Source organism: Pseudophryne corroboree, chromosome 1, assembly GCF_028390025.1.
Source record: "Pseudophryne corroboree isolate aPseCor3 chromosome 1, aPseCor3.hap2, whole genome shotgun sequence".
NCBI classification, from domain to species: Eukaryota; Metazoa; Chordata; class Amphibia; order Anura; family Myobatrachidae; genus Pseudophryne; species Pseudophryne corroboree.
The window spans coordinates 784,396,532-784,468,620 of NC_086444.1; positions in this window are offsets into that span (position 1 = coordinate 784,396,532).

The following is a 72,089-nucleotide window of genomic DNA, read 5'->3' on the forward strand; positions in this document are numbered from 1 at the left end:
ATACTATCCATCCATACCTGTGGTGCATTTAAGTTTTTGTGCACAGTATATATATAGTAGTAGGACAGTGCATAATTTTGCTGACCACCAGTATATAATATATAGCAGTACGGTACAGTAGGCCACTGCTCTACCTACCTCTGTGTCATCAAGTATACTATCCATCTATACCTGTGGTGCATTTAAGTTTTTGTGCGCAGTATATATATAGTAGTAGGACAGTGCATAATTTTGCTGACCACCAGTATATAATTTTGCTGACCACCAGTATATAATATATAGCAGTACGGTACAGTAGGCCACTGCTCTAGCTACCTCTGTGTCGTCAAGTATACTAACCATCCATACCTGTGGTGCATTTAAGTTTTTGTGCGCAGTATATGTATAGTAGTAGGACAGTGCATAATTTTGCTGACCACCAGTATATAATATATAGCAGTATGGTACAGTAGGCCACTGCTCTACCTACCTCTGTGTCATCAAGTATACAATCCATCCATACCTGTGGTGCATTTAAGTTTTTGTGCGCAGTATATATATAGTAGTAAGACAGTGCATAATTTTGCTGACCACCAGTATATAATATATAGCAGTACGGTACAGTAGGCCACTGCTCTACCTACCTCTGTGTCGTCAAGTATACTATCCATCCATACCTGTGGCGCATTTAAGTTTTTGTGCGCAGTATATATATATATATATAGTAGTAGGACAGTGCATAATTTTGCTGACCACCAGTATATAATATATAGCAGTATGGTACAGTAGGCTACTGCTCTACCTACCTGTGTCGTCAAGTATACTATCCATCCATACCTGTGGTGCATTTAAGTTTTTGTGCGCAGTATATATATAGTAGTAGGACAGTGCATAATTTTGCTGACCACCAGTATATAATATATAGCAGTACGGTACAGTAGGCCACTGCTCTACATACCTCTATGTCGTCAAGCATACTATAAATCCATACTAGTGGTGCATTTAAGTTTTTGTGCACAGTATATATATAGTAGTAGGACAGTGCATAATTTTGCTGACCACCAGTATATAATATATAGCAGTATGGTACAGTAGGCCACTGCTCTACCTACCTCTGTGTCATCAAGTATACAATCCATCCATACCTGTGGTGCATTTAAGTTTTTGTGCGCAGTATATATATAGTAGTAGGACAGTGCATAATTTTGCAGACCACCAGTATATAATATATAGCAGTACGGTACAGTAGGCTACTGCTCTACCTACCTCTGTGTCGTGAAGTATACTATCCATCCATACCTGTGGTGCATTTAAGTTTTTGTGCGCAGTATATATATAGTAGTAGGACAGTGCATAATTTTGCTGACCACCAGTATATAATATATAGCAGTACGGTACAGTAGGCCACTGCTCTACCTACCTCTGTGTCGTCAAGTATACTATCCATCCATACCTGTGGTGCATTTAAGTTTTTGTGTGCAGTATATATATAGTAGTAGGACAGTGCATAATTTTGCTGACCACCAATATATAATATATAGCAGTACGGTACAGTAGGCCACTGCTCTACCTACCTCTGTGTCGTCAAGTATACTATCCATACATACCTGTAGTGCATTTAAGTTGTTGTGTGCAGTATACATATAGTAGTAGGACAGTGCATAATTTTGCTGACCACCAGTATATAATATATAGCAGTACGGTACAGTAGGCCACTGCTCTACCTACCTCTGTGTCGTCAAGTATACTATCCATCCATACCTGTCGTGCATTTAAGTTTTTGTGCGCAGTATATATAAAGTAGTAGGACAGTGCATAATTTTGCTGACCACCAGTATATAATATATAGCAGTATGGTACAGTAGGCCACTGCTCTACCTACCTCTGTGTCGTCAAGTATACTATCCATCCATACCTGTGGTGCATTTAAGTTTTTGTGCGCAGTATATATAGTAGTAGGCCATTGCTATTGATATATTACTGGCATATAATTCCACACATTAAAAAATGGAGAACAAAAATGTGGAGGGTAAAATAGATAAAGATCAAGATCCACTTCCACCTCGTGCTGAAGCTGCTGCCACTAGTCATGGCCAAGACGATGAAATGCCATCAACGTCGTCTGCCAAGGCCGATGCCCAATGTCATAGTAGAGAGCATGTAAAATACAAAAAACAAAAGTTCAGTCAAGTTGCCCCCCTCCAGAGTGTACTCCGAAAGAGTGTTTAGTGCAGCCGCTCACCTTGTCAGCAATCGGCGTATGAGGTTACTTCCAGAAAATGTGGAGAAGATGATGTTCATCAAAATGAATTATAATCAATTCCTCCGTGGAGACATTCACAAGCAATTGCCTCCAGAAAGTACACAGGGACCTGAGATGGTGGATTCCAGTGGGGACGAATTAATAATCTGTGAGGAGGGGGATGTACACAGTGAAAGGGGTGAGGAATCGGAGGATGAGGAGGATGTGGACATCTTGCCTCTGTAGAGCCAGTTTGTGCAAGGAGAGATTAATTGCTTCTTTTTTGGTGGGGGCCCAAACCAACCAGTCATTTCAGTCACAGTCGTGTGGCAGACCCTGTCGCTGAAATGATGGGTTTGCTAAAGTGTGCATGTCCTGATTATACAACATAAGGGTGGGTGGGAGGGCCCAAGGACAATTCCATCTTGCACCTCTTTTTTCTTTCATTTTTCTTTGCATCATGTGCTGTTTGGGGACTATTTTTTTAATCTGCCATCCTGTCTGACACTGCAGTGCCACTCCTAGATGGGCCAGGTGTTTGTGTCGGCCACTTGGGTTGCTTAGCTTAGTCACACAGCTACCTCATTGCGCCTCTTTTTTTCTTTGCATCATGTGCTGTTTGGGGACTATTTTTTTAATCTGCCATCCTGTCTGACACTGCAGTGCCACTCCTAGATAGGCCAGGTGTTTGTGTCTGCCACTTGGGTCGCTTAGCTTAGCCATCCAGCGACCTTGGTGCACCTCTTTTTTTCTTTGCATCATGTGCTGTTTGGGGACTATTTTTTGAAGTGCCATCCTGTCTGACACTGCAGTGCCACTCCTAGATGGGCCAGGTGTTTGTGTCGGCCACTTGGGTCGCTTAGCTTAGTCACACAGCTACCTCATTGCACCTCTTTTTTTCTTTGCATCATGTGCTGTTTGGGGACTCTTTTTTTGAAGTGCCATCCTGTCTGAAATTGCAGTGCCACTCCTAGATGGGCCAGGTGTTTGTGTCGGCCACTTGGGTCGCTTAGCTTAGCCATCCAGCGACCTCGGTGCAAATTTTATGACTAAAAATAATATTGTGAGGTGTGAGGTGTTCAGAATAGACTGGAAATGAGTGGAAATTATGGTTATTGAGGTTAATAATACTATGGGATCAAAATGACCCCCAAATTATATGATTTAAGCTGTTTTTGAGGGGTTTTTGTAAAAAAACATCCGAATCCAAAACACATCCGAATCCGACAAAAAATTTTCAGGGAGGTTTTGCCAAAATGCGTCCGAATCCAAAACACGGCCGCGGAACCGAATCCAAAACCAAAACACAAAACCCGAAATATGTCCGGTGCACATCACTAATATATATCTTATCCCCACGATATATCTCCTCCCTAAGGTGTAAAATGATCCAATAAGAACCCCCAGTAGACTCATTGTATATGGTATTATTTCTCCCACAGCTAACCTTTCCCACAATTAAGTAGGAAAAAGGGTCACAGCCAACGTCAGTTCATAGTATAACATCATAGAACATGAACACAGCATAAATGTAAATCAAAAATAGACTCGGTTTTACAATAATTTTTTTTTGTGTAATCTGTTTTTATTTAGAACAGTATAACAATACAAGGATTGCATCACATTTCGACAAAAGAAGAATGAAATCGTCAGGACACAAATGAGGGTCTAATACATCATAGCCGTAAAGAGTAGAGTAGCGTATCGTCCCCATCGCTGGGGGTCAATGTAGGCACTAGCGTTAGTAGGTGTTTCAGTAACATCCATCTGATGTCCTTTCGGCAGCAATCTATACTATAATGCAATCGTAACAACTTTAATAGCATTGTGGAGAGGTTATAGAAGAGAGAGAGGAATGAAATGAGAGGAATAGAAGAGGGAGAGCAATGTGTGACCAGACTGGGGGTAACTATCAAATTGGGGGGGTGGGGGTGGTACAATCTGTCTATTTGATCAATTGCGTGGTTAAATCATTAACAGCATAGACATAGTCCTTATAATCTTTAGAAGACATATACTCTATCCAGGGCATCCATATAGTCATAAACTCCGAGAGTTTATCTCTGGATACCAGGAGGATGTTTTCCATATTCATGTAGTAACTAATTCTATTAAACCATAGTTTCCTAGTGGGTGGGAGTTGAGATCTCCATAGTGTGGGGATGACTGCCCTTGCTGCATTAGACAGGTGTCGAAGTAGCGATGTTTTATGCTGAGTCAGTGAGATTGAGGAGTGGGAAAGTAACCAGAAGGCTGGGTCTGTGGGGACTGGAGTGTGAAGTATGTCTTGAGAGATGGATACAACGTCCCTCCAGAATGGCTTTAGTAGGGGACAGTTCCACCAGATATGCACCAAGGAGCCTGTGGCGCTGAGACACCTCCAACACCTGTCCGTCACTCCAGGATACATGAAGTGGAGGAGGGAGGGGTGTCTGTACCATCTCATCAAGAGTTTATATTGAGTTTCCCTGACTTGTATGCAGACTGAGCTTGTGTGGGATTTGAGGAATATCAACTGCCAGTCTTTGTCTGTTAGAGGAATCCCAAGGTCTCTTTCCCAAGCCAGCTGGAAGGGCATGGGCTTCTGGGCATTTGGGGTCTGCAGTAATCTATAAAGTGAGGAGATAGTGTGCTGGGGGGGGCACGTGGCGACGCACATCCTCTCGAACTGGGTTAACTCTCGTGAGGCCCGGAGATATCTACGCTCAGAGTGCAAAAAATGTCTAAGTTGTAGATACTTCCAAAAGTCATGTTGCGGGATTTCCCATTTGGATCGTATTTCTGAAAATTGTTTAACTCCTGAGTAAACTGCCATCTGACCCACTCTAAAGAGGCCTTCAAGGGCCCAGTCACGAAAGTGTGAGGGTGTTAGGCCGGGCTGGAAGTCGGGGTTAGCTAGAAAAGAGGTCAGTGGGCCAAAATCAGAGGAGAGGAAGGGCCAGCGGCGTGCCTTTTTCCAGAAGGAGAGAGTCGCCGTAATAGTTGGGTGGGGGGAGGGGGGTTTGGGCAGGGAGGGGAGCCAGGGAAAAATCTCCGGGAATTGTTGCATGTATAGTCCCTCTATAGCCACCCATTGCTTTGTGTCTCGACTCCTCGTCCAGTCCAGAACCCTGTTGAGCAATATTGGCCAATAGTATCCTCTGATGTCAGGTAATTGGAAACCACCACTTCGGGTAGAGCGGGTCATAATGGATCGGCTTATTCTTGGCCGTCTCCGAGACCAGATGAATTGTTGTATTAACAGTTGGATGGATCTGAACCAGGAGTCTGGGATCTGTATGGGGAGGGTCTGTAGTTTGTAGAGTAGTTTGGGGAGAGTATTCATCTTTACCACATTTACCCTCCCCATTTACAAGAATTTTTAATCAAAAGGATTCCTTTTATACATTTTAATAATTATTTCATGTTTTAAGAGGATTTTTATTTACAAAAAGTGTGCTTGACCATGCGCACCAGAATTGCCCCTAGTTACACAAGTACATCGGAATCATGATTCGCACCTTTTGCAAGAGAATGGTGAATCATAGGAGTTGGATCAGACAGACACTCACGACTGGCACATCTGATAAGCCCATGGCTATGCATTTTGTAAAGTGTGGACATCAGACGTCCTCTTTTAATGTCAAATAATTGATTGGCTGCCCAAATCACCCAGAGGGGGTGATTGAGAGTTGACGTTGAGACATCTTGAGGCAAGATGGATCTATACACTTTTAACCACGGTCCATAGGGGTTTAAATGAACACAAATCTTTACATTAATTTTGAGATAACTTCCTATCCCAAGCTTTGTATACCATCGGTGTGATTGACCACTTGCTTTGTGGTATTTACACAATTTCTTTCAATGCTCAGTTTGAACAATTGATATAATGATAAATACCACCAGAGGGCACAGGTGTTTGCCTAATTTACTGTATTTTGTGACTAGGTTGTTCTACTCTTACTGGTGTTATGGGTAATATTGTGAAATATAAATAATGTATATGTTGTTTATTGTGTACTTTGTTACCATGCCTCCCCTTCCCCTCACTGAGAAAAGCCTACTTGAGACTCTGTCCGTACATTGTTGATCATTTCTTTATTGGTTTGTTAGCAAACCAATAAAGCACACTAATGGGCAAAACCATGTTGCATTGCAGGTGGGGCAGATGCAACATGTGCAGAGATATTTAGATTTGAGTGGGTCATGTTGTTTCTGTGCATGGTAAATACTGTCTGCTTTATTTTTACACTGCAACTTAGATTTCAGTTTGAACACACCACACCCAAATCTAAATATCTCTGCACATGTTACATCTGCCCCACATGCAGTGCCACATGTTTTTGCCCATTAGTGTGCTTTTTTTGTTTACTAAAAAAACCTGAATAAGGCACATATTTCACTGCTGCTGTATGCTGGTCTTGAAAAAGCTCCATAATTGGACCTAAATGTCACCATGGCAATACTGATGATTTTATATGTGAGCATTAAATTATCTTTTTTGATTACCACTGTGGTGAGTGTCCCCTCTCTTTTGGATTATTATTTCCTGATTTCTATTAGTTTTCCAATCAAAAAATGTAAATCCAGTATGTGCACAGAAAGTATCAACCAGCACAAGACCATCTCAGGGTTTTGCTAAACCCTCAAACAACATACAGTATACAACTATGAGCAGATGAGGAGCTAAGATAGGTACTCTATAAAAATAGTAATTGCCAATATTCTAACTCAGAGAGAGAGTTCAACAAGGTTCTTTATAACAATATATAAAAAGTACTTGAAAACTGAATTCTATAATCCTCCTGAAGATGAAAAGTTGCTGTCTGTATTCCTTTTATGACAGATACCTTCTTTAGCAATATTTACATGAACTGTTTCATTTCTAAATCAACCTCTTTGCCTTTAAATCATGATCCTCCCCAAATACATTCAGGACAAAAGAGAAAAAGAAAAATACAGTGTAATAATGCTTTAATGAATTAAACAGTGCAGGAGGGAAAACATTTGTGACATTCATAAACAGGTGAAATAGACTCCTACCAATTAGGTGTGAGCAATTAAGCCTCAATATGTGCATTGGTGTTAAGATGGTAACCCGGGCAAAGCACCAATGGTCAGTAACCTCAGCTTTTACCACAGATGTTGTAGCGTCTATTAACACTCCTCCAACAACATGTTTTGGGCCCCTTGAAGCCTTTGTCAAGATTATGAAGAGTAGTGTCAGGCTGGGAATTTATATTCTCTTTAATTTCTGCTATTTGTGTCTCTAAGAAATTAGGATATAGGTAAGCTGTTTTTTTATCCCAGAGGGGCGATCACTCATTGCATTTAAAGTAGTGTTTTTATCAGTCTCTTTCCAAAAATAGAGTGATGCCTAACCTGAATTTCTCAGGAAACACTGTAATGTCTAAAAAAATTAATGGATGTCCTATTCTATTTGTAAGTAAAACACACTGTAGACTCTAAAGAGTTAAAAATATTACAATCTCTTCCAAAGTCTCCTCCAAATCTCCCCATATCAAGAATATATTAGCAATAAATCATTTGTAATACCAAATGAATTTCCCCAAAAATGGCAAATCTCTCTTTTCGTAAATTTGAATATGCGGGCACAAGGTTTGATCCCATAACCATCCCAAATACTTGAAGGTAGTATTCATCTTTGTACATAAAATTATTATTTGTTAATACAGGTCTAGAGGTTCAAGTATAAATTCCACTGATTTAGCTTTATATTTATTTTACAAGTTATATAACAGCTACACATTTGCAGTTTCATGTTCATAATAAATGGAGACCTCTTTTATTGCATGACCCAAAAAACTCTATTTGTAAAGCTTTTCACAGTCCTTTATCATCTGTCACCTTTAATTAAAGGGCTTTCATAGCATTGTGCTATTCAATAATTTGATGGTCACAGAGAAATATCAGATATATTCTTTGGTTCACAAGTTTGGGATGATTTTGCTTCCACATACACAAATATCGGGGAAAATGACCCACATGCAATTTAGATAACTATGGTAAGTACAGCTTATCACTGTGTTAGATGAAAATGCCATAATGCGATTTCAAAATGGTGCTAGATTTATTTACCTGGCCATGATCTGTGATCAAGACAAAAACAGTACTAAAATGTTTATTATTTCAACTAGGAATCTTTTAAATCAGGTAAACAAATATAAGAACTGAGAAGGTTCTTTGCAAATTGAACTACTGTAACAGCATATATTTGTAGGATGAAAAAAACAGATGTTTTCTTAATTGCAGGAGTGTTGAATGGACCATGTAAATTCCTCAGTAGCTGTTATGCATATTATATTTTAATTAGTACACCTGCATATGCTTGTTTGGAGGCAATTCTACAATAGTACAGAGAAAAATCTGTTTGTTTGTTTTTCATTTATTGATAATTTCATTATACTACAAGGCATAATACCAAATACTTTTGTGACAAGGAATTATGAAACAATGTTAAAGGCCATATGTTTGACATGCTTACAAGATGTATTCATAAACTTTCATTGCAAGCTTCTACGATCAAATTAATTACCTTGATGCATTTAAGAATAAATCGTCAGACACAGTCACATCACTCAGAAACAAATCACATTAGCACGAAAAAAGAATTAAAAAAGAAAACAGAACTTACACATATTTATATTTTAATTATTTTGTGACATATAGAATCATACATTATTTGTTAACATTTTGCACCAAATCCTATGTAGAGTATTTTAAATTTGAGTACTGTACAACCATTCTTAAATGCCTTATCGGCAGATATCAGATTGCTGAACCAATTTGCAGTACACAATCTTAACCAATGACAGTTATTAAGATAAGGCTGAGGAGAAGCACAAAACTAAAATAAGGAAGCCATAGTAAATGGACAACATAGTCTGGGGCCGGGCTGAAAGTTAATTAGCCAGTACAGTAGAAGCTGGTTGGCACCAGAAACTGGAGAGAAAGCTGATCCATTACTGCTGAAGTCCTCCACTGCACCCAATGGAAGCTGTTTCCCGATGGCTTTTTGTTGACTCCCAGCCAGCAGTGTTGGCAGCATTTGAGTTATCCATTTAGTATGGCTTCTCTCTGCAGCCCCACCTTCACATCCGCCACTGATCTTAATCTTACCTAAACCTGAAATTGCATAAAATAATGTATCAGACAACAATATGGCATTTAAAAAGGATCAGCCTTTTTATTTAAAAGATTAAAATAAAATAAATTTATGGTGCCATAAACAAAGAACAGACAGTTAAATAGTAGCTAAAATGTCTTAACCCAAACAGCTATCCCTCACTACACTTGCAGGGCCAATTGTCCTTCTCAGTGGCAAGTAAAGAGGGTCCCCAAATTCCCTTCCAATACACACTAAATTCCTGGAAAATAAGCCAGTGCTGCTAAGACCAGTGGAGAAAAATCAGCCTACTCAGTGTACTGTAGGGAGACACCCCAATACAGTATGTAATTGCAGCAAAATAGTTACTGCCCTGCATTCTTTCCTGCCATGTATGGCTACTTAACCAAGGAGATGAGCCATCCACCAGACCTAAACTGAACTCCCTAAAACCATCAAAACATCTTCATCCATAAGGTGAGCACTGTCTGGGTGGAACAAATGAACATCCCAAAACCTAATAAATGGGTGTTCCACCTCCAAACTGCTTAATTCCACAACCCATTCAGCATCCATCGAAGTAAAGTTACACCTTGCCTTATCCATTATGACACCCAGAACCTCATCATCCTACGGCCATCAATCAGCAATAGTCTCAATGTTGCAATTTCATAATTAAGGTCTCCTACTGAAGTGCACAATTAAAACACCAGGAATACTCCACCAAAGGGCAGTGTCAAATAGACATAAAATGAGTGATACCCAATGCATGCACCTTCGACCTAGCCATTGCAGGCAATACACTGGCGCAAACTGAAGTGAGTCACATGAAAAATATGACTTAGGAGACCGGCAGCATTAAATATTTTTTCTGGTTAATGACATGTATTAACCCCCCGATCAAATCAGTAGGCCAAGGGGGATTGGACCAAGAACCCTCAAGGTAAATGCCCAGGCCGATGTCATCAGTAAAGAGGTGCAGCTGCACACCCTAGTTGAAGGGGAGTGCAAGTCAAAAACTTTCACCATTAAACTCAGCCAAAAAGGCAGACTTATAAATCATGAAAAAAAAAACTATCAAGGTAGCGGAAAAGGCGCTTAGAGTGAGTTACCTGACAAACAGCTGCTGATTAACAGTGATAGCTGGTCTCTTTAAACAAGATGAATGTGCAGAAATTTAAAAACAGCGCTTTATGCTGGGTAAGGTATAAAACAATTGAAACATTTATTTATACAATAAAGAAGAAATTAATAAATCACACTTCATAAAAATGATATTGTTGCAACAGAAAACTTTAAATCACGGGCACAAATAGCACTGCTGTGTTATTAGCTCAATGCTTATGCGGGGATTGTATATAAAGTCCTGGGAGGTAAGCACTTGTAATTTAATTACCAGTTCACTGTTGTGAGTGATCCTCCAAAAGAGGTTACAATCCTTATGTATAGGAGGATCTTCAGTGTTGCATGGTAGCTTGAGCTGCTGGCAGTAATTTCCTTGTTTAACGCAGACCACAGCAAGGTCACGGTTGTAAGGCTCCAGTCAGCATCACAGTTCGATGAATGAGCTCCCAATTTTAGACTTCTAGGCTGACTTTACAGACTTTACACCTATGCATTTCGCTGCATGTGCAGCTTTGTCAAGGTGATTCAGTAGTGCCTGTTTAGCCCTTATATAGCAGTCTAATTAGTAATGCCTGACAGGTTATGTAAAAACAATTAGTTACACACACTTTCAAATTAAAAGCTTACCAAGCTCATAATAAAAATGAACACTCTAGGATAGACAGTCTAATTCCATAAATGAATGTTTTTATTCTTATAACCATAATTAAGTGTATTCTAAAATGACTTATGATGCAGTCACGTGATCACAGAAACATTAGTTAGTGTCTAACTTCCGGGACGCTCAAGCCCTGGGCTGCCACGTGCCAAGCCTAATTTTCGGCCCGGCAAAGTCATGTGACCCGCCAGTCTAGCAATCACGTGACCGCTGACGTACTGCACGTGTACTGGGCTTATTCACCTTACTTTCATATGTGTTTCAAAACTTCTTTTCATTCATAGACTACATCACAAAACATACCCAGAAAGACTAAAAAAATCTCAATATGTATAGTTTGGAGCAGAGAAGGGAAAGGGGGGACATGATAGAAAATTTCAAATATATCTAGGGTTTTAACAAAGTCCAAGAGGAAAACATTCTTCAAATGAAGAGAAGTAATAGGACACAAGGACATGCACTGAGACTGGAAGAAGGTAGGTTCAGGGGAAATTTGAGGAAAAATTACTTCACAGAAAGTAGTGGACAAGTGGAATAGCTTCCCATCAGAGGTGGTAGAGGCTAATACAGAAGAGCAGTTTAAACATGCATGGGATAGACAGTTTTATCTCAAACCTTGGATATCCTTATGTCATAAGGATATCCAAGGTTTGAGATAAAACTATAGTAAAAAAAAGGGGGCAGACTAGATGGGCCAAGTGGTTCTTATCTGCCATCAAATTCTATAGACGTGTGACATCATATACTATATTACCATATTGTTCTATTTATATATAATATTGTTATATGAAAACTGTATTAGCATCAATTATAATATAATCCCCAGAGTATATACAACCCGTGTAGTTTTCTTAGATGAACTATCCTCAGCACTACATAACACATCCTATTGAACATATAGGAGATTGGATTTTCAGTATTCTTCCATATAGAGCAGTGGTTCCCAACTGCGGTCCTCAAGTACCCCCAACAGTTCATATTTTCCAGTTCTCCTCACAAGATTGCAAGCAAAATAATTAGCTCTACCTGTGGGTCTTTTAAAATGTGTCAGTGACTAATTAATACACCTGAGCACCTGCTAGGTGACCTGGAAAACATGAACTGTGGGGGGTACTTGAGGTTCGAGGTTGGGAACCAATGATATAGAGGATACATATGTGTTTATTATTAAGGACTCTTGTACATATTTTACCAGACATCATTGATACTAAAACGACCTAAAATGTATTATTCCACTGATAGTCTGAGAATTTCCAATTATTTTAAATAAACATTTCAAATGCCAGCGTTAATATATACTGCGGACACAAGGCACATCTTATGACCATATATGATAAAAGTGCGCTCAACGTCACAACACTATGTCCCTTAAGAGAAAGCAAGCAGTCGCACACATTTGTATACTGAGGTCCAACGCTCAGAGGTATATATATATTTGATATTAAAAAGGGGTATGCATACAAAATAACATATGTACAGTATATCATTAGGTATAACATGTATATATATGGTTACAGAGTTACAATTAAACAAGAAGCAGATACAGTTACAAAAGATACTGATAGAGGGCTGCTGCGCCTCAGAGAGCTGCAGTGGAGAAGTCTACAGGAGGTCACTCAACCCCCTAGGGCATGAAATACAAACAAAATGAGAAATCACTTCTGCGCTCCTCAAACGACAAAACAATAATGCAATATGACAGGATTAGTTCGTAATCAACAGTCTTTGGGAGGAAAGTATATTCCCTTTCTGGGTTCTTTTTTCATGGGAGTGGTGTAAGGTGCAAGATAACTTGATGCGTACCGTACTCATGTTAGCACATGGTATGTCCCTCGTATAAAGGTATCTTTAATATTCTGTTCCTTTCTTTTTTCCTGTTTCTCCAAATGGGCACTTGATTAGTTCTTATCCTCGAGGTTGGGAAAAAAGGAAAAGACTGATAGTGTAGTAAGTTTGTGATACTGAGAAACCCCTTCTAGAGGGCGTAGCTTCTGTCCTTTTTCTTTTAATGAGGGGATGCGTACCGTACTCACATCCATACAGAAGGGGTGTAAACACATAAAGGTATCTTTACTTCTATTGATGGTTCATAAATCTGCTATTCGGAATCACGAATATCAAAGATACCTTTATACGAGGGACACATCACGTCTTAACGTGAGTACGGTGTTCATTAAGTAATCCTGCACTCTTATCACTCGTGGAGGAGAGTAGAATTCCAGATCACCTACTCTTGAGATCACTCCAAAGATACCTTTATGTATAGGTCTACGCACCACTAAGTGTGAGTTGGGTATGCCCACTACCTTTATCATCTGTCTCACTTGTGGGTGATTCCGAATAACAGATTTATGAACCATCAATAGAAGTAAAGATACCTTTATGTGTTTACACCCCTTCTGTATGGATGTGAGTACGGTACGCATCCCCTCATTAAAAGAAAAAGGACAGAGAAGCTATGCCCTCTAGAAGGGGTATCTCAGTATCACGAACTTACTACACTATCAGTCTTTTCCTTTTTCCCCAACCACGAGGATAAGAACTAATCAAGTGCCCATTTGGAGATACAGGAAGAGAGAAAGGAACAGAATATTAAAGATACCTTTATACAAGGGACATACCACGTGCTAACATGAGTACGATACACATCAAGTCATCTTGCACCTTACACCAATCCCATGAAAAGAGAACCCAGAAAGGGAATAGTCTTTCCTCCCAAAGACTGTTGATTACGAACTCAGCCTGTCATATCGCATTATTGTTTTGTCGTTTGATGAGTGCAGAAGTGATTTCTCATTTTGTTTGTATTTACAGTTACAAAAGAATAAGTTACAGCCAGCATACTTCACCCTGTTGCTCAGTGCACAGTCGTCTCCATGTCTCTCCTCCTCAGCAAGCAACTAACTATGGTGGTCATTCCGAGTTGATCGCTAGCTGAATTCGTTCGCTGTGCATAAATGATGCAAAAAAAAACAGCACTTCTGCGCATGCGTATGTGGCGCAATGCGCACACGCGACATACTATTACAACGAATTATGTAGTTTCACACAGGGTCTAGGGAAGCTTTTCTGTCGCACTGCTGGCCGCAGAGTGATTGACATGAAGTGGGCGTTTCTGGGTGTCAACTAACCATTTTCATGGAGTGTTTGGAAAAATGAAGGTGTGCCAGGAAAAACGCAGGCTTGGCTGGGCGCATGCAGGGCGTGTTTGTGACGTAAAAACAGGAACTGAACAGTCTGAAGTGATCGCAAGCGCTGAGTAGGTTTGAAGCTACTCTGACACTGCACAAAATTATTTTGTAGCCGCTCTGCGAGCCTTTCGTTCGCACTTCTGCTAAGCTAAAATACACTCCCAGTGGGTGGCGGCATAGCGTTTGCACGACTGCTAAAAACTGCTAGCGAGCAAACAAGTCAGAATGACCACCTATATCTTAGAAAAACTGCCTATATCAAAACAGTGGGAGTTAACAGTCTGTTGGTTTCAGTCTCCATCCATTGGTCCAGAGGCGAGACCTCTCAAGAACTCAACGGCTCATAGGTCAGTGTGAGGGCTTTTGTTCTATGTTGCTGGCACATGTGTCTGTCCCCAGGGCCATGCTGTGAAGCTAGATTCAAGTCTTCAGGAAGTCCTTTGTATTCATACATTTGTTCATAACTAATTGTTGCAATGTGCTACAATCTACCCATAGCTATCAAATTATTCCACACATTCTCCTGATCATTTTGACACTAAGCATGATATATTTAACTTGTTCCTTTCCAATAATACACATATATCTGATGTTACACTCTATAATATAAATATATTATAATGTCTGGTGCTTGACATGTTTTGTCTATGTGTCATTTATGTGTTGTATGAAATATGTGTTGAATATATATTTGTGGCTTGTCTGTGTGGATGTGTATGCTACCGTATATCCTGTGCATGCTGCGTGTATGTGCACAAACAGAGACCTCTCTGTTTGGAGCCTGTATTTATGTGTATGTAATATTTTTGACATCGACAGTCCACCCTTTGACAGTAAACAATAACTGTCATAACTGTCACACTAAACATAATTACAAAAAAAATTCAAACAATAATTGGTGACCTAGACACACGTATGTATTCATTTTGCAAATCAAACATTGACCATAGTTGGGGAAAACAGGGAGGAGGATGGGACATCCTCTATGTGCTCTCAGCGGTCACGGGACCACTGGTTGGATGTGGGATGACATTCAACCTATAGAGTATGCTGGGACAGTGCTATAGCCTATGATGTCTGACTTTAACGAATGTTACATACATACATGTACCTATGTCTTTGCATACTGATGTTCAGATTCGATAGAGGTTTTGCTGGGTAGAGGGAGAAAACACAAACAAATCGTGAAAGAGATGTATAAAATTTTCATGGTATATAGTCCTATCACTCCCTGAATATTGTTTCCATTTCTGGATCATATGCTAGATCTGTTTCATCATTGAACAAGGGTTATTATTTCCAGTAGTGTCCTTCCTAGATAACATAAACCTTCAGAGTTCAGGGAGAGCAACTCATAAACTTTTCTTCCACATATATTAATGAGCTCTTTATCTGCTATGTGTGAATAAGCCATTGTCTGATTGTTCCTGATTACCTCCCAATTTCCTGATTTCCTGAAATTGGTGAGATTTAATCATACCAGGGATTTATGGTACTGGTGGATCTTAAGACAAGGGGGTCTAATTATTCTTGTCCACTGATCCCCCCCCCCCCCCACCATGTAATTCAAGTACCTCAGCTAACTCTAAAGAAGGTGGTACTAATCCTGCATTATTTTGTCTTAGAGGTTCCTATGAGCACATCCAGCATGGTTTAAGACCTTACCCACTAGTGAGTGGTAATCACTCAAGGGATGTCTGTCAAATGCTGCCTTATTGCTAGACTGACATCTCTGGATGCACTCATCTTCAATTATAGGATCACAATAACTACAAAATACAGTATTCCTCAGACAATAGCCTATCACGTTACCTCCGAACTCCGTAGTTACTAGACCTTTGATTTTCTCTGGCTTTAACAAAGTGATAGGCTGATCCTGGGATACTATAAAGACATCACACCTTTCTCCAGAATCACTTCCAGTCCCACACTCGACTCCTCATGATACCTCACAAAAATAGAATGTCCTGGAAAAAATGTTTGTCAATGGGAAAAAGAAAGATAGAACAAAAAAAATCTTGCTTATAGCAAATACATTACAATGACAGGTCTTTTTGTAATCCTTTAGTACGTTCAGGTAGTGTTCAACAGTGATGCCTCTCAGTTTTCATGGAACAGATTCTCAAGTGATATTTCTGCGATTTCACTCCCTTTACGAGTTCCTTCCAGACTACTGACTTTCTTGTGATGGGAATCGTGGACCCAAGTCTCTCTCTCTGTATCTCTCTATCAAAACTTGGTATGGTCCTTCCCACCTGTCTATTAGGCAACCTGAGCGTAAGAATAATCACACAGTCTCTTTGTTCACAATCAAGACAGTTAGTAGTTGGCATACCAGGAATTAACAGTTTCAAGTTCTTTTGTCAAGTTCCCAAATGCTGGCTTATCTCGATAAGGTACTGTACTGTCACCTCATTGGTGTATTTCTGATCATGGTGCGGATCAATCATGACATGAGGTTGTCTTCCCCCAAAAAAATTCAAAGAGGGTGATTCATTAAGTGGGGATCTAGGAGTGGTTCCAATGCTACATAACACTAGTGGCAGCGTCTATGACCACAATAGTCCAGTTTCAGCCATCACTTTGCTCCTACTCCTAAGGATACCATATCTACACACAAATTTCTGCACAGTTTTCTTTACGGTAAACACAGCAGTAATTTTGGTGGCAGGAAATGCCTCTACCCGGTTTGAGAAAACATCAGTGTACACCAATACATATTTCAAATTCCATATTTCAAATTCCTACAGGGTGTTAACTGTATAAAGTCGATTTGTATTATCTGGAAAGGTCCGTCTGCAGGAGGAGTATGGGATGGCTCTGTTGGTACTACCTTACCAATGTTCTTCCTCATGCAAGTAAGACAGGTCATTGCTTTCTTGCTTGCCTGGGAAGAGAACCCTGGTGCATGCCAGTATGCTCTTACCAATTTTCACATACCTTCCTTACCCTAGGTGAGTCAGACCATGTGCCACCTCATCTAGGCCTGGGAGATACATCCTGGGGGCCACTGGCTTACCTTGTCCATCTCTCCAGAGTCCTGAGGACTCCTGACCATACCCCTTCGCCTTCCAGACCTCCTTTTCCTGTAGGGAACACAACTTTGCATCTCAAGTTAATTGTGTGTATGCAATGTAGAGTAAAAACATCTCTAGAGGAGAGGGGGGAAAAATAACAGGTCTGCGTTCACCAACGGGCTGTCACTTATGTCTGGTCTCGTAGTAAACGTCTGATTCAGATATTCCATACCATCATGCATATCAGTGTCTATACAAAATTTTCCTTCACCAGTATTCTAATCCTCCACCCTTTGTGCATTACAAGGCACATGCAGTAATATACTGGTGCCATCGTGCTGGTGAGACATACCGGGTTTGGGCAGAACTTTTGAAGGACCAATACGGCATGTGGTGTATGAACTGTCAAATCATGTACCAGTACTACGTCCTAGGTATATGACCCTTGTCCTACACAATTGCAGTTTATTCCTTGAGACCTTGTGTTCTGTTTGGAAGAGATGAAACAGAAACTGTTTCGTATCTGCCAGGGACGACTCAAATGAATCAGCGCACAACAAGTCATCAACATATTGTATCAGCATCAACCCATTCTCAGGCTGAAAGGACTGTAAACAGTCATGTAGGGCTTGGGAGAAAATACTCAGGCTGTCACTTGAAACCTTGGGAGAATCAGGTCCATGTATTGTACCCCTTTGTGAATGCAGAGATGAAGAGGAAACTGTGAAGAAAAACAGAATAGAGGTTGGTGACAGTAAAGTTTGTGGCGGTGGAGAGGATTTTATTAAAATGACAACTGGATTGAGCACTATGGGGAATTGATTAACTACATGGTCTACCCCCTTAAATCTTGTGCTTGCTGTATCACTACTGGGACTACCACAGCCATCAATCCAGTGTCCTGTCCATCCTTTGTTCATAGTGAACCCGGTATCTGTGAGATAATTTCCTCTACCTGTGATGGACATAAATCTAGAACAGTGGAATGCAACTTTAGTCTTTGTACTTCCTGAGCGGGAGTACAATATATGTATTTCACATTTCAATTTACATAACAAAATCTCTGTCGATTAAGTTAGTCTCTCCAGAGTCCTGAGGACCCCTAAACATACCCATTCGACTTCCAGACCTCCTTTTCCTGTAGGGAACACAAATTTGTATCTTAATTTAACTGTTGTATGTTTGCAATGTAGAGTACCATGAGCATAACTCAAAAAAAAAAAGAATAAAAAAACATCTCTAGAGGAGAGAAAGAAGAAAATATCAGGTCTGCGTTCACCAATGGGCTGTCACTTATGTCTGGTCTCTTAGCAAAGGTCTGATTCAGATATTCCATACCATAATGTATATCAGTGTCTATACAAAATTTCCCTTCACCAGTATTCTCATCCTCCACCCTTTGTGCTTGACAAGGCACACTGCAGTAATATACTGGTGCCATCATGCTGATGAGACATACCGGGTTTGGGCAGAACTTTGAAAGACCAATACGGCATGTGGTGTATGAACTGTCAAATCATGTACCAGTACTATGTCCCAGGTATTTGACCCTTGTCCTACACAACTGTAGATTATCCCTTGATATCTGGTGTCCTGTTTGGAAGAGACTAAACAGAAACAGCTTGGTATCTGCCAGGGATGACTCAAATGAATCAGCGCACAACAACAAGTCATCAACATATTGTATCAGCACTGACCCACTCTCAGGCTGAAAGGACTGTAAAAAGTCATGCAGAGCTTGGGAGACAATACTCAGGCTGTCATTCAAAATCTTGGGAGAATTGGGTATATGTATTGTACCACCCTGTGTGAACGCAAAAGATGAAGAGGAAACTGTGGAGAAACAGAATAGAGGTTGGTGACAGATAAGTTTGTAGAGGTGGAGGGTATTTTATTAAAATGACAACTGGATTGGGCACTACGGGGAATTGATTATTTACTTGGTCTACCCCCCCTTAAAGCTTGTGCTTACTGTGTCATTACTGGGACTACCTCAGCCATCAATCCAGTGTCTTGTCAATCCTAAATTCAAAGGGAACCCGGTATCTGTGAGATAATTCCCTCTACCTGTGAAGGACATGAATCTAGAACAGTGGAATGCAACATTAGTCTTTGAGGGTATCTAACATACCTTGTACTTCCTGAGCAGGAGTACAATATATGTATTTCACATTTAACAAAATCTCTGTCGATTAAGTTAGTCAGGGGCCACTGCTGCTAGGAAAAAAAGAAAATGGTTTAGCATCATAGAGGCCCAATCGTAACTTCAGCAGGTTTTGTCAAAGGGTAATGTTGCACTTCTCTCAATACTCCCATTTGCCGAATTAGTGTTTACCTGTGATCTTTCTTACTGTATATGTATATGAATGGCTCCATACTTACTAGTTCCACTGGTCTCGGCCACTTCCCCTGCAGGCTACAGCTCCTCTTTTACCTGTTGGATATTACTCCTCTGAGAGCATGAGAAATGGCTGAAACCAGTTGGGTCACCATCTCCTCCTAAATAAAACTTTGACATTCATTAGTACATATATAAGTACCATTCATATTTTTCATATTTTTATTTTTATTGTTTTCTATAGTTTGTATACTAGCTGTAACTGCATCCACATCCACATATGGCGGTGGTGATGTACTTGCTTTCTCTATTTTCTTACTCATTGTTGCTATGAGCTCAAACAGTTATTATGTTTTCATTCTTGTCTTATATGACTTTGGTTAAACATACTACCTGCAATACCTTAGGATCCAAACCACCAATCACTGGAAATGATATTTCACCATTCATACATACTCAATCATTACAAAAAGCCTCTGCGTGTAAGGACCATACTTCTTACACCTAATATAACGAGCGGACCCTTTCGGCCTCTGCTCCTCAGCCTGAACCCTGGCTCCTGAACACCTCTTATGTGTCCACTTGGCTCCCATTGTGGACTTTTTAAACACAAACACCAAATGACCCATGCGAGACGACGGTGAATAGTCCTCCGAGTGCTTTTCACCCATTCCTGCTCCTCTGGACACTACCACAGCCCACTCCTGTAGTGATTTCCTGCGTACCCAGCGAGGACCTTACCAGACCCCTCAGCACTGGAAGTACGAAGTATTTACAGCAATAAATCAATTCCCCACCTTTTTCAGTGGAGGTTAAAAGCCTGATCTTTTTGGTTTCTATCCACTCGACTTTTCTTGGGTGAGAAACACCTTATCGATCACCCTATCGAATTAATGTCCACCAGGAAATTTTCCTGAGAGAGAGTTAGTGAAAAATTCCTTTACTTTACACAAATCACGTCTGTGTATGCTAACACAGCGCGTATGATGATGCAATTGCATGAAATTACGCAAATGGTATCACGTTGTGCCACGTATCACATACACACACGTGCGGTCCAATCGCACGGCTTATAGATACTTGTTATCTATACGCCCTACGATCACGGTTGTCGAATTCACAAGCTGCGTTCCACAGCCGGAGTGTAACACCAAAATCACGCACCTCCGCACGTTTTACCTTTAAAAACACACACACTACGTGCCTCATTACCAATAAATACGTGAGGTCGCTAGCCTCCACGCCACTGAGCCTCTGCCAACTCAGTGCCTCACCGACGAGATCCCACTTTCCAGGGGTTCAATGCACTCACACTTACTTTTCAACAACCCACACTTTTAGATTTTCAGTAAAGAAAAAAAAGAATAATTTTGCCAGTGATTGATAACATCCCCCTCAGAGGTATTACACTTCAATTAATTATGGCTATTGACTATAATTTTAATGATATGATTCAGACAGGGCCGGTTCTACACCTTGCAGTGCCCAGTGCAAAAGTTTCCACTGGCGCCCCCCCGGCAAAACAGTTCACAAAAAATAGGGGTGTGGCTTCATAGGGGAGGGTCGTGGCCACAGTTTTGCCCCCAATAGCTGTGCCCCCAGATTTGCCTCAAGTAGTTGTGCCCCCCAGTTGATTTGCCCCCTGTAGCTGTGCCACCTGTAGATTTGCCTCCAGTGGTTGTGCCCCCAGTTAATTTGCCCCCAGTAGCTGGTCCCCTTGTAGCAGTGCCCCTTGTAGCTGTGCCCCCAGTTGATTTGCCCCCAGTAGCTGTTCCCCCTGTAGCAGTGCCCCCAGCATGTGCCCCCTGTAGATCTGCCCCCAGTAGCTGTGCCCCTTGTAGCAGTGCCCACTGTAGCAGTGCCCCCTGCAGTAGTGCCCCCAGTATCTGTGCCCCTTGTAGCTGTGCCCCCAGTTAAGTTGCCCCAAGCAGCTGTTCCCCCTGTAGCAGTGCCCCCAGTATGTGCCCCCTGTAGATCTGCCCCCAGTAGCTGTGCCCCCAGTATGTGCCCTCTGTAGTAGTGCCCCCAATAGCTGTTCCCCCTGTAGCAGTGCCCCCAGTATGTGCCCTCTGTAGCTGTGCCCGCTGTAGTAGTGCCCCCAGTAGCTGTTCCGCCTGTAGCAGTGCCCCCAGTATGTGCCCTCTGTAGCTGTGCCCCCTGTAGTAGTGCCCCCAGTAGCTGTTCCCCCTGTAGCAGTGCCCAAGTATGTGCACTCTGTAGCTGTGCCCCCTGTAGTAGTGCCCCCAGTAGCTGTTCCCCCTGTAGCAGTGCCCCCAGTATGTGCCCTCTCCCCCTGTAGTTGTGCCCCCAGTCGTAGTGCCCCTTGTAGCTGTGCCCCCTATATGTGCCCCCAGTAGCAGCGACGCTTTCAAAGCCTAAAGGAAAAAAACAATACTTACCAGCCTCGCTCCTGCTTCCGGACCCGCTGCTGCTGTCTCCGGGCGCCGGCTCCTCTCTATGGGAGAGACGTCATGACGTCTCTCCCATAGCAGCGCCGCACTGACACTAGGGGCCAATTTTGACCTCTAGCTTCAGCCAGTGACGCCGGCTGCAGCATGCACACACGGTGCTCGCTGCAGCTGGGAGCCAGGGAGGGAGGATTAGTAGCGGCTCTTGCCATGGCGGCGCCCTCAGGGTAGCGGCGCCCCGGGCAAAAACCCTGCTTGCCTGTGGCAAAAGCCACTACTGGATTCAGATTGGATAGCTATCTTGCAGAACATATAATGATATAATTATACATACTTTATATAATAATATAACATATATATATATATATATATATATATATATATACATTATTTAATACACTTCTATGAAACCCTTGCACAGCATATCTATTTATACACATATACTGATTGTTGCTTCCACAGCAGCATTAATTTGCATATCATCAATTGTTCACATGCTTGCTATTCCAGAGTGATTGAACAAGTTCATTAACATTTCAATTGCCTATCTTGTAGCAAGCAGAAGGTTATTTTACACCCTTAGTATCTGCCAAGTCTAAAATAAAACTAATTTCTGAGTAAGTATTTATCTCACTATTACTCTCACTGGGCCCAATTGAAACACTATTTGTAATTGACTATGGCATGGGTTAGTTAAATTCATTGGTAGCTTTTAAATGGTGGTGGAGTTGTACATATATATTGTTTATTTGTGACAAAGGAAACAGATTGCTTAACAAACTGAAAGTCAGCTGTTAGCTAAGTGGATAGGGAGTGACTTTATGTTATGTGGCTTTTAAGACCAGTGCAGACTGTACCTTTCACTAGACCCAAAATGGCCACTGCTCCTCCCCCTCCCAAACCATGTGCTTGGACAAAATGGCATCCACGCCATGTTGCCAGAATACAAACACTCTATCCTTTGTCGCAAATAAATCCCAATTCATACAAGCACCGGAAGTCTGTTACTTCAGGCCTGTGTTAGCAGTATGCGAATAGGACGCAGCATGCTAACACAGCTATATCCATACTATGCACCAACTTTTAAACGCTCTTTAAATTTACTTAATAGATAAACAATCCAATCTGAATCAATTACAATATGACTTATTGAACCTAGTTTAGCAACAATAAAAAAGTACACTGTAGCATTTCTAATATTGTGCGTTTTTGTCACACTCACACAACAAAGAAATCTTTTGTTCCTTGATTCATATCAGCGCCTTACTGATAATGCAAAAAAAAGTATGCGGTTTAGCAGCATCTATATGCGTCCATCCTTAGCTTGTAGACCACAGCGTATCTGTACTGTGCACCATTAAGTACATGATATCGCAGACATAGCCCACAACTGTGAATTTCCAACTATTTTAAATAAACATTTCAAATGCCAGCGTTAATATATACTGCAGACGCAAGGCACATCTTATTACCATATATGATAAAAGTGCGCTGAACGTCGCAACACTATGTCCCTTAAGAGAAAGCAAGCAGTCGCACACATTTGTATACTGAGGTCCAACACTCAGAGGTATATATATATATTTGATATTAAAAGGGATATGCATACAAAATACAATATGTACTGTATATCATTAGGTATAACATGTATATATATAATTACAGAGTTACAATTACACAAGTTGCAGTTACAGATACAAAAGAATCAGTTGCAGACAGCATACTTCACCCTATTGCTCAGTGCACAGTCGTCTCCATCTCTCTCCCCCTCAGCAAGCAACTAACTAACTATATCTTAGAAAAACTGCATATATAAAAACAGTGAGAGTTAACAGTCTGTTGGTTTCGGTCTCCTTCCATTGTTCCAGAGGCCAGACCTCTCAAGAACTCAATGGCTCATAGGTCAGTGTGAGGGCTTTTGTCCTATGTTGCTGGCACGTGTGTCTGCCCCCAGGGCCATGCTGTGAAGCTAGTTTCAAGTCTTCAGGAAGTCCTTTGTATTAATACATTTGTTCATAACTAATCGTTGCAATGTGCTGCAATCTACCCATAGCTATCAAATTACTCCACACATTCTCCTGATCATTTTGACACTAAGCATGATATATTTAACTTGTTCCATTCCAATAATACATATATATCTGATGTTACACTCTATTATATAAATACATTATAATGTCTGGTGCTTGACATGTTTTGTCTACGTGTAATTTATGTGTTGCATGAAATATGTGTTGAATATATCTTTGTGGCTTCTCTGTGTGGATTTGTATGCTACCGTATATCCTGTGCACGCTGCGTGTATGCGCACGAACAGAGACCTCTCTGCTTGGAGTTTGTATTTGTGTGTATGTAATATTTTTGACTTCAACAAGTCAGCCAAAAAAATACATATGAAATGATTCTTCTGATGGCACCCATTAAACTGTTAATGAGCACAGTGTATCTAGTTGGGTAAATTAAGTGTCGATTTAATGAGCCAGTATATATATTATATAGATGTAAAAATACTGTGCTTTATAATGCGAATTGACATGCCTCTAACACTAAGCAATATTTTGGAAAAATTACCTTAATCATTGGTCCGATGTGTAATTCTAAGACTCACTAACAAACATATACTGCACCTTATTCCAGGGGTCTAACAACAGAAGGGGATATAGATCCTGGTGGTTCTACCTACATACCTGACATGATTTTGAATGCAAAGGCAGAAGCCAAGTTCGACCACCCTTCTTGACCAAGTGAAGGGCTTCATCAAATGACCTACCTACATAATTAATTTGGCATCCCAAATTCCATGAAAAAATCCTGCAGATTAAAGCTATGTTCTGCAAAATGAGAGAAGCCAGTCACCCAACACGCAGGAAGTATTGAGGTAGAGCTATCACAAACTCACATGTGCCCACATAAACCTACCAGTGTAAAAACGAACTGAAGGTCTCAAAAAACACACACGAGATGGTACAAGCTATCGAAAGGCATTTAACAATGCAGAATAAATCATCCAGCCTAAAGCCCATGAACTGACATGATTTTGAATGCAAAGGCAGAAGCCAAGTTCGACCACCCTTCTTGACCAAGTGAAGGGCTTCATCAAATGACCTACCTACATAATTAAGTTTACATCCACAATGCAAACGATAAATAACCCAAGTGGTGTTACAATTAATCATGCTAAATATGTACGTACCCTGGGGATCATATTATAATTGATGCTAAAACAATTTTAATATAACAATATTATTATTATATATAATTAGAACAATATGGTAATATAGTATATAATGTCACACGTCTATGAATGAAAACAAGCTCGATACGCGTATATCAGCAGTCACATGATTGCTAGACTGGCAGGTCACATGACTAATTGCCAGGCTGAAAATGAAGCTTGGTATCTGGCAGCCCAGGGCTTGAGTGTCCCGGAAGTGAGATGCTAATAAATATGTCCGCGATCACGTAACCACATCTTAAGTAATTTTAGAATACTCTTAAGTAAGGTTATAAGAATAAAAAACATTAGTTTCTGGAATTGGACTCTGTCTCCTAGAGTGTTTGTTTTTATTAAGAACTGGGTAAGGTTTTAATTTTTAAGTGTGTGTAACTAATTGTTTTTATATAAACTGTCAGGCATTACTAATTAGCACTGCTATATAAGGGCTAAACGGGCACTACTGACTTACCTTGACAAAGCTGCACATGCAGTGAAATGCGTTGCTGTAAAGTCTGGGCGCCTGCGAAAGTAGAGACTAGCCTAGAAGTCCAACATTGGGAGCTCATTCTTAGAACTGTGATGCTGATTGAAGCCTTACAACCGTGACCTTGCTGTGGTCTGCGTTAAACAAGAAAATTACTGCCAGCAGCTCAAGCTACCATGCAACACTGAAGTTCCACCTATACATAAGGACTGCCACCTCTATTGGAGGATTACTCACAACAATGAACTGGTAATTAAATTACAATTGCTTACCTCTCTAGGACTGTGGCATATCTCCCAAGGCATTATATACAATCCCAGCATAAGCATTGAGCTAATAACACAGCAGTGCTATTTGTGCCCGTGATTTAACATTTTCTGTTGCAACAGTAACATATTTCTGAAGTGTCATTTATGAATTTCTTCTTTATTGTATAAATAAATGTTTCAGTTGTTTTATACCTTACCTAGCTGAAGGCGCTGCTTTTACATTTCTACACAGACTTGTAGATCACTCTGAAGTTCTACAGACAACCATATAAAATGGTATACTAGTTGTCACTCTTTCAAGGATATAACACAGACCCCTATGTGATAACCTGATATGCCAAATAAAACTATGTGTGATGAAGAGTAATTTTACATAACAACTGAGCCAGTACAATAGCACTGCAGAGCTTCACTACTTTCTCAGTAGGCAACTGACAACAACAAGCAATGGTATCAATCGTAATGCCACGGTACAAAAATTGAGTACAGGGACTCTCAAATTAATTTGGCATCCCAAATTCCATGAAAAAATCCTGCAGATTAAAGCTATGTTCTGCAAAATGAGAGAAGCCAGTCACCCAACACGCAGGAAGTATTGAGGTAGAGCTATCACAAACTCACATGTGCCCACATAAACCTACCAGTGTAAAAACGAACTGAAGGTCTCAAAAAACACACACGAGATGGTACAAGCTATCGAAAGGCATTTAACAATGCAGAATAAATCATCCAGCCTAAAGCCCATGAACTGACATGATTTTGAATGCAAAGGCAGAAGCCAAGTTCGACCACCCTTCTTGACCAAGTGAAGGGCTTCATCAAATGACTGATAACAAACCTGGACCAAGAACTTGGGAATGGATTTGGAATCACCCCAGTGGGTGAAGAAAAGTGTTGAATTAACCAACATTTTCCAGGGACCTTTTTGGGCATGACGCAGACTGGGGACAATACCAGATCAAGTAGATCAGGATGAGGAGGTGCAGGAAATGGACATCCTAGCTGTACCTGTTTGGCAACTTTGCTTTGTAGAATGAGCAGCAACTCATAAGCAAACTGGAGATTTCTAGGGCTCCAAGTAGCAACATTATTGTAAATCCAAAACCCATCAGTAAATCTGGCATGCAAAAACTCTGCAACCACCGATAGTTGATATCAATCCAACCATTTCAGCATGGCACCCACCCAAACCATAAATGGGGCCTGAGCAGTGCCAGCATCGGCGGGCTTAGAGTCAGGGGAAGGACGAGATGATTTGGGGCACTCTCCAACCAGCTGGGGTCACCACAGCGCACAAAGAGGTGTCAAAAATAACACCACACCCACACTATGTAAGTGACATTTTAAGCTTAATTGGCATCAAGAAGCCTTGGAGAGCATTTAGGGGTGGGCACAGGAACCACAGCATTTCTGCCCGCAGCTGCTCAGTGGTTTTAGTAGCAGGCTGTGTCACCATGAATCAGACCTCTATTTCCCTACACCCAAGCTCCACCCAAGTTCCACAACATGAACACCAGAATGCTTATGGTGGAACTCATCATTGTACTGCCTCCAAACCACTTCACGAGACAAACAAAATAAGCCATGAATAAGATGCAGATATCTGAAAACATTCATGGTCTCACCAAGATGCATCCACAAATAACACAAGGGAAAAATATAAAACCCATTCAACCAGTTGATATAGGAATGGTGACTGGTCTCCCCAATGCCACCTTTTCTTTAGTCACTGCCAATGCCTTGGACAACCTAGAGGAGAGCTAAAACCTACATATTTACTCTTATCAATGCACTTAGGCACCTTGGACAGAGACCACAGAACACGGCAGTATTCACACAATGAAACCTGTCGCCAAGACAAAAACCAGTAACTGCTACTGGATGTACTATGACAAGATGGATGAGCTATCCTCCACTCTTTTAGTACCCAATCACTGTCTGTGCCACCTGTTCAAATGATCTCTGAGCCATGAGGAAGGCACACAGTTTTTAATATAGGACATGAACAGAAACCTTGGGCGCAACAGGATAATGATACAATAGAATGACTGTTTATTGTTTACACTTAGGGGTTGCTATAGGCAATATCCCATCTTAAATAGAACTCCCATCTTAGTAAACTTACCCCTTAGTATCTGAATTTTGTGGGGTTCAATATAAGTATCACTTTGTACAGATGGAGTTATCCTACGTGTAAAATTTCTGAAAACAGAAAAAATTAAATGACAGTAAAAATAAAGAAGAAAAAAATCTATAATTAAAATAATGATAAAATGAGAATAAAATAGTAGTTTTTCCTTTTAAGAATGACAGAATAAAAAGAGAGGTATAGTCAGTGGAAAACAAGTGTTCAGGTCCTCTTATGTAAGTAAAGGTAAATGAGGATAGGTAGAGTTCTTTTTACCTTATTTCTCCCCTTTTGAGGCAGCAGTATCAGCTGGAAAGTTACTGTATCCTGGTTTAATGTACTTTGGTAAGAAGGTGCTACAGGTGGGCACTTACATGTCTTCTCCTGCTGCACGGGGTCCCGCTGTGTGGGATTTCTCTCTCCGGGCCCTTCTTTCCTCCGATGTGTGGTGTCCTCTCCCCAGGAGCAGCGATGTTGTGCACAGGTGCCTGTGTGTCCGGATTCCTGTGAAACATGTGCCAGTGTCTTCTAAGGAATCACGCCTTCTGTGTTTGAGGTGGGGGGCATGGTCTCATGCAGCGGGATAAGACACGCAAGTGCCCACCTTCAGCAATTTCTTACCAACTAACATTAAATCAGGATACAGCAACTTTCCAGCTGATACTGCCTCCCCCAAAAGGGAGAAATAAGGTAAAAAGAACTCTACCTATCCTCATTTACCTGTATTTACATAAGAGGACCTGAACCCTTGTTTTCCTTGAACTGTACTTCTCTTTTTAACCTGTAATTCTTAAAAGCAAAAAATACTATTTTAATCTCATTTTATCTTTATTTTATTATATATATTTTCTTCTTTATTTTTTATTATTATCTAATTTTTTCTATTTTTCTAAATTTTACACGTTGGATAACCCCATCTGTACAACGTGATACTTACATTTATTCTATTGTATCATTATCCTGTTGCGCCCAAGGTTTTTGTTCACATCCTATATCAATACATTTGGAAAATAAGATAAGAAAATTCCATGTTTAACCTAGGCTGCACGGATTCTCCACACTAGGGAGCACAGAACACACTACGATTACTACACAGTTTTTATTATCAGCCCCAGGCATGAAATTGGCATCTGAATCTAAAATAGAAGAGGAAGAAGCCAAACACAACACAGTCAGCAGGGTCTGAGGCACCCTGAGAAGAATTTTCACAAGAGGCAGAACACAGTGGATAATTGCCACAAACAGAGGGGACATCAAAGACAGCAGGTGGAACAGGAGCAACAGAAGGGGAAGCTGGAGGAACCAACCTGGGTAAGCCACACAGAGCAATCAATTGCACCAACAAAGGGGCCAGTTGATCCCTCTCTTGATCACTCTGCATCCCAGCTGAAAAAGCCAGGCCCTCAGATTCCCCAGCAGCTTGCAACATCAGGACAGGTGTTAATACCCCTTCTACAAAAACAAGGAGCCCAGCAATCAACCCCATATCCAGAAGAGCTACAGGGACAGGAGCAGGCACGTCCCAACAAATCTGCAGCCTTACATTAGCACTGTTAACCCAAAATGACATAGTACCAACACAGGCTAAGCAGCACAGGCATTATAGCGGCAACACCAGAAACATGGATGGGATGACCCCAAATTTGGTGACCCTCTTGGCCAGCTGCCCCCATAAGCCCTTAATGCCTATTGAAAGTCAATACCATCAGGATCCCTCTTGGATTAAGATGCTTTACTGCAGTTACCCTGACACCTGTGGCCCTGGCCTGAGTTATGGCACAAACAGCCCTGGGTCCCTGCAAAGCCAGTGGACATATTTGGGTTTGTGGAAGACCCATGGGCCCCCAGGGTCTGGCTTACCTGTGACTACCATCACAAGCATATCCAAAGTGGCACTGGCATTCCAGATGTTCTTCGGTGCCGTTACACTAGCACTCCACCCCCCGCACCAGATAATTGCAGGCAAACTGTCACATACCACCTGACCACCTAGATGCATCAGGGGAAGACACTGACACCCGCTAGCATCTCCCCCACTGAAGGCAACCACAGCATCACCAGCAACAGCCATGGCCACTGGAGCAGCCAGAGAAGCTGTAACCACTGAAGCCAACAATGGGAGAGTAACCAGGCCCAACAGAGGTGCTGTTTGGTCACTGTTGGCCATGGTAAACAAAAAGGTATCCATAGCACAGCTGAGAAGGAGGAAGCATGCATGTGAGTACCAGAGAAGGGGGACACCATGCACTCCAGGTAATGGGAAGATACAGGGTCAGAGTGACGTGAGTGAGATTAAGGACACAACAGGAGAGAATGGAAAGATAAATTTAAAGGATGAATAGAAGAAAGTAGAAAAATACAGGTACAGATGCAGAGGAAATGAAAATATGATTGTTATTTTTCCCATAGAGTGACAGATTTTAATTCCAAACAGCCTAATAGGCCCTACACACTGGCCGATTTTTGGAAAGATATGAACGATCTCGTTCATAAATGAACGAGAACTCGTTCATATCTTTCAGTGTGGAGGCTCCAGCGATGAACGATGCGCGTCCCCGCGCTCGTTCATCGCTGGTCTCCCGTCGGCTGTGTATGCAGGCCAATATGGACGATCTCGTTCATATTTGCCTGCACTTCAATGCAGCCGCGTGACGGGGGGAGTGAAGAAACTTCACTCCCCCCGTCACTGCCCCCCCCCCGCCGCCGGGTCGCTCGTCGGCCGTATCCGCCGTCGGGCAGCTCGGCGGTGGATCAGCTAGTGTATAGGGCCCTTAACACAGATGTGTCTTCATACAGATGTAATCATGCTCATTGTGGCTACATCTCCCAACTAATTGCACACGCAAGTGTACCTAGATGTAGCCACGATAAGCGTGGCTACATCTGTACATCTAGCATCCATATGCAATGAAGCATACCTGGCTAGTGGCATCATATACAATACAGTATGGCAAGTCTGTGTGCAATGTACAGCATGTTCTCTTAGTGAGTAGTGACAATTTATGAGTATAGGCGGACATTGGGCCTTATCCAAAGATAGACACAACTGCTGCATTTTGCATGCAGAAGCCAAGAATGTGCATCGGCCACAGTGCATTTCCTGCATTTGGAAACATGGCAGCGGTGCCCCTGCCTATGCGGCCAGGCTGCACAGGCAGGGGTTGACCTCTATTCGATACGTTCACAATTAAATTGCCACTAGTTACGGCTGTGTAATATTATTAAAATTTTTATTTACCATTAATGCTGTATTAACCATCCTGGGGTGCAGGGAATTCCTCAAGGCTACATCCTAGGTCTGGGAGGTTCCCAGGAGGTGTAATTATTATTTAAAAAAATGTTACAATATGTTTACAGTATGGTTATGACTAGGATTAATGCTGTACAATATTGGAAGGTACAATGCTGTATTTCTTTGTATTGGTACTCTACAAAGATTTAGGGTTAGGATTGGAGTTAGGACCACAGTGTTTACATTTTTGGTTGTAATTGGTATTGAGGCCCACTTACAGTACAGTGTTTTACACAGAAAGACACAGGCACCACAAGCCTGTTAAGGAATCTACATCTCCTGAGGAGCCACCAGCACGAGCCTCTGTTCAATATGTCCTGTGTTATTATTTATATTTTTAAAAAGTAAAAAGGTGGGGACATGGTCTAAACACCATAGTGGAAGCACACAGTTTCCGTGAGCTCCTCCACTTTTTCATTAATTATAGCCTGGAGGTGCTTCTATATCATCTTTCAGTGACTGGACTGGCTTGTCAGCTGCTGTGGAGATCCCAGCGCCCGGAGTTGAAGTGCTGGTTTGGTGCTCCGGAGCTCTGACTCAGAAGTAGTTCTAAAGCTGAGGCCTCTATTTGTGGGTTGGCATACCTATGCAAGCTGTGACTGCCCTGACGCTGCCAACGTCCTGCTGTCCACCCACTGCCTTCTACCACCTGGTGGAAATCTAAATAATACTAGAGATGTGCACCGGACATTTTTCGGGTTTTGTGTTTTGGTTTTGGATTCGGTTCCGCGGCCGTGTTTTGGATTCGGACGCATTTTGGCAAAACCTCCCTGAAAATTTTTTGTCGGATTCGGGTGTGTTTTGGATTCGGGTGTTTTATTCAAAAATCCCTAAAAAACAGCTTAAATCATAGAATTTGGGGGTCATTTTGATCCCATAGTATTATTAACCTCAATAACCATAATTTCCAGTCTATTCTGAACACCTCACACCTCACAATATTATTTTTAGTCCTAAAATTTGCACCGAGGTCGCTGGATGGCTAAGCTAAGCGACACAAGTGGCCGACACAAACACCTGGCCCATCTAGGAGTGGCACTGCAGTGTCAGACAGGATGGCACTTAAAAAAAATTGTCCCCAAACAGCACATGATGCAAAGAAAAAAAGAGGCGCACCAAGGTCGCTGTGTGACTAAGCTAAGCGACACAAGTGGCCGACACAAACACCTGGCCCATCTAGGAGTGGCACTGCAGTGGCAGACAGGATGGCACTTCAAAAAAATTGTCCCCAAACAGCACATGATGCAAAGAAAAAAAGAGGCGCACCAAGGTCGCTGTGTGACTAAGCTAAGCAACACAAGTGGCCGACACAAACACCTGGCCCATCTAGGAGTGGCACTGCAGTGTCAGACAGGATGGCACTTCAAAAAAATTGTCCCCAAACAGCACATGATGCAAAGAAAAAAAGAGGCGCACCACAGGTATAGAATGTAGATGGATAGTATACTTAATGACGACACAGAGGTAGGTACAGCAGTGGCCTTCCGTACCGTACTGCTATATATAGTATACTGGTGGTCACTGTGTCAGCAAACTGCAAAACTAAAATGCACCACAGGTATAGAATGTAGATGGATAGTATACTTAATGACGACACAGAGGTAGGTACAGCAGTGGCCTTCCGTACCGTACTGCTATATATAGTATACTGGTGGTCACTGTGTCAGCAAACTGCAAAACTAAAATGCACCACAGGTATAGAATGTAGATGGATAGTATACTTAATGACGACACAGAGGTAGGTACAGCAGTGGCCTTCCGTACCGTACTGCTATATATAGTATACTGGTGGTCACTGTGTCAGCAAACTGCAAAACTAAAATGCACCACAGGTATAGAATGTAGATGGATAGTATACTTAATGACGACACAGAGGTAGGTACAGCAGTGGCCTTCCGTACCGTACTGCTATATATAGTATACTGGTGTTCACTGTGTCAGCAAACTGCAAAACTAAAATGCACCACAGGTATAGAATGTAGATGGATAGTATACTTAATGACGACACAGAGGTAGGTACAGCAGTGGCCTTCCGTACCATACTGCTATATATAGTATACTGGTGGTCACTGTGTCAGCAAACTGCAAAACTAAAATGCACCACAGGTATAGAATCTAGATGGATAGTATACTTAATGACGACTCAGAGGTAGGTACAGCAGTGGCCTACTGTACCGTAATGCTATATATTATATACTGGTGGTCACTGGTCAGCAAAACTCTGCACTGTACTCCTCCTATATAATATTATACTGGTGGTCCCCAGTCCCCACAATAAAGCAGCACACTGAGCACAGATATGGAGTGTTTTTCAGGCAGACAACGTATACTGGTGGTCACTGTCAGCAAAACTCTGCACTGTACTCCTGCTATATAATACAGCTGCTCCCCAGTCCCCACAATTAAGCAGTGTGAGCACAGATATATGCAGCACACTGAGCACAGATATGGAGCGTTTTTTTCAGGCAGAGAACGGATAACTGGTGGTCACTGGTCAGCAAAACTCTGCACTGTACTCCTCCTATATTATACAGCTGCTCCCCAGCCCTCCCCACAATTAAGCAATAATGCACAATCAAGTTCAGCAATAACGGAGAGGACGCCAGCCACGTCCTCTCCCTAAAATTTCCAATGCACGAGTGAAAATGGCGGCGACGCGCGGCTGCTTATATAGAATCCGAATCTCGCGAGAATCCGACAGCGGGATGATGACGTTCGGGCGCGCTCGGGTTAACCGAGCCATATGGGAGAATCCGAGTATGGCTCGGACCCGTGTAAAAAGGGTGAAGTTCGGGGGGGGTTCGGTTCCCGAGAAACCGAACCCGCTCATCACTAGATAATACTATGGGCTGCTTCTGCCAGTGAGTCATATCTCTAAGCGGGACCTCAGTTTTTATGACCCATAGAGCCCCGCCCCTACATTTTGCCTTCTGGTCCATCACATCATTCTCAACTAGTCTCTCCACCTGCTCCTGGCTATTTGGGGAAATACTGTGCTGTGTCTCCCTCATGTCTAGATTGTTGGCCCACCAATTAAGAACACAGCATGCTAGAAATAGATTTAAGCACCTATTGTCCCCATCTGGCATAAAGATAGCCAATCTTTCTTATCAAAGGTGGAACTGCCATTGGTGCAGCAGATGAGGACTAAGGGGCCCACTGTTGCCCTGACCAGCACTGAGTTATCCCTTCGCAGACCATTTTGAGTAATGTCAGATGAATGGCCCAGTGCTGAGAGCAGGGAGGGCCTACTTCTAGAGGGACCTGCCCTTTAGCTTAGGTAGGCAGGGTTGACATTGTGTGTGTGGGACTGATACAGAAATCCTGCCACCTACTGTATCAGCACTGGTGATCAAAGCCACATACTGCCTCTAATTAACATACAGCTGTATTTTTTTTCTGATTCACTGCTGAATTAAAGGCAGCTCACAACCAGTGTAACTGGCACTGTCAGAGTCTGCCTGACCGAGTGCCAAACTGAAGAAAGCACACGGGAAGGGGCCCCAGTCACAGATGGAGCAGAGGCCCCTGTGTTCCTGCCCCCACCAGGGTACATGCCTTCTGTTCTCCACACCATAGGGCATTATGCTTGTACCCCTGTCACCAACTGCCTCTCACTATCACCCTCTGGCTACCCCTGTATTCCGCTGTCAACCTCTGTTTCTCCATGCCTTACACTGTTACCCTCTACTTCTCCCTGTCACGTACTGCTGTCTATCATATTGTGAATTTGGGTTGGGATGGATGAGAGGGGGCCCAAATTATATTTTTTACCTGGGCCCACCACTCACCAGTTTCGCTATTCACTCTGATACCAGTAAACCAGTTTTCTGATTATTACTGTTAACTCTATGTCACGCCTGAGGATTGGGTTTGGATTGGGCAGGTGTATGTGGGCTGAGATAGAACAGAAGAAGTGTGAATGAAGTGAGGGAGCTTTGACCAGCTATTCTGCATAGAATCATTGTGTTCTAGCAGTGATAAGCCTGACGGCAGATATGACATGACCAAAACTTTATTAAATGAATAGAGTCTGTGGATCACTACAGATTCTGTATGAAGAGATTATACCAGATTAGCAACTGGAACAATGACAAGTGACCAGAATGGAACCAGTATGGTGACTGGAATAGAACCGGAATGCTGTCCGGACTGTAACCAGAGTAGTGACCAGAATAGAGGCAGAATGCTAGCAGGACTGTAACCGAAGTAGTGACTGGAATGGAACCGGAATGCTGCCTAGACTGGAACCAGAATGGACTGAAGTGCTGACCGGGTTGGATATGAAATGATGACACTGGATTTCCTAAAAAGAAGCAACGGTTCTTATTGCAGTGGAGACTGGAAAGGAACCGGAATGGACTGGAGTGTCCACCAGGGTAGATCCAGAATCTTGACACTGCCGAGTCCCTGATATATAATGCAGAGTACTTAGTATTCCCCAGGCTTGAACTGGATCAGATCAAAGTCACTGGAACATAGGAGCTCAGTAAAGAGCTGATACTTCCTGAGAAGAGACTGTTGTACTGGCAATTTGTTACTCACAGGAAGTCCCTTATATAGCACAGAGTGTAGACAGATTGAATGCTGCGATCAGCTGATGGAATCCAAGATGGCAGCACCCACGGATGATTTTGGAGGGAAGTCTGAACTAGACCCAAACACCAGGAAGTAAACCAAATGGAGAATTAATACTGAAACAGCAGACAGCAGTGTTGTAAAGCGCTATACACAGAGACAGCTGCAGGTGACTTCATGTTGGATCGGCGTCAGCGGACCTCTGCTTGAGATGGGAGCCATTTCTGGAAACAGCGCGCACAGATATCTGCACCAGACAGGACAGACAGTGTAATGGTAAGAAAAAAGTTTTAAAGCTCTCGAGTGTGACACTCTATAACTTATCCTCAGACTCTTCCATCCCTCAATTTACTGCTTTTTCTATTGATTTTTTTTCTGTTGGGTATTGGCCTGCCCTCTTTGACTGCTGACCAACTTATTGCCTTAAATGCCCCGTGGACTTCATAGGGGATGGAAGCAGCAATTTAGGGGTATATTTACTAAAGTCGATTTGGGTTGATTTTTAGATGATATTTGGTCAATTTTTATCGATGTTGGGTTTCAGGTTCTAAATCACACAATTACTGACAGATGATTTTTGACATTGTGTAAAAAAAATATATGTCAAAAATCATCTGTTAGTAAATGTGGTATTTATACCCTGAAATAAAAAATCAACCAAACATCGACCAACAGTCGACCCAAATATTTAAATATACCCCTAAATTCAACATTTATTAACAGATGATTTTTTTACATATTTATTTTAAAAGGATGTCAAAAATCATGTTAGTAAATGTGTGATCTAGACCCTGAAACACAAAATCAATCAACAATAGACCAAAAATCGATCAACATCAACCCAAATCACACTTAGTAAAAGCTTCTGTATCTAATGGTTTCTATTAACAATTTTTACCTGACATTTCAGGACCAATTAGTTCCTAGCTGATTTCTTTGTATAATGAGGTGACAGACTTGGGACATTCCCCGTTAAAATGTCAGAGGCTCAGGCAGGGCTGCCATCAGAAATTCTGGGGCCCAGGACTCAGAAAATAGGCAGCCGACCCCCCAAAAAATAACTAAAAATAAATAATAATAACAAAATAAATTATATATATATATATATATATATATATATATATAAAGTATATACACACACACTCTTTCTCTCTCCCACTCACTCTCCCTCAACTTACCTATCACAGGCAGGCCGGAGCTGTAGCAGATGTGGTAGCAGCTAGTCCCATGTAGCCCCGCCCCCTCCATCTCGTGTGGCTTCGCCCCTTTTCATGACCGAGATCTGGCACTGTCACAGGAGGGGGAGAGTATCCTGCAATCTTCTATTAAAAAAACGCTGCCAAAATGGCCGCCGCCTCAGAGGTGACAGTTATTAAAGATACTAGAGGAGCCTCCTCTAGTTTCTTTAATCACTGTCTCCTCTGAGGTGGCGGCCATTTTTGGAGGGACGTTTACAGCAGAAGCTTGCAGCGTCCTCTCCCCCTCATGTGAAAGACAGAACACGGTCATAAAAAGTGGGCGGAGCATCGCGGCGGGCGGGCGGCAGCATGAGTGGACGGGCCCTCTCCTCTCTGTTAAAGAGGCAGAGCGCGGGACACCTGTGCCCGCAGCATCCCCCTGATGGCGGGCCTGGGATCAGGTTGTGAACCTCCCTAAATCTGGGAAAAACCTGACATATTGTCAAAATTACCATCCTATTGCCCTCCTCAGAGGGGATGTTAAACTTTATGCTAAATGAATTGCTACATCTTACTCCTTTCCTCCCTTCCTTTGTTCACCCTGACCTGGTGGGGTTCATGCCCAGCAGACAGGCCTCTGATAACACCCATAGAGCATCTATATATTTCAACAATGGTATCAACAATGAAGGGGATCTCAAGGATGGTGAGATTAAGCTTTTCTTTCCCAATATCTGAGACCATTATTCCCTACCTTCTACAGAGCATTTTGAATATCTCCAAATCCACCACTGGTTCGGAGTGTGGTGCACTCTCCTAGCATTGTACAACCACCACCCAGTGTACTGTTATCTCTTCTTACCTTGAGTGGGCCCGCTCACCTGACTAATGCTGGTACTGGGGGTTGCCTCAGCCCAGCCCCACATACTGTACTTTCACTGCTGTGTCAAAAAAATAAAATGCAAAAATAACAGGATTCTGGGTAATGTACTTTATGGAGGAAACAGTGCTTCCGCTGTGTAGTAGAGGTGGTGATGTGTGCCACTCCAACTGTTATGCTTTTATACTACCCAGCCTGTCCTGCTGCTGCTGGGCCACAACTGGAAATTGTGACTCTCGGGCAGGCGCGGAAACATAGGAAACACTACATATTTTTGCTTATATGCGCTTAGGAACTGCAACCCCCACAATGTACCGCATATTGGGGGTCATTCCGACCCGTTCGCATGCAGCGGTTTTTCGCTGCGGTGCGAATGGGTGCCTAATGCGAACGGGTGCAGAATGCGACAGGGGTCACCAGGTTACGTCGCGGCTACCGACAGAAGCGGTCGCAGCGGCGACCGCTAAGAAGATTGACAGGAAGGAGGCATGGATGGGTGGATCCGGACCGTTAGAGAGCGTTTTCGGGGAGTGGTGAGTAAAACGCAGGCATGTCCAGGACAATGGAGGGCAGAGGTGTGACTCTAAGCTGGGCCCATCATCGCTGGATCCATCGCACGGGGTAAGTATGTCCAGCCCTAGTCTACTTCTGCTTGAATTTTTTTTTAGCTTAGCAGGGCTGCACAAGCGATCGCAGTCCTGCTAAGCTAAAATACACTCCCCCATAGGCGTGGACTATTGATCGCAGCAGCAGCTAAAAATTGCTGGCTGCGATCAACTCGGAATGACCACCATTGTACATTACTACAGTGAATTATATAGGGATGGGTGGTTCTGAGCCTAGTTTGGCAGTAGGGGTGACTCCGTACTTTTTTTTTTTTTCAGAGGTGGGTGTGGCTTAATACACTGTGGGAGAAAATATACTGTTGTGTCCAGCTTCCCTCCACCTTTCTACTTGACTTGCACTAGACCAGGGAACTACACATCTTAGCATGCCCTGCAACAGTTTTAGCATGGCCAAATAGCAAAACTGTAGCAAGGCATGCTGGTATGTGTAGTACAACAACAGCTGGAAGGCCAAAGGTTCCCCATCCCTGCACTAGACACATTTACTTTAGTGGAATATTTAACAAGAAATGGAGATGTTGCCCATATCAACCAATCAGATTCTACTTTTCATTTATCTAGCTCCTTCTAGAAGATAATAACTAGAATCTGATTGGTTGCTATGGGCAACATCTCCATTTGTAAAAAACCTGCACCTTAATAAATGTACCCCTAATTATAAGGAAAAAAGTACACCATAATGAAACTAGGAGTAGCCTGGGGTCATTTACTCTGTCTGGGAATTATATTCAGTTAAAAATAGCTCCTAATTACAAATGCATACTGTAGTCCCCATTTTATAGCTGTTGTCCCCTACCAGCACTTGCATTATACTGATACAAACAGCAGAATTTATAGACAGTGGAAATGCTCTGCGTTGTGATAGCAATAGCATTATCAGTGTGCACTCACTTGTGTATATTAAAATGCAAATGCCACTTAGGGAAAGGGGAAGTTACTGAAATCTGAAGGAATTCCAGAATTTTAATTACTACTCTACAGTATTGTTTTTGGTTTTAAAATCTTTTAAGAACTTGCAAATTGATTCTTTTAACCCAAATCAATACATATTCTGAGCATCCTGGCATTTGATTAAGTAATTTCTCCTCTCTCTCGCCTCCTGAAACAGATAAAACAATTACATTTGAAAAATGTACAATGTGACAGATCTGCTGCAAATACACATTTTGTCTATCAATTAAAAACAACAACATATATTTGCAGACACAGTTTTCATATATTTAAATGATGTATTTTCCCAAAAATTCAAATACATTAACTAAAGTAATATTATGAAAAAAAAGGGTTAACTTGTTTGTAGATTGTAAGCTCTCTCAAGCAGGGCTCTCTAAATGTAATTGTTTACAAGAAAAAGACTAGTATAGTTCTCAATGCAAATTCATGGTAAACACAAGTGTAAAATTAAGAACAAATTATACACTATTTTATGGGTTGTTACTTTACAACATAGCTTTTAAATTGTATAATTATAATTTAGTTTCAATATTCTACACTAGATGAAACTTCAAATTTATTATAAATATGTTATGCTCCAATGTACCAATCTGAACTGCATTTTGGGCTGTGGTTGAAATCAATTTCACTTATAGTAAATCACATTTTGTTCTGTATTTGTTTCTCACAATTGCTGTGACTACACCATGGAATACTGTATAATTCATTGCTAATAGCCTGCACCAAGAAATGCATATTAAAGTAAGCTGCAAGACTGCATAATGCTAAAAATGTTCAGTTTCTTACACCAGATCCATCTGTATTTGTCTAAATGAGAAATGTTAAGATCATTTTGAAAATAACTGTAGTACTCAATATGCTAAGATTTGTTATGCCTTTTTTGCACATTATGTTTCGTATAAAGACAGCAAAATGACCCATAAAAAGTAATTTATGAGAAAGCAAAAGGCCTGTAGCACTGGCGCCACTTTATGTTGTCAAATGCCTGTTTTTTCTCTATTGCAACTATTAATACAAGTATAGAAATGAAATGTTTTGGGTCTGATTCATATTACTTCAGAATGCAATATGCCATTGCTATCCCCAGTTTGTCAAGATGGCTGTGATAGAGGACATACATCATTTGTTTTCTTAGGAGGAGCTGAATGGTATTGAACAACTCTTGCTACATAATTATATTTCATATCACCAGTATAGGTCAAACAGACAATGATAACAGCAGTATGACATAGAGGGAAAAAAATACATATAACTATTGTGATAAAAACATCAGAGGCATATTTTTGGTCAATTCCATTCAATTGGGTGAAGTTTTATTTGTTAACATCTATGCAGAACAACATTATTTCATAGAAAACACACACAAGCCTCACACCCAGCCCTCTATTCAAATCCTCACTGAGGCGTGTACTGAGCTCTCCAAGCTTCAAGTACTGTAAGAGTGGGCATACACTTTTTGACGTAGCATGTATGATAATAGACTCTGAAGAACTGAAAGGTGGGCTGTTAGCAACATCTAGCCTTTTATCACCACATTAAAATTTTAAAAACTATATATCAAGAATGGTACAATCTTTTTAAAAATACAAAAAAAGTACTTTATTGAATATTTTGTACAGCTACAACTGACCACAATCCTTGTACTCTGTCACTCCCTACTGTGCCCTATGGAATGTCAGTATCTGTCTGTAACAAACTAGTCCCCACCCATTCTTTTTTCAGCTCCAACTTCTTGAATCTCCTAGCCATTACCAAATCCTGGATATCCCCTTCAGAAACTACTTCTGCGGCACACTCCTCTGGTAGCCTCATTTTCTTTCATACTATCTGCCCTGGGGGTCGGCATAGTGGTGATGTAGGAGATCTTCTATATACCTCCTGCTGAGTCACACTCTAAAAACCTTCCGTTTTGTTCTTTTCATTTGAGGTTCATGTTTTTCACCTCTTCCAACCTGTATACTTATGAATAGCTGTCATCTATTGTCCCCTTGGCCATATCTCTAAATATACTGACAACTGGCTCCACACTTCCTTTTTTAGGACTCCCCTGCTTCATCTTAGGTGACTTAAATATTCTTATTGATGTTCCCTCTAACCTCACTGCCTGTAAACTCCATACACTCATATTATCATATGGTCTCTCTCAATGGACCTCCTTACCCTCTCATGTGAGTGGACACTCATTTGGTCTGACATTCTCAAGCAAATTTACCTACCATTATAGATAAAGAAAAAGTAATCAGAGAGGTGCGCTCATGCAGTGTGAGATAAATATGGTAGAGAGGGTAAAAAAAAAAAATGTCACATCCCTTTTGAATTTAATAGCTGCATCTATCTATTCTGTCTTTTCTCAAAATACTGTATGCAAATGTTTTAATTTATAACGTATGGAGACCAGGGACGTGCAGTGAGGTAAAAGGCTCAGTAGGCCAGTGGCGGATTTAGCGGGGGGCGATTAGGGCGAACTCCCCCCTACACATACCGGCGCTGGGATAGACGTCCGGGTCCCGCTGCGGCAATCATCTGCACAGTCACAGCAATCATTTGTGCAGCCACGGCCAGGCAGCACATCCAGCTGTAAAGTACTTCCGCCCGGCGCCCAGCGCCCGCCCCGACGATCTGCTGCGGCAGCTGCAGCCAGCACTGTAGTGAAGCCTGGAGGCGGCTAGCAGCCAGCAGCATGCATGATCCTGTCCTCTCTCACCCTGACCACTACACCTGCTCTTTTCACAATCAGCAGCATGTACTCCACTCTCTGCCTTACCCAGGTAAGTGGCCTCAGATATGGGCACCTGGCTGGCGATGTACAGGTCACAGAGCTGCGGGGTGACCCCTAATATCTGTTGTAATACACATGTTACTAATGAGCAGTGTAGACATTACAGATAACTCCTGCAGGTTATCACATGGTATATGGATAATATGGTATATGGATAATATGGTATGTAGAGCACCCTGGGATACAGTCAGGGGAAGGGTCATTGCTGGGTGCATCACTGTGATATGAGCAGCTCGCATCCCGCGATGTATGACGGAAAGTGAAATAACGCCGCAGCTCTAGGAATGCGACATCGCTCCCCGGATAAGTCTTATCTGCTCTGACAGGCTGCGCCCTGTGCAGAGAGGCTTCTTCTGTATCACCCTTTCCCTGCACATAGTAGAGATGAGCCCCCCTTCTGCAGGGGGTTTTACTTTGTTTTACCCAGATCCCTGTTGCTTGAGATAATTCTCCCAACTGGATCTGCTTACTAGGAAGGAGTTTCCATAAAGAGAAAAAAATGCACACATTATGATGTATGTGTATATATATATATGTATATATATATATGTGACTGTGTGTGTGTTCCCAGATGGACCATTAAAATCAAGTTCGTTATTCCATTAAAGAGTATTGCTGTGGCAGAAACTCTAGTAACAGTGTGTAGTAAAGCTGCAGTGTGTTGTATCCCAGCACTGCGACTACTCGGGGCAGATCCACGCATGTGCTCATGATAGCCGGCTACCGCAGGTCCGCAGATGACCAGGACCCAGCGTCACCCCCTCACCCTGGACATCCCGGTGGAGACCCTGCACCATGAACATCACCAGGTGCTGTGGGCCTTCATGCTGGCTGCGGCCAAGTGGATGGTGCGGCCGGAGGAGAAGAGCATGGCTGGCTCCCGGGATGATGGGGAAAGCCGAGGCCCAACCTCCTAGCAGCACAGAGATGCTCAACCCCTAGGACTGTTCTCTGTGTCTGGCTCGAGTGATGTCCCGCTGCTAAGGTAATGTCTATTAAGTGGGTGGGGCATAACTAAATGGGAGGAGTAAGAGTAGAGAGGGGAGGAGTCAGTATAAATTTTTAATCCGCCCCCCTTAAAACTAAAGTCTAGATCTGCCACTGCAGTAGGCACTGGCTAGTACCAGAGCCAGATTTACCTACAATAGTATGAGCCAAAGGGTTCATGTGGGCATTATGCAAAGGTACAGAACTATAAATTCCTAGAAATTTGGTGAGTTTTGATCAGTGACATGCGAAAAAGATAAGAAGGTGAAGCACTGCCATAGAGGTTTTACTCCAGAGTTTGGACTATAAAAATGATTAGAATAATACAAAGATGACATTTCTAACATATTCTTTTGTATTTTTCATGTACTTTATATATTCAAAACTCTGGTCCAAACGTTAGTATGACAGGAAAGACTCCGCCTCACCTGCCTTACCCCACTACATGTCACTGGAGACATAAATACATGTTGAACATAGTGTACAGTAATTTAATATACTGTAACAATTTTTTTTTAACAACAAAGCTAAAAGCAGTGATAATGAACAAGGTGGATGATTTTCATATTCTATGAATAGTGGGCGAAATGTATATTGTAGAGATGTGGGCTCCGGAACCGATCTCTGGGCCCCCTCATCCACTGAAATCCGGATCTCCCTCAAGTGTGTGTGTAGGACAGCACTCCTGTCACAAGCTGCAATGCATTTTGGGATGAAATTCCCTTCTTCAAGGCAGTGTGACAGGATTGAGAAATAGGTGCTATTTAAAGAATAGGGGGTATTGACATATGGGTCAAAAGGTCCCATAATTTTAAAATGTTAAGAAGGTACTAAAACAACATGTGCCTGACATATATAGTAACTCAACTCATATACTACATATATCACATGATTAATGCATTCAAAAACTCAAATGTTTACAAAACTTTTAGTAATGGAACAGAAGTGCTAGGTCTGCACTTCTAGTATATCGTCCATGATGGGTGTCTAAGTCTGGCCAATATCCTTTTATTATAACAGTCTATACTCCAAGTAAGTCCCCAGTACATCCAGCTGTAATAACACACTTGGGAGATAGTAAAAATCACTGAAAAACTGTGTTTTGCTGACAACTTCCTGTCCATGGAACGCACATGGAGCACATTGGGTCTCCAGCTTCCAGTTACTTGTAGGCGCACATGCACAGTAGTTGGGTGCATGCAATTTCTTCGGGATATCCCAATTTATCTGCGCTTATTTGTGCAGCAGGATCTGTAAGAATGTAAGGTGCGTCCTGTGGTTCTTTGAGGGTGATAGGTGCACATAAATGATAATATGGAATAAAAACAAAAGACACAATGATGCACGTAATACGATGTAATAACCTTAATAGAAATATATATAGTATAGTATAAAAGAATGTATAAAAAATAGCTAGACAAATATATAAAACACATATAAATTAAAATACATATAGTGTATATATATATATATATATATATATATATATATATATAGCTTTGATTTTAAAATGAAAAAGGTATGGGGAATCTAATAAAAAATGTATAAGAATGTGTTAAATAATGGATATATGCATATAAATAGATATATTTACATATACATTGATCCTATAAGTGGAATGGGGATGATAAATATATAAAAAAGGATTGTGTTAAGAGAGTGAAGGAGTGGACAGGTGGGTAATGGATACACTTATAAACTGGAGGAGCACAACTGGCAGGTGTGTAGTGACTGGCTTGTGGAGGTTCAATGTTTGATGTTCTTCATATACTTGAAGAATAACTTATGTTCAAAGTCTAGGTTAGACCCTTCAGTGCTAAGCTTTTAAGTTTATATGTCCATTTCATCTCTGCTTGGCCAGTCTAGTCTCTGCATCTCTATTTTTAAAGTATTGCGGATATTGTTGATAGCCATAAAGTAAATGATGTCTTGAGTGGAGCAATTATGTTTTGCTTTAAAATGGTTCAAGACTGAGTGGATGGTCACCCCTTTTCTGATTTTCCGCATATGTTTTCCTTGATGTGTTTTTAGTGCCCTCCCGGTTATTACCGCATATATCAGTTTGTGGGCCATTGACTGAAAGGTCCTCATATTTTGTCTTGGAGGTTTTTATATCTCTAAAGAAGCCTGTGCTTCTTACTGGGTGTGTAATGGTTGTCAGCAATTAACTTTTTGTGAGTTTATTTTTGAAGTTCGGTGCCTTACTGTAGATAAATTTAGATTTTTCATGGATAACAGTTTTCAGGGTCAGGTCTTTTAAGATAAGATGCAAGTGCTTTTTAATAATGTGTTCTATCTTCTTGTGCTGTCCTGTATATTGGGTGATATATACGCACTGATGTAATTTCTTGGAATCTACATTTTTCCTTGCCTTTGAGGAGTTTTTCTCCATCTTATTTGATGACCTCTTCCTTGTATTTATTATGTTTGTTTTTATCATATCCCCTTTGTATAAATCTCCTCTTTATTGCTTCAATTTGGTCTTCACAAATATCTTTTTTACTACAATTGCGCTTATTCTCAGGAACTGGCTCTTAGGTACACTGTTTAGCCAGTTGCTGTGGTGTTTGCTGGTATTGACTATGAAGTTATTGGCATCAGTTGGTTTGTTGTAACACTTGATCTCCATGGTTCCATGTTCAATGTATACATCTAAAAAGTAAATTTCTTTAATGCTGATGTTAAAACTCAGAGTGATGTTAGAGTCATTGCTGTGAAGATCCTTGCAGAAGACATTCAATTCTTTGCTGGTGCCTTTCCAAAAGAAAAGAATATTATCTATGCCACTACTTTTTTGCGCCAAGCTACATAACCTACCAGTATATTTTTGGATTGTGGGAGGAAACTGGAGTACCCAGAAGAAACCAACGCAAGCAAGGGGAGAATATACAAACTCCAAGATGGAGCATTTAGCATAGTCAGATTCTTTTTTTCCATATCACAAACCACATGCACATTCATGGAAGAGGTGTAGTGCCTATTAATTTAAAGATAAGCACTATTCTTAGGTGGTCTCTCAGCCCTACAATATATGTGCAGCCTATAGTTCACAGTACATTAGGCATGACTGTGAGACTATAGAAGTCTCCCCTTAGTTAATGCCACTGTGACTCCTGTCTGGAAAAGCAGATATAGGTCTTACTGAGGGGGATGAGGGCTCCCATGACCTGTGGACAGTGCCTACTAAAAGTAGCCTGCAATATGCATGGCAACTTTCCAACTGACTGAAATGGGCCATTTGTAAAATCGCAGACCACACAGCAACTTGTGCAGGCCGGACATGCCACATGACTGTGCAGTGTCTGGCTCATGTCTTGACGAGGTCATATTGTATATCTTTATGTTGGAACAATTTAGGCGAAACATCTGTATGACCTTGCCAGCAGAAAATGCATTGAGATTTAACCACTCATGGAAGAACTTAAGCCTGCATAGGCTCTGCAGTACCTCAGTAAGCTGCTGTTGTTCCTCTGATTCAGGCTTCTACTGTAGGTCCTCTCAATCAGGTGGTGAAGTGCATACCTCAGGAAAATGTAAATCATAACATACCCTTCTAATGCCATTTTTCCTATAGCCAGAGTACACCACATACTTTTGTCTCTTTTTATAGATATCATAATGAAGTTTGGGACAATAGAAGCTAGTTTAGAAATCAAGAACACGTGTCAGTTAATAGTTAATTATTTGCTCATTTTTACTGTCAGATTTGGTTGTATTTTGAAACCGTTAATTAGAAATCTTATGTAGACATCTAAGGAAAAGTACTATATAAATATATATATATATATATATATATATATATATATATATGTTGTTCTTTTTCTAAAGTCAATTGGTTGGTTGAATTACCATAATTTTTGACTTTTGTAAATCTCTGATTTGCAAAAACAGTGAAAAACGAACCCTTTGTAAATTTGGCCTTATTCTCCATGCCTGTCTCACTACTCTCCTCATTGTCTCTCTCTCCTGCCCTGACCAAGCTGATTCCCAATACAATGCCTACCTTACTTCTTCTCTAGACTATGTTGCTCTTGTAGTCACTACTCACCTTCGCAACCTACACAACATCTCTGGCATTCCAAATTCACCAGAAACCTGCAAAATTATTCATGAACCACTGAGAGACAGTGGAGAAAATCACACTCCAACTCAGACATCCTCCATTTCAAATTTTTACTCTTGACCGACTGTACACTGCTGCCTGTTCCCTCTCTAAATATTCTTATTTCAAGATCCTCATTTACTTCCAATCTTCCAACCACTGTTGACTCTTTGCCACTTTCAACTCTTTTCTCTGCCCTCCCTTCTTGCCTCCCCTCCTGACTCTCTGGTCTTGACTTTGCCACCCACTTAATATCAAGAATTTAATCTATCCACTAGGATATCACATACCACAGACCCTAGTAATCCTATCCTCTTCTTTCCAAGCCTACCTATATTCATCTATCCCATATATTTTACCAACTCTGACTTACTTCTACCCAATATCTGGAGATGAGGTCATGGACCTCATATAGTCCTTGCCCCATTCAGCTTTCCCCTTTTGACCCTACCCCCTCCTGCCTTCTCTAACCCCTCTTTCCCATTAACTATTCTCATCTTGCCCATATCTTTAGTCTTTACATCTCATCAGGTCCTGTTCCATATATATTCAAGCATGCCCTGGTCTCCCCCATTCTTAAAAAATCCACTCTAACTACTGCCCAATCTCTCTCCTCCCTTTTGCCTCTGTTAAAGGTAACCCCAGGACAGGGCACCCCTCGCTGATCCAAGCTCAAGCACACACTCAATCGGTCAGCATCAGGTTCATTCATGGCTGCAGCCAGTTACCAGTTAAATAAAGAGAGTGAAGTAGGAAATAGCAGAAGCAGAAGCAGATTTTATTTCCTGGACACAGCATATTATAAAGGAATACATATTTGCATACAGTGTCGTAATTTCCTTACACAAAGCTTAATCCTATTGGTTAATGACCTCTTTAATTCTATTGGTTAACATACTTTCTAATCCTATTGGTTAATAAACTCCTATCTTATACATAACATGTTTACCAACGTCTAAAATTCCTATATGTGCTCTTTAAGTAGAATATCTGGGGTTTTTGCTAAGCTCGAGACCTACATATGTCTGGTTATGTTTTCACACCTGCTTTCATACCGCAGACTGAAAAATACCCTTTGAAGCTTATATGTCTAGCTGCTAACATTATATTTCTGCTAGGAAATTACCTTAAAATATATCTTAGCTAAAGGTCATAACTTCACAATATGAGTTAAAACAAAGTACAATGTCTGGTACTTTTTCCTGTATCAGCACTAAGCTAAAATAACAATTAGAAACGTTATCAGATATCAATTACATATGAAGTCTATGAACAAGTATGGCTTCCATCTTTATCAACTTCCCCTCTTTGTTTCTAATTTTTACCTCTAATCTACCCTTCCTTTACCTGGTCATTGATACTTTAGGGACACCTACTTTCACGTCTAGTGTACCATAAGGGCACTCAGGACGTGGGCTAGTCCAATTCAACACCCCTATGCTCAGGCAGAACCAATGTTCCCTATTCTCTTATCCCTAACTACAAGAGAAAGTTCATAAAGGAGAAGCATTTTCTGATGAAATGGAATCATCATAATGTCCCTAGTCCTTGCTTAATAGTCCTTGAAAGTCTTATTGACTCAATATTGTGACAGCAAAGTTAATTAGATTACGTCATCATAACAGTAGGGACAGCTTCTGAGTATCTTGTATGGCAGCTTTCACAGTAGTGTGATGTGGAGTTATATATTGTAGCTCCTTCAATAAGTTCCATATAAATTGGTTGCGGTTTAGCAGTTTCAGCAATGCTTTAGGCAGAAAACCATTTCAGTGTCAGTATCCACATAATAAGCCTTACCATAAAATATGCAATTAACAGCAAAACAAGTCCCTTAGCAACAATAGATAATATTCCTGAAAAGCAATTGGTTGTATAGTGTTTATAAAACCAAGAAAAGAAAGAATCTGGAAATACACTGGTATAATTATGATTAGTAGCGAACTGATTTTTCAACTGTTTTACTTAATTCATCTGTTCTTCAATGATATGTTTTGGGCTACTATAATTTATTAAATAAGTACAACATTTTACTTCATAAACCATGCTAACAAGAAGAACTAAGTAACACATTATACATCCCCCAGACCCTTATATGGCCTAGGGCCTATTAAATTGTATCTATATATTTTGATTATGTATTGTGATTGGATAATACTTCCTTTGTCACTTTCTTGCAATGAGATGCGTCTATTCACGAGTCTCTTTCACCCAACGTGACTGAAGTGGCGGTAGTCAACAGAACTTTAAACGGACCTTTGAATCTGGGTTCAAGAGACTTTCTCTTTCTAAGTGACCACCCAATCACCTTGCTTTAGTTCATGTGAGTCTTGGGAACAGTTGGCATCTGGATTAGAATCAAAAACTTTGCCGTGCAATTTGGTTAGTTGCTGTTATATATGCATTACATAATAAGTTAAGTCACCATGCTCATGTTGCAGTTGCTGTGGAAAATAACAGCCTGTCCTAGCAACAATACCGAACAAGTTTTCATATGGTATTAACCCATGCTTTCCACTAGAAGTATTTGTGAGAACAAAGCAATGGGTAAACATTCTAACCATGTTTTGCCTGTTTCTGTAACTAATTTTTATAGCTTTAGTTTTAGAGTAATAGTTAAGTTTTTCTACATGTTTACTACTCTGCCTATAGGGAGTGTAAAAGGCCTGGGTAACACCTAAATCTGACAGAATTTTGCCTAATACTTCTCCTGTGAAATGGGTACCTCTGTTGCTTTCAATAACTTAAGGTACTCCATATCTACATATTACTTCTTGCATTAACTTCTTTGCAACTTTTTTATTGTTTGCTGCCCTGCAAGGCCAAGCTTCAACCTTATTTTGAAAATAGATCTTTGCACACAAGTATATTTTCATACCCAGAACATTTAGGTAAATGGATAAGGTCTATTTGTAATCGCTGAAAGGGGTAGCAGGTTTGCGGGTACCTTTACTACCTTTTCTGGGTTATGTAAAGCACAAGCTACACACCCTGCAACATAAGCCTGTGCTGCCTGTGTGAAACCTGGTGCCACCCAATGCTGGTTTAAAATCCTCACCATTGCATCTCTTGATTGATGAGTTTTTTTCATGCAATATTTGTGCTAAGACTGGGTAAAGTGAGCGTGGTAAACAGAGACGGTTTCATACCATCCATCTGTCACCGTGTATTCGCCCACCTAATTTTTCCAATCTTTTTTTTCCTTGCCTTAGGCCTGTGCTTGTAATTTGCACAATAACTGTAAATCTAATGACTCTGGTGTGCCAGTTAACATCACCTGAGTGTCTGGCAGAGGCTGGACTGCTGCAGCTTTTGCTGCCTGATCAGCTAAAGCATTTCCTCTAACCTCTGCAGTATCCTCTTTAGTGTGTGCCTTGACCTTTATGACTGCTAATTTTTTTGGCAATTGAAAGGCAGCAAATAATGCCCTAATACAGTCTGCATGTTTAATTGGTTTTCCTGAAAAGCCTATAAAATTTCTGCTCTTCCAGATAACCGCATAGTCATGGGCAATACCAAAGCAGTACCTTGAGTCTGTATAAATGTTAACTGTTTGACCTTCAGCATAAATACAGGCTGAAATTAGTGCCCTAAGTTCTGCCTCCTGAGCTGAAATACCTGGTTGCAGGGATTCCTTTATTAAGATGTCTGTTTCTGTGGTAACTGCAAAACCTGCATGCGGTTCTCCATCTACGTAGTACCTGGAGCCATCCACAAATAAATGTAAATCTGCATTTAGTAGAGGACTGTCATGCCGCCGCCGTGGCCGCCGTACTTGCCTCTCCGGGGGCACTGGATCTCCGGGCGGCCGTCCTCACTGGCAGTCTCCGGCACCCGTCGCTCCGTCCGTCGCTCCGTCTGGTGCTCGTAGTGTGGACGCCGCGGGTGCGCCCGGCGTTCATTGGGGGACAGGTGGCGTCATCAAGTGCTTCCCCAATCAGACGGCGGGAAGTTCAAATTCAGATTCCGGGCAGAGCTCCGGCGCCTGAGTATCATCTTTACGACTTTTGTAGCTGTGATCACCAGAGCTCCCGTATCCCTGTGGCTTCCAGCGCTTCCAGACGAACCTCCGTGCCTCCAAGTACCTCTGTGCCTCCGAGCACTTCAGCACTTACAGATGAACCTCCATGCCTCCAAGTATCTCTGTGCCTCCGAGCACTTCAGCGCTTCCAGATGAACCTCCGTGCCTCCAAGTACCTCTGTGCCTCCGAGAACTTCAGCGATTCCAGAGGAACCTCTGTGCCTCAAAGCACCTCTGTGCCTCCAAGCATCTCTGTGCCTCCGAGCATCTCCGTGCCTCCAAGCACCTCAGTGCCTCCAGGCACTTCTGCATCTCCAAGCACCTCAGTACCTCCAAGCACCTCTGTGCCTCCAAGCACCTCCATGCCTCCAAGCACCTCTGTGCCTCCAAGCACCTCAGTACCTCCAAGCACCTCCGTGCCTCCAAGCACCTCCGTGCCTCCAAGCACCTCTGTGCCTCCAAGCACCTCAGTGCCTCCAGGCACTTCTGCATCTACAAGCACCTCAGTGCCTCCAAGCACCTCAGTACCTCCAAGCACCTCAGTGCCTCCAAGCACTTCTGCGCTTGCAAGCGCCTCAGTGCCTCCAAGCACCTCAGTGTCTCCAAGCACCTCAGAGTCTCCAAACACCCAGTGCTCACAAGCGTAGTTGGTGTCCCCAGCATCCATTACTTTCTCATTTATTCCTCAGCACCTTTTCAAGTTCTGTCTTTCAGGAGACCTCCAGCATCCACACGTGCCTCCTGTCTGCCGACCAGATCCTGCATGAGGAAAACCTACATTCGGCCATCTCTGCTGCGGTCCAGCTGCGGTTCCTCTTTCCGTCACCGGAAGAAACCCCGAGTCCACAACACTCCCAAACCAGGTCAGTGATAGTATACTCAGGCCCCATGGACTGGGGAATCGGAACACAGAGTCGAGCGCCATCCAAAGTTTGGCTTCCCGAGTTCAGAGTCAGGAGGCGACACAGGGCCAGGTGATGCAATATCTCCAGGAATTGTCCGGCCGATTGGATCAAATTCAAGCATCCCTAGCTTCCGTAATTCCGGTTTCAGTTCCCGTACCTGCTCCAGTTGCCGTTTCCAGTAACGTCCAACCTCCGGCTGGTACCAGGTCACGCCTTCAGCTTCCTACTCCTTCCCGCTATAATGGAAATCCAAAGAATTGCCGTGGTTTTCTAAACCAGTGTGAGATGCACTTCGAGCTTCTCTCTCTTAATTTCCCTATGGATCGGTCTAAGGTGGCGTATATTATTTCCCTGCTCGAAGGGTCAGCTTTGGATTGGGTGTCTCCATTATGGGAACGATCTGATCCCGTGGTTTCCAATTACAACAATTTCATCAAGTCCTTTCGAAGAATCTTCGATGAGCCTGGCAGGATGACCACTGCTTCTTCTGACTTGCTCCGTGTTCGTCAGGGCTCCCCCTCCGTGGGTCAGTACGTGGTTCATTTCCAGACCATTGCCTCTGAACTTCGCTGGAATAATGATGCCCTGAGGGCTGCCTTCTGGAACGGTCTCTCCGACCGGCTGAATGATGAGTTGGTCACTAGGGATCTGCCGGATCCATTAGAAGAGTTGATCTCCCTCTGCGTCAAGGTGGATCTTCGGATGCAGGAGCGTGGAGGAGAACGTAGTCGTTCAGATCGTTCCAGGTTCCGGCATCCTCCTCTCAGGCCGGCGGCTGTGCCCAGTTCGGACGAACCCATGCAAATTAACCGGTCCCGACTGTCTCCGGAGGAACGACAGCGTCGTTGTGAGGGTAAACTTTGCCTTTACTGTGGAGCCGCAGATCATTTCCTCAAGTTTTGTAAATCCCGTCCGGGAAACAGGCAGGCCTAGCTTGTTCCGGAGGAGTCAATTTGGGGGTCACGACTAAATCTTCTCCGATTTTGGTTTGTTTGCTTCCTGTGTCTTTAATCACCAAGTCAGTCTCCAAGTCGTGTGAGGCCCTGTTGGATTCCGGAGCTGCGGGGAACTTCGTTTCTTCTTCCTGTGTCCAAAGCATGGATTTAAAGGTACGGCCTATCGAGCGGCCTATTTAGTTGACGGCTATCAATGGTACTAGAATATCCAAGGGTCTCATAACGTGGCGCACGGAGCCAGTTAAGCTGCAGATTGGAGCTCTACATCAAGAATGTCAGGAATTCTTGGTGATTCCGGAAATGCATCATGATCTGGTCCTCGGAATGCCTTGACTCAAAATTCATAATCCCCACATTGATTGGAAGTCTTCTCAAATTCTGTCTTGGAGTTCTTTTTGTCACGCTAACTGTCTCACTTCCGTTTGTCCGCTCTGTGTCTTTTCTAAGTCGGATGAAGAGCATATTCCGGAGGCGTATCAAGGGTTCAAGGATGTGTTTTCAGAACAGGCGGCTGACCAGTTACCACCTCATAGGCCTTGGGACTGCCCTATTGACCTTATCCCAGGGAAGATGCCGCCCCGTGGCCGCACATATCCTTTGTCACTTCCTGAGACTCAAGCTATGTCGGACTATATTAAGTCCAATCTGCTCAAGGGATTCATTCGCCCCTCTTCCACCCCTGCTGGAGCGGGCTTCTTTTTCGTGAAGAAGAAGGACGGGGGGTTGAGACCATGTATCGACTACCGCGGCCTAAACGATATCACCATCAAGAATAAATACCCCTTGCCACTAATCACAGAGTTATTTGATAGGGTTCGTGGCGCCCGCGTTTTCTCCAAGCTCGATTTGAGGGGAGCCTATAATCTTATACGCATCCGAGAAGGGGATGAATGGAAGACCGCCTTCAATACCCAGGATGGGCCTTACGAATACCTGGTGATGCCGTTTGGCCTTAGTAATGCTCCTGCCGTCTTCCAGGGATTCGTCAACGAAATCTTCAGAGACATGTTATACCGAAGTGTTGTGGTATATTTAGACGACATACTGATTTTTTCCAAAGATCTTGTTAAACACAGGACTCAAGTCAAAGAGGTGCTCCACCGTTTACGAAAGAATCGTCTCTATGCTAAGTTCTCCAAATGTACCTTCGAGGTAACATAATTTCCGTTCCTCGGTTATATCATCTCGGGGACGGAGCTTCGCATGAATCCGGAGAAGCTCTCTGCCATTCGTGACTGGACTCAGCCTCTCTCTTTGAAAGCAATACAAAGATTCCTGTGCTTTGCGAATAACTACAGGAAATTCGTTAGGGGTTTCTCCACCATTGTTGCGCCCATTACTGCCTTGACGAGAAAGGGCTCCAACCCGGGGTTGTGGCCTTCCGAAGCCATAGAGGCTTTTTCCCACTTGAAATCAGCTTTCATGTCCGCTCCAGTGCTTCAACAACCAAATTTCGAAGAACCTTTCTTTCTAGAAGTTGACGCATCCTCAGTCGGAGTTGGGGCCGTTCTTTCTCAGTACTCCTCAGATAAGAAATTACATCCGTGTGGCTTCCACTCTCGTAAATTCTCTCCGGCCGAATGCAATTACACTATTGGAGACCAGGAACTTTTGGCAATTAAATCTGCCTTGGAAGAGTGGAGATATCTCTTAGAAGGGGCCAAACATGTGATTACCATTTACACTGATCACAAAAATTTGTTGTATATCAAAACCGCACAGTGCTTGAATCCTCGCCAAGCTAGATGGCACTTTTCTTCACTCGATTTTCTTTTGTTATCAAGTATCGGGCCGGGACTCTCAATACTAAAGCGGATGCGCTGTCCCATTCACAAACTCCCACAGACGAAGATGACTCTTTTGAGCGGAGTTTAAATCTGAATCCAATCTCTGTCTCCGCTGCCTCAACTACTCCATGTCCTCTCCCTGGAAGAATGTCCGTACCAGCTAAATTCCGGCCGAGAATACTACAGTGGGCCCATATCTCCAAGTTTTCCGGTCATCCCGGCGCCCAGAAGATGTACAAGTTTCTACAAAGATCTTACTGGTGGGACACCATGAGGAAGGATGTACAGGATTATGTTAGTTCCTGCCCACAGTGTACACAGCATAAATCTCCTCGCTTGCCTCCTGCTGGGTTGCTTCGTCCTCTGCCTATTCCTATGAAACCCAGGACTCACATTTCCATGGACTTCATCACTGACTTGCCCTGTTCCAAAGGTTGCAACACCATCTGGGTGATCGTTGACCGCTTCTCGAAGATGGCGCACTTCGTTCCATTGACGGGTCTGCTGACAGCTCCTAAATTAGCTCTTTTATTCATCCGAGAACATTTTTGGTTGCATGGGTTGCCTCAAGAAATAGTCTCTGATCGAGGGGTACAGTTCACCGCAAGGTTTTGGAAAGCTCTCTGCTCGGCCTTACAGATTAAACTTAAGTTTTCGTCCGCTTATCATCCCCAAACGAATGAACAAACGGAATGAGTCAATCAAGATCTAGAGACTTTCCTCCGCCTTTATCTCACCCCTTCTCAGGACAGCTGGGTGGAGTTGCTACCTTGGGCGGAGTTTGCCCATAACCATTCATTTCATTCTTCCACTGGTGAGTCTCCGTTCTTCGTCAACTATGGGTTCCACCCACGAGTTCCGGAATTACCAAGTCTTCCGAAAGAAGAGGTTCCAGCTGTAACGTCCACTCTACTACACTTCAGACAAATTTGGAGTAAGGTTCATGCTAGTCTTAAAAAGGTTTCTGTCCGATACAAGTTCTTCGCAGATAAGAAACGGCGAGCCGCTCCTCAATACAAGGTTGGAGATAGGGTATGGCTTTCCACACGTAATCTCCGGTTAAAGGTGCCCACTATGAAGTTCGCTCCAAGATTCATCGGTCCTTATCCTGTGCTACAAGTCCTGAATGTTGTGGTCTGTAAGTTGGGTTTGCCTTCTCACCTACGTATACCAAATGCCTTCCATGTTTCTCTTCTTCGTCCTCTCGTCCTTAATCATTTTCATTCAAAGTCCTCTAGCCCCACCTCAGTGGAAGCTGAAACCGGAACAGACTTCGAGATTAAAACTATTCTGGACTCTCGTTACTTCACAAGAATCTGCAATATCTGGTGGAATGGAAAGGGTATGGTCCTGAGGAGAGTAGTTGGATAAAGGCTTCTGAGGTCTCGGCTCCTCGACTAATCCGGATTTTCCATTCTAGACACCCTACGAAACCAGGAAAGTGTCCAGGGGCCACTCCTAGAGGAGGGGGTACTGTCATGCCGCCGCCGCGGCCGCCGTACTTGCCTCTCTGGGGGGCGCTGGATCTCCGGGCGGCCGTCCTCACTGGCGGTCTCCGGCACCCGGCGCTCTGTCCGGAGCTCCGGCCGGCGCTCGTAGTGTGGATGTCGCGGGTGCGCCCGGCATTCATTGGGGGACAGGTGATGTCATCAAGCGCTTCCCCAATCAGACGCTGGCGGGAAGTTCAAATTCAGACGCCGGGCAGAGCCCTGGTGCCTGAGTATCATCTTTACTACTTTTGTAGCTGTGATCACCAGAGCTCCCTTATCCCTGTGGCTTCCAGCGCTTCCAGACGAACCTCCGTGCCTCCAAGTACCTCTGTGCCTCCGAGCACTTCAGCGCTGCCAGACAAACCTCCGTGCCTCCAAGTATCTCTGTGCCTCCGAGCACTTCAGCGCTTCCAGACGAACCTCCGTGCCTCCAAGTACCTCTGTGCCTCCGAGCACTTCAGCGCTTCCAGACGAACCTCTGTGCCTCCGAGCACCTCTGTGCCTCCGAGCACCTCAGTGCCTCCAGGCACTTCTGCATCTCCAAGCACCTCAGTACCTCAAAGCACCTCCGTGCCTCCAAGCACCTCTGTGCCTCCAAGTACCTTAGTACCTACAAGCACCTCCGTGCCTCCAAGCACCTCCGTGCCTCCAAGCACCTCTGTGCCTCCGAGCACCTCAGTGCCTCCAGGCACTTCTGCATCTACAAGCACCTCAGTGCCTCCAAGCACCTCAGTACCTCCAAGCACCTCAGTGCCTCCAAGCACCTCAGTGCCTCCAAGCACTTCTGCGCTTACAAGCGCCTCAGTGCCTCCAAGCACCTCAGTGTCTCCAAACACCCAGTGCTCACAAGCGTAGTTGGTGTCCCCAGCATCCAGTACTTTCTCATTTATTCCTCAGCACCTTTTCAAGTTCTGTCTTTCAGGAGACCTCCAGCATCCACACGTGCCTCCTGTCTGCTGACCAGATCCTGCATGAGGAAAACCTACATTCGGCCATCTCTGCTGCGGTCCAGCTGCTGTTCCTCTTCCCGGTCACCGGAAGAAACCCCGAGTCCACAACACTCCCAAACCAGGTCAGTGATAAGGACATTCCTGTATGTCTGGTCTACCTGTGGCTTCAAGGTTCATCTATTCTATACAATCATATTCTAGGTCTTGTGTGGAAAAATAAAAATTTGATGGATCTTCTGTGTCTCCCATTTCATCATTACCCACACTGTCCCACTTGTCACTAAGGGCAGGGGATTCTTCTCTCCCCTCAACTTTCCCCTCTTCTGAAACCAGCGGCAATAACGTAGCTGGATTCAAAGGTGTACAATGTTTGATGGTGACATTGGACGGTGTGAGCAATGCTACTTTATACAGTATTTGGTCAGTCCAGCAGCTAATAGGTGTTTGATTTTAACTGACAGAATGTGTATAGCTGCCCATGAGTCAATTATAATGCGCCTTGTGCATTATGTCCTATTTGGGCATCATATAAAACTTGGAGTTTTTGTGATGCCCCTGCAATCCTTTTTCTGCAAAATGTAATTATGCCTAAAAGGATATGAGTTGTTTACGTGTTTGAGGAGGTTAAACTTTTGAAATGATTTTCCTCCTTTTTGTAGTGATATGCTTACTATTAGCAGAAATGCAGTGTCCTAGAAATTGTACTTTGTTTTGTGCATATTGTAACTTATTTCTATGTACCTTACATTTCTTTCCACATAGGAATAGCAATAAGGGTTGACATTTGGGTCCTATTTAAAAATACCTTACACTTGTCCTTTTGATGGCATCATATAAAACTTAGTTTTCTGTGATGCCCTTGGAATGTATTTTGTACAATAGGTGATTAATTTTAGAAATAACTGTTGTAAGGTGCATCATAGAGATATTTCTAAAATAAACCTCCCCCCTTTACTGTTATGTGCCGATCATCAGCAGTGACGCAATGTTAATGTATGTTCAACTACCATCTTTCAGAGGTATCATTTATGCATTGTTAAATTCTACAGTTACAGTCTTGATTTTATACCATGTAAATGTAATTGTATCATGAGGGTAGACTTCTGTTTTAGGGGTATGGACTATGACTACAGTTCTGCCCACTTCTCATACCTAGTTTACCTCATCACTTGGCCCCACCCCTTGTAATAGTTACCCAATCACTTCCTAATTCTTTGGCATTTTATTACACACTGTAACTGGAACAGTAACTAGCTGTACATACAAGAAAATATTTTTTACATCTGTAACATGTTCCTAATTATTTACCTATGAACTGTTACACTTTCAGACACAGAGATATTAATTTTACTGTGGAGATCTGTTTAATGCAAATACATGTCATATTTTTAGTCTTAAGACAGCCTTTTGCTATCGTCTGGGTCAATATTTATTTGTCCACAACACATTTTATTATACTATTTAAAACTTTATATTTTGTCTATTTTTTTTAACTACACTAATTTTATTTACATTAAGAGAATACTATTCCACACACACAAATAAAACACTGGGAGTGAGCCAGCACTCTCCCAACTCCGAACAGGGGTTAGCTGGAGTTTAATGATAAACCATTAGAACTTACATAATACATTATATCACACACTTCCATTGAAGTCTACAAGTCATTTGTAGCCACTGATTCAATACATATTCACCAATGTAATTTACAGACTATATATTTTGCTATTCTGTGGCACAAAATGACAGAAAAGTGCAAACACACTGATTGCAATTTATGAATAATCTCTTTACACAATTTGATAAGCATGCAGTTCCAGAGACAAAAGCAGCCTAAAACTGAGACTTTGAAAAAAGCAGCCTGAAACTGAGACTTTGACAAAAGCAGCCTGAAACTGAGACTTTTGGACCCCGAATAAGTTTTACCTAATGACGGATCAGATCAGCCCACATGGGAAGGCAAAGAGGAGTAAATAATAGATTACTTCACCAGCTGGATTTATGTTTGCATTTCCATGCCACCTGAGTCCAATTGTCCATCACTAAGCAGGATCCAGAAAACTTATAACCCTTTTTGGATTCTATTTATAGGTTTAAATTATTCTTAATTTCTTTATATGTCTAATGAACTTCATAAATTGTTGTTTAACATCAGGGAGTTCTGTAACTGTTATATTAACAGTTCTGAATTTTTTATATCATGCAGTGGTTCAGCGCAACTCTTGGCGCGCTGGATTAGGTCCGTCAGCAGCTACAACAGGTGTGACAGCATCTTATGTGCACACCGGATATAGTTTGCAGGGACCAAATCCTTAAGTAAATTATACACTGGAGGTGCAGATGCCAAACTTGAGACCATACATAAATTTTTAGGAGACATTCCTGGTCTCTTGACATTACATGCTGTACAATTTTTAGTCTACCAATGTATTAGTCTGGGGCATGCACATCTTCAGGTATAATTAGTAGGTCTTTTATTTTATTTTTTAACACTGGCAACCATTCACTGATTGACCTTTTTAGATCTAACAGATTTTCTAACATTTGGTTCTTTACAAGGCTTACATTTATAGGACCAAGGTGTTTGGCTAATTGGACATAGTGTATCATCTGGTGGGTTACAATGTCTACAATGTGGACTTGCCCAGTAAGGATACCCTTTGGTTTTCTTGGGACCTTTTCGACTAATTGTTTCCTGTCCAGATATGTCTGCATCTTCAAAATCATCCATATTAATTAGAGCCATTTGTTCTGGAATTTGTTCTAACTCTTCTAACTCCTTTTCATACTGAAGTAATTCACCTGTTACAATCCACAAATCAAGACTCTGTTCCAATTTATAATCCTTCACATATCTCCCATTGGTTACTCCGATCTGTTTCAACTTTTCTGGGTCTAGAGTGCCATCAACGGCCAACCCGGCCCGTCAAAACAACCGCCTCATACCCTTCAAGCATTGCTCACCATGTACACTTTTCATAATGTCCATGGCACTCCGAGGTGCTTCATCCGAAGGGTACCTATTTATATTTCCCCTAATAATGGCCAGTTAGTATTTTGAATCCGGGAAATATCAGTAACCTAGATCTAATGGATCCCATGAGATATAACTGTGAGGAAAATTGCCTGGAACAGAGGTGACCTGCAACCAATTTTTACCTATGTCACTATCCTTTAGTATGAAATGACATCCCATCAATATGAGCACATCATCTGGGTTTTTCTCTATTTTCCCAAACCCCTTCTTTTGCGGGGTACAATATGGGTTTTAAAATAAATGAATATCCTTCTCCTAACGTATGTATGATAGCTATGCAGACACAATCCTGACAGGACATTTAACTTGCAGTTGCTGCACGCACCTGTCTTTGGTCACGGACCACAGAGAAAACGTTTTAAATGATTTCCGTTCCTCTTTTTTTTTTCAACTCTGTACGCTATAATTTTTAAAGCGACAGGAAGGAAGTACTTTGTTGAGGTACTAGCAATATATGCAAGTCAGACGTTTCCTAGCAATGATATTTTACCTTAACTATAGCTTAGACTTATGTTATATGCAATATACTGTTCTGAATCTTCCAATTCAGACAGTATATTTGACCAATCCCTTCCAATATTTCTTACTTTAGGAATAAAATGACAACCTATTAGTATACAAATGTCAAACCCCTCTTCCCACGGTTCAGAGAATAAGGGTGATTCTCCTGGACTACAAATAAAGTTTAAATAAAATTTCTGATTGTGGTGTGCTTTTACTAAGAGTACTACACACTTACAAAGGGGTTTCATAACTCTGACTTATTTCTAAAGTCTTTCTACAATATCCTACACATATAAACACATATAAGTAAAAGAATAGAAGAAAAATAAAAAAAATCAACCTGATTACTGACCAACCATTATGCACAATCCCCGATCCCTGTCTGACAACAGAACAGATGGATAGTTAAAGGAATGACAGTCTGGAGATAAAATATCTCTACGTACCATGCGCATGGTTTTTGTGAGTCTCAGTCCAGCAACTATCCACCCAGCGGTCCGTTGTTCAACAGGTGAGGAGGATCTCGGATTGGAAAACCTCCAAATTGTTAAAGGTAACCCCAGGACAGGGCACCCCTCGCTGATCCAAGCTCAAGCACACACTCAATCGGTCAGCATCAGGTTCATTCATGGCTGCAGCCAGTTACCAGTTAAATAAAGAGAGTGAAGTAGGAAATAGCAGAAGCAGAAGCAGATTTTATTTCCTGGAAACAGCATATTATAAAGGAATACATATTTGCATACAGTGTCGTAATTTCCTTACACAAAGCTTAATCGTATTGGTTAATGACCTCTTTAATTCTATTGGTTAACATACGTTCTAATCCTATTGGTTAATAAACTCCTATCTTATACATAACATGTTTACCAACTTCTAAAATTCCTATATGTGCTCTTTAAGTAGAATATCTGGGGGGTTTTGCTAAGCTCGAGACCTACATATGTCTGGTTATGTTTTCACACCTGCTATACCGCAGACTGACAAATACCCTTTGAAGCTTATATGTCTAGCTGCTGACATTATATTTCTGCTAGGAAATTACCTTAAAATATATCTAAGCTAAAGGTCATAACTTCACAATATGAGTTCAAACAAAGTACAATGTCTGGTACTTTTTCCTGTATCAGCACTAAGCTAAAATAACAATTAGAAACATCAGATATCAATTACATATGAAGTCTATGAACAAGTATGGCTTCCATCTTTATCACCTCCATACTCCTACAGCATATTGTCTACAACTTATTGCTGCCTTTCTTTCTCCCCACTCCCTGCTTGACCCATTTAAATCTGGCTTTTATCATCTCCACTCCACATAACCTGCCCTCACTAAAGTCATGACCTTCTGCAAAATCCAAGGGCCAATACTCTTTGCTAATTCTCTTTCTCTTATGTCCTAGAGGATACTGTGGATCCATTTAGTACCATGGGGTATAGACAGGTCCACTAGGAGCCATGGGCACTTTAAGAATTTGATAGTGTGGGCTGGCTCCACCCTCTATGCCTCTCCTGCCAGACTCAGTTTAGAAAATGTGCCCAGAGGAGCCGGTCATGCTTATGGAAGCTCCTGAAGAGTTTTCTGCATTTATTTTTCTGTTTGTTGTTTTCAGGCAGGACTGGATGGCACCAGCCTGCCTGCTTCATGGGACTTGGGGGAGGGGGGTGGCAGCCCAACCTCTTGAAGGGTTAATGGTCCCGTTCCCCGCTGACAGGACACTAGCTCCTGAGGGAACTATTCGCAAGCCCCCCCACGGTGAGCATACATTCCCACAGCATGCCACGGTGGGGAGCCAGTAGAGTGAAGAGTGGTGAGTACTGAGTTTGCGTCTCAGTTAGCGGGTCACCCGCCCTTATGGAGGCATGAGGGTACAGAGACGCATGGCTTCTAACCGGGTCGGATTGCGTTTCCAGACTCAGCACACAACTTCCTCTCAGTACACTGTACACAGAACCCACACTGGCAAACAAAGCCTTAAAACAGATCTGTCTCCATTTTAAGCACCTCAGCCAGTATAAAAAAAGCGGGAACAATGCGCATCATTAAGGGGGCGGGGCTTTACTATGAGTGGATCCAGCAGCTCACCAGCGCCATTTTCCCACTGCAGTAGACACAGATGCTGATTGACAGGGACGCGCAGCTCCACCGGTGTGATTCCAGATTACCTCAGCGGTACCAGGGGGTCATAGCAGGGGGGGAGCGATTATTAGTGTATTAAGTCCCCAATCTGGGAACTTAGCCTGTGACCCGGCTAAGCTTGGCATTAGCAATAAGGGCGCTGTGCACTGGCTCCAAAATATCTCTGTGTCTCCTTGGAAGGGCTTATTGTGGGTTAATTGTGCTTTTAACCTTTTACTGTGTATGTGTGTGTTATCACATTTACAATATCTCAGACAAAGAGTGTGTTTCATGTACGGCAGAGTGTTCCTCTTCCCCAGGGAACTCACTACCATGTACTCAGTGTAGTGCACCTTTCCAGGCTAGCGGGGCTGAACCAGCGTGGCTGGATTCCATTAAAGGAATGATTTCCAATATCTCTAATAAATTGTCCCGCAATGAGAAAGAGAAGCAATACTTAAGTCGGTGGATGAGATTATGAACAGAGACTCAGTCCCCAAACAAGTGTCTCATTCCCCTACCATTTGTCTGCAAAAATGAACTCTGGCCCATATCCTACAGTCTGACTATGACGCTGAGGGGTCAGACATGGAGCAGGGGGAGGTGGATTCGGAAGGGAGGGACGCTGCTCTGTCACAGGGAATAGAGGATTTTATAGAAGCTATGAGAGATGTGCTACAAGTTCCTAATAAGGTGACAGAGGAGTGTGAGGAATCTTATTTTCTCTAACGTCCTAGTGGATGCTGGGGACTCCGTAAGGACCATGGGGAATAGACGGGTTCCGCAGAAGACTGGGCACTCTATAAGAAAGATTTGGTACTATCTGGTGTGCACTGGCTCCTCCCTCTATGCCCCTCCTCCAGACCTCAGTTAGATTTCTGTGCCCGGCCCGAGCTGGTTGCACACTAGGAGCTCTCCTGAGCTGCTAGAAAGAAAGTTTAAATTAGGTATTTTATTTTACAGTGAGACCTGCTGGCAACAGGCTCACTGCATCGAGGGACTAAGGGGAGAAGAAGCGAACCTACCTGCTTGCAGCTAGCTTGGGCTTCTTAGGCTACTGGACACCATTAGCTCCAGAGGGATCGACCGCAGGACTCGTCCTTGGTGTTCGTTCCCGGAGCCGCGCCGCCGTCCCCCTTACAGAGCCAGAAGCATGAAGATGGTCCGGAAAATCGGCGGCAGAAGACTTCAGTCTTCACCAAGGTAGCGCACAGCACTGCAGCTGTGCGCCATTGCTCCTCATACACACTTCACACTCCGGTCACTGAGGGTACAGGGCGCTGGGGGGGGGGGGGCGCCCTGAGCAGCAATAATATCACCTTGGCTGGCAAAATAACCACAATATATAGCCCCAGAGACTATATATGTGGTAAATACCCCTGCCAGAATACAGAAAAAAGCGGGAGAAAAGGCCGCCGAAAAAGGGGCGGAGCCTTCTCCCTCAGCACACTGGCGCCATTATTCCCTCACAGTTCCGCTGGAAGGAAGCTCCCTGACTCTCCCCTGCAGTCTACACTACAGAAAGGGTAAAAAAGAGAGGGGGGCACTACATTTGGGCGCAGTTTTTATAATAAGCAGCTATAAAGGGTCATAATTCAGTTAGTCCCTGTATTATTATAGCGCTCTGGTGTGTGCTGGCATACTCTCTCTCTGTCTCCCCAAAGGGCTTTTGTGGGGTCCTATTTCCTTTAAGAGCATTCCCTGTGTGTGTGTGCGGTGTGTCGGTACGGCTGTGTCGACATGTTTGATGAGGAGACTTATGTGGAGGCGGAGCAGATGCCTATAAATGTGATGTCACCCCCTGCGGGGCAGACACCTGAGTGGATGGATTTATGGAAGGAATTACGTGCAAGTGTCGACTCCTTACATAAAAAATTTGATGACATGCCAAATGCGGGACAGCCGGCTTCTCAGCTCGTGCCTGCCCAGACGATTCAAAGGCCGTCAGGGGCCCTGAAACGACCACTACCTCAGATGGCAGACACAGATGTCGACACGGATACTGATGCAAGTGTCGACGACGATGAGTCAAATTTAATGTCCACTAGGGCCATTTGTGGCATGATTGAGGCAATGAAAGAGGTATTACACCTTACTGATATAAACCCAGGTACCTCAAAAAAGGGTATTATGTTTGGGGAGAAAAAACTACCTATAGTTTTTCCCCCATCTGAGGAATTGAATGAGGTGTGTGAAGAAGCGTGGGCTTTCCCCGATAAAAAATTGGTGATTTCAAAAAAATTACTAATGGCGTTCCCTTTCTCGCCAGAGGATAGGTCACGTTGGGAAACTCCCCCTATGGTGGATAAAGCGCTCACACGTTTGTCTAAAAAGGTGGCACTACCGTCTCCGGATACGGCCGCCCTAAAGAAAGCAGGAGGCTATCCTAAAATCTATTTACACACACACTGGTGTTATACTGAGACCAGCTATTGCTTCAGCCTGGATGTGCAGTGCTGCTGCTGCTTGGTCAGATTCCCTGTCAGAAAATATTGACACCCTAGACAGAGACACTATATTGCTAACCATAGAGCATATAAAAGACTCGGTCTTATACATGAGAGATGCACAGAGGGAGATCTGCCGGCTGGCATCTAGAATAAGTGCTTTGTCCATTTCTGCTAGGAGAGGCTTATGGACTCGGCAGTGGACAGGAGATGCAGATTCTAAAAGGCACATGGAAGTTTTGCCTTATAAGGGTGAGGAGTTATTCAGGGACGGTCTCTCAGACCTTGTTTCCACAGCAACGGCTGGGAAGTCTGCATTTTTGCCCCATGTCCCCTCACAGCCTAAGAAAGCACCGTATTACCAAGTACAGTCCTTTCTACCCCAGAAAAACAGGCGGGGAAAAGGCGGGTCCTTTCTGTCTAGAGGCAGAGGAAGGGGGAAAAAGCTGCAACACACAGCAGGTTCCCAGGACCAAAAGTCCTCCCCCGCTTCTTCCAAATCCGCCGCATGACGGTGGGGCTCCACAGGCGGAGCCAGGTACGGTGGGGGGCCGCCTCAAGAATTTCAGCGATCAGTGGGCTCGCTCACGGGTGGATCCCTGGATCCTTCAAGTAGTATCTCAGGGGTACAAGCTGGAATTCGAGGTGCCTCCCCCCCCGCCGTTTCCTCAAATCAGCCTTGCCGACGACTCCATCGGGCAGGGAGGCTGTGCTAGAGGCCATTCACAAGCTGTATTCCCAGCAGGTGATAGTCAAGGTACCCCTACTTCAACAAGGCCGGGGCTACTATTCCACACTGTTTGTGGTACCGAAACCAGACGGTTCGGTGAGACCCATTTTAAATTTGAAATCCTTGAACACTTACATAACAAAATTCAAGTTCAAGATGGAATCGCTCAGGGCGGTTATTGCAAGCCTGGACGAGGGGGATTACATGGTATCCCTGGACATCAAGGATGCTTACCTGCATGTCCCTATTTACCTTCCTCACCAGGAGTACCTCAGATTTGTGGTACAGGATTGCCATTACCAATTCCAGACACTACCGTTTGGACTGTCCACGGCACCGAGGGTGTTTACCAAGGTAATGGGAGAAATGATGATACTCCTTCGAAAAAAGGGAGTTTTAATTATCCCGTACTTGGACGATCTCCTTATAAAGGCGAGGTCCAGGGAGCAGTTACTGGTCGGAGTAGCACTATCTCAGGAAGTGCTACAACAGCATGGCTGGATTCTGAACATTCCAAAGTCACAGCTGGTTCCTTCCACTCGCTTACTGTTCCTGGGGATGATTTTGGATACAGAACTGAAAAAAGTGTTTCTCCCGCAGGAGAAAGCCAAGGAGCTGTCATCTCTAGTCAGAGACCTCCTAAAACCAAAACAGGTATCGGTGCATCGTTGCACACGAGTCCTGGGAAAAAAGGTGGCTTCATACGAAGCAATTCCATTCGGCAGGTTCCATGCGAGGACCTTCCAGTGGGACCTCTTGGACAAGTGGTCGGGATCGCATCTTCAGATGCATCAACTGATAACCCTGTCTCCAAGGACCAGGGTGTCTCTACTGTGGTGGCTGCAGAGTGCTCATCTTCTAGAGGGCCGCAGATTCGGCATACAGGACTGGGTCCTGGTGACCACGGATGCCAGCCTTCGAGGCTGGGGAGCAGTCACACAGGGAAGAAACTTCCAAGGACTATGGTCAAGTCAGGAGACTTCCCTACACATAAATATTCTGGAACTAAGGGCCATTTACAATGCCCTAAGTCAGGCAAGACCCCTGCTTCAAAACCAGCCGGTACTGATCCAGTCAGACAACATCACGGCAGTCGCCCATGTGAACCGACAGGGCGGCACAAGAAGCAGGATGGCAATGGCAGAAGCCACAAGGATTCTCCGATGGGCGGAAAATCACGTACTAGCACTGTCAGCAGTGTTCATTCCGGGAGTGGACAACTGGGAATCAGACTTCCTCAGCAGACACGACCTACACCCGGGAGAGTGGGGACTTCATCCAGAAGTCTTCCTACTGTTGGTAAACCGTTGGGAAAGGTAACAGGTGGACATGATGGCGTCCCGCCTCAACAAAAAGCTAAAGAGATATTGCGCCAGGTCAAGGGACCCTCAGGCGATAGCTGTGGACGCTCTAGTGACACCGTGGGTGTACCAGTCGGTTTATGTGTTCCATCCTCTGCCTCTCATACCAAAGGTACTGAGAATAATAAGAAGGCGAGGAGTAAGAACGATACTCGTGGTTCCGGATTGGCCAAGAAGGGCTTGGCACCCGGAACTTCAAGAAATGATATCAGAGGACCCATGGCCTCTACCGCTCAGACAGGATCTGCTGAAGCAGGGGCCCTGTCTGTTCCAAGACTTACCTCGGCTGCGTTTGACGGCATGGTGTCATGTGTAGACAATTCACTCTTGATTATCTTTAACACCGGTTACCATTGTCTTCATTCACGAGTGAGCCTTAATCCATTTCAAACACTTGTGTGGTGATCCTTAAAGAAAATATATATTCATCAAGTGGGAGAGGCTAAACAGCATCCCACCCTTACGCAGTAATATAGAGATAAGAATTGTCTACACATGATATTTGCATATTTATTTTGCATGTTATATTGAATATCCATTGGAGGGAAGTCTATGAAAATACCATTCCTTCTGGAGAAATATAACTAAAAGATACCTTTATATGATTACATCTACTCGTTACAAGTAAGCCACGTGTAAGCGGACCCTCTAACTGACCATTTGAGCACCATATGGGAATTAACTGGGAGAAGTAATATATAAAGAAAAAGATACCTTTATGTGCATGAGAACACTTGCTTTATGTAAGCCACAAAGTGAGCATAATATAACATATACCATCACGTTGATTTGGGTGGTCCTCTAATACAGATCGTACACAGAGTGGGAATTCACTTCAAAGGACCCTATCCCTTCAGAATTGTTTTATATCTCTGATCAGTAAAAGAGACTGTATTACACATTGGATTTTCCTTTGTTTTTTATCCCCCCTCCACTGCCTTCTACGGTATTCACGTTTGGAGGAAAAGACTTGGATCTTCTAACTTAAAGGAAAGACGTAGAAGAACCGTCATTTTTGATTTTGCGACTTGAGAACTCTCTTATGAATAAGTATCTGCTTATTTCCTATCAAATGTTGGGCGCATAAGTTTATCCAATTTTTGTTTTGTCCATATTGCCTTTTCCAGTTTTGATAACACTGGTAGATATCCTATTGCTGCCTACATTATCCAGCGCAGGGGTCCACTCAACTGTCTTTTGCCATTGTCTGCAATACTTGTATATAGTTATTGCCTAACTAAAGGGTTATTGTTGAGCCATCTGTTGAGAGGCTCAGTTACATTTCATACTGTTAACTGGGTATAGTATCACGAGTTATACGGTGTGATTGGTGTGGCTGGTATGAGTCTTACCCGGGATTCAAAATCCTTCCTTATTGTGTCAGCTCTTCCGGGCACAGTATCCTAACTGAGGTCTGGAGGAGGGGCATAGAGGGAGGAGCCAGTGCACACCAGATAGTACCAAATCTTTCTTATAGAGTGCCCAGTCTCCTGCGGAGCCCGTCTATTCCCCATGGTCCTTACGGAGTCCCCAGCATCCACTACGGTCTACGAGAAATAGATTTACCGGTGAGTAAAATATTATTTTAATGTAAAAAAGAAGTCCTCAGTCACTTTTCCTGTGTCAAATGAATTAAATACCCTGTTTGAAGAACCATGGGTTAATCCTGATAAGAAATTTCAAATCCCTAAAAGGTTACTCTCTTCTTTTCCGTTTCCTCCTGTGGATAGGTAAAATTGGGAAAGTCCACCGATAGTGGATGCATCTGTGTCCAGGTTGTCACAGAAGATTGTGTTACCCATCCCTGGTACAGACTCCTTGAAAGACACGACTGATCGTAAGATTGAGACTACTCTCAAAACTTTGTACACAACTGCTGGGGTGGCTCAGAGACCCACTATAGCATGTGCGTTGATTACTAAAGCCATTGCTAGGTGGTCAGTTAACCTTATTGAAGGTTTGGATTCCTTATCTAGAGGGGAGATTGTGTTACTCCTGCAACATATACAGGACTCTGCGAACTTTATGATGGAAGCCATAAAAATAAGTAGGTTTGCTTAATGCACGCACCACTGCTAATGCAGTGTCAGCTCGCAGGGGCTTATGGTTACACCAGTGGACTGCAGACGTGGACTCCAGTAAAGGCGTGGAAGACCTACCCTTCACAGGAGAGGCCTTATTTGGAGATGAATTGGACAAATGGATCTCCAAAGCTATTATGGTTAAGTCCACATATCTTCCTTCTGCAGCTCCCCCAACCAGGAAGACCTACTCAGAACCTACCCTACAGTCCTTTCGGACTGCCAAGTTTAAGGACAAAGTGGACAAAGTCAAGTCAAAGGATGTTCTACTGCCAACAGAGGTGCTAGAGGTAAACCACGCAAACCAGCAACTGCCGGTTCTCATGAACAGATCTCCAGTTCTGCTTCCTCAAAGCCATCTGCATGACAGTGGACCGTGAGGCCTGGAAGACTGGCAGGTGGGAGCCTGACTAAAAAATTTCAGTCACATCTGGACAACATCATGCCTGAATCCCTGGGTCTTATTTCCCAGGGCTACAGACTGGAGTCTCAGGAGCTCCCACCTCACATATTCTTCAAATCAGGCTTACCAGTTTCACAAGAGGCAAGTATAACCTTACAGGATGCCATTTAAAAACTGGTACAGACCAAGGTTATTGTTCCAGTTCCACCTCATCTGCAAAACAACTTGTTTGTAGTACCAAAACTGGACGGTTCGGTAAGGCCGATTTTGAATCTAAAATCATTGAACCCAAGTGTTACGAGTGTGCAAATTCAAGATGGAGTCTCTGAGAGCAGTGATCTCAGGTCTGGAGAAGGGGGAATTCCTAGTGTCTTTGGACATCAAGGATGCATACCTTCACATTCTGATCTGGCTGCCTCATCAGGCTTATCTACGCTTTGCACTACAGGACTGTCACTACCAGTTCCAGGCCCTGTCATTTGGTGTCTCCACGGCACCAAGGGTGTTCACCAAGGTGATGGTAGAGATGATGTTTCTCCTTTGCAAGCAGGGAGTGAACATAATTCCGTACCTGGGCGATCTTCTAATAAAGGCACTGGGGGTTATTTTGAGTTGAGGCAAAAAAAGGCACTTCTGCACATGCGTATGCGGCGCAATGCGCACACGCAGTGTACTATTACAGTGAATGATGTAGTTTTACACAGGGTCTAGCGATGCATTTCAGTCGCACAGGCAGCCGCAGAGTGATTGACAGGAAGAGGGTGTTTCTGGGTGTCAACTGATCGTTTTCAGGGAGTGTTCGGAAAAACACAGGCGTGGCTTGGCGAACCCAGGGCGTGTTTGTGACGTCAAATCAGGAACTAAATGGTCTGAAGTGATCGCAAGCGCTAAGTAGGTTTGAAGCTTCTCAGAAACTGCACAAAATAATTTTGTAGCCGCTCTGCGATCCCTTCATTCGCACTTCTGCTAAGCTAAAATACACTCCCAGTGGGCGACGGCATAGCGTTTGCATGGCTGCTAAAAACTGCTAGCAAGCAAACAACTCGGAATGACCACCACAGTCCAGGGAAAGGTTGTTGGACAGCATTGGTCTCACAACCAAACTACTCCTGGATCATGGGTGGATTCTAAATCTCGCGAAATCTCACTTAGAGCCAATTCGGAGGCTCCCATTTCTGGGAATGATACTGGACACAGAGTCACAGAAAGTTTTTCCTCCATTGGAAAAGACATTGGTAGTCCAGTCTATGGTTCGGGATGTCCTGAAGACAAACCGGATATCGGTGCATCTATGCATTCATCTTCTAGGGAAAATGGTGGCCTCTTACCAGGCACTTCAGTATGGAAGGTTTCATGCAAGGCCCTTCCTGCTGGATTTGTTGGACAAATGGTCCAGATTGCATCTTCACATGCACCAGAGGATTCGTCTGTCACCAAAGGTCAGGATCTCCCTTCTGTGGTGGCTACAGACTTCTCACCTATTCGACGGTTCTGGATTCAGAATTGGATTCTGCTAACCACAGACAAGAGCCTCAGAGGTTGGGGAGCGGTAACCCAGGGAGTACAGTTTCAAAGAAGTTGGTCAAGTCAGGAAGTTGTCCTTCCAATAAACATTCTGGAACTCAGGGCTATATACAACGCTCTTCTGCAGGCCTCATATCTACTTCAAGATCGGGCTATTCAGGTTCAGACGGACAGTGTGACGGCAGTAACATACATAAACCAACAGAGCGGAACGAAAAGCAGAGCAGCAATGTCAAAGGT